The sequence below is a fragment of the Garra rufa genome, chromosome 16 (genome assembly GCF_049309525.1).
Source record: "Garra rufa chromosome 16, GarRuf1.0, whole genome shotgun sequence".
In the NCBI taxonomy this organism is placed as follows: Eukaryota; Metazoa; Chordata; class Actinopteri; order Cypriniformes; family Cyprinidae; genus Garra; species Garra rufa.
Window position 1 is genome coordinate 29,732,152 of NC_133376.1, and position 61,164 is coordinate 29,793,315.

Here is a 61,164-nt window from a genome sequence, read left to right on the forward strand (position 1 = left end):
AAACCTGGAGCTGCAGAGCTTCTCGTGCAAGAGATTTACTCTATCCTGACCAACAGAAGGTGAGCTTTCATATTTGCTTTCTTAATGCATTTTCCATTCCCATCAGATAATGTAATTCAAATATTAGCTAAATAGCACTTGAGGCATTTTTTGAATATTCAAGTTTTTTGTTTTTCTCCATTCTGGTACAGTTAAGGTCAAAAGTTTACATCCCCTTTCACCAAAATAAGTGGGATCATACAAAATGCATGTTATTGTTTCTTTAGTACTGACCTGAATAAGAACTTTTTGAATTTGAAGATCAGGGTAAATTTAACTTGTAACTACCTTCTATAGCCTCTGAAGGGCAATACTAAAAAAAAAAAAAAAAAAGAGAGAGATTTAGGCAAAATAAGAAAATGTACACCTCTCCATTCTGTTCAAAAGTTTTCACCCCCGGTTCTTAATGCATCGTTTTTTCTTCTGGAGCATCAAAGAGCATATTATCCTTCTGTTTAGTTGCATATGAGTCCCTCGGCTGTTTTCAGTGCACTGCAAAAATGCTTTTCTTACTTAGATTTTTGTCTTGTTTCTAGCCAAAATAATTAAAAACTCTTAAAATAAGAAGGTATAAATTATTTTATTGTTCTCAGAAAAAAAAAAAAAAAACAAGCAAAATAATCTGTCAATAAGGTAAGAAAAAGAATCTTGTTTTCTGTTGAAATTTTTTTTTTTTTCATTTGACAAACAAGGGACTCATGAACAACTATCACAAAAAAAATGGATCATTCAGGTAAGAACACATTATTAAGAATCAAGGGGATGTAAACTTTTGTGGATTATATGTAAGCATCTTTTATGTGAAATATCTTATTCAGGTCAGTACTAAATAAACAGTAACATGCATTTTGTATGATCCCTCTTATTTGGTAAAATAATTAACATTTTGCAGATTCTGAAAGGGGGATGTAAACTTTTAACCTCAACTGTATATAAAGCCCTCTTTCCACAATGCAATCAATTCCCAAAAGATACAATCAAACGATAGGGAGGATGCATTTTACTTCCCCTTTACCTTCTATGTACATGCTTTAGTGAGCCACATATGCCACATAATGAGCCACATATGTTTCAAAGGTTAAGGACTAATTAATCTCACACCTTGTCTTCATTTGTCTTATTTTATGCTTCCTGTAGGATCCAGACCATCCAGAGGGTGGAGCAAGACTTCACAGATAAGGCTTATCAAGAGCAGTTGCCCATGGTGGCTCGAGCCACAGCTTCAGTGGCCATAAAGAGCAACTTGAGTCTCAGTGAGGTTATAGCTGAACCAAACATCATCGCCAAACAGCGCAAGGTCCTTGCGATCATACACAGACACATAGAACAGAGAAAAGAGGAGAGAACACAAGACCCAAGTGAGTCACACTCCATGAATCCTTTTCGTTTGCCGTGAAATATGTATTTGTGTCTTAGCGAAGGATGTTTTACTGTAAAGTATATTTCCTTGACTTCTTCATAGAACGATTCAACGTTAAGCCCACTCTTGGAGAACAAGCTGTCAGATTGGCTCCGCTGTTAGCCCGCCAGAGTGAGCCAAACCTGCAGATGAACACCAGTCAAGCGGCTTGTTAAGTTCTTGGCTTCAGCTTTCCAACAAGAGGATGAGACATATGTAAGCCAACAGACTAAATACTCAATTTAAACAAACCGTGTTGCTTTTTTCACAGAACAGTATCACAAGCAGTTTTGCATAAGCTCCTTAAGAATTGCACCTTGCAAAGCTATAAACTACTAAAAATTTGCTTAGATATCCTCTGTGCTACCCTCCTGATAATGTAGCTTGTGATCCCACAAGCTATACATGATATAACATTTCAAACAGTTTTGCCTGCCCATTTAATTAAAAGGAACTGACTCAAAAGAATCATTCATTGATGAATCACTAGTTTGATTCAAAACAACTGACAGAAAATGCAAGACACTCTACAATACATAATGTTAAAAAAAATCTCTGTTGTTGAGTATTTATGTTACCACACTATGAATAAAATCACTTTTCTGTTAAAATATGTTAAGATATAAAACCTTGCTATCAAGAAATGTCATTTAATCTACAAATAACTGATTATCAGTACAGTAGCAACACTACTGCCCAATATATTTGTTATTGTTAACTAAAACTATTAAAAATGTATTTTGTTAATTAAAATAAATGTGAAAATAAAATACAATATACATTTTAGATTAAAAATGTGGCCTTAATAACAGTGTTGTTTTCGTCAACGATGACGATGACGAAATCATTTCGTTGACACCACTTTTTTTCATGACGATAACGAGACGATGACGAGACAAAAATGGCTCATTGATGACTAAAACATGACGAGACGTGTGTGAGTTTTTGTTGACGGGACGAGAATAGACGAAAATGTTAGTAGGTGGTCCGTCAGACGTTTAAAATGCATGACATTTCCGCTTATTGTGCATGCCAATTAAAACTTAAAAAGTATCTGACGCTATGGCAAGCCATTTTAGCATTAAATACTCTTTGCTATACTAGTATGGCAAGCCGTTTTAGCATTCCATCCTTGTTTGTCTTTTATGTTCTAAAACATTCCTTCATTATTGTAATTATTGGTGAAAATAGTCGATCCGGAAGCTCACATTGTGTTGAACTATAGATCTGCTATTTTCAGAACTTATAAGTGACACTACCCAACAGCAAAATACTTACTGACCTACATTAATTTGTTAAAAGACTACTTTTTTCCCTTTTTTTGACTAAAACTAGACTAAAACCTTTTTGACTTTTCGTCGACTAAAACTAGACTAAAACCTTTTTGACTTTTCGTCGACTAAAATTGGACTAAAACTATCACATATAGAAGTGACTAAAATTTGACTAAAACTAAGAAGCATTTTAGTCCAAAAGACTAAGACTAAGACTAAATCTAAGATGGTTGTCAAAAACAACACTGCTTAATAACTAATTAAAATAACTTTAGGTGATGTACTAAAATTACTAAAACGTAATTAATCTTAATAGAAACATTTATTAAAAGTGACAAGCACATAACAAAATTACTAAAACTTATGCTAAAATTAAAATTAAAATTAAAACTGAAAAACAGAAAGCTCAAAAATATTACAATAGTGTATAAATAGTACTAAAATACCACCTGCCCAACACTTGTCACAAGTGTATAGCAGGGTCAAAAAATAACTTTTCCATTAAGGGCCAATATTTGCCCGCTGAAATTGATTTCCAGGGGCATTTTTTAAATTTGTGAGGGCACTTGTTTATAATAACCTTCTTATTATAAAAAATGCTGCATGTTGTATTTGATCAAATATTTAAATTTACCCAATTACTTTTTTTTTTTTTTTTACAATTAATATTTCAAACTTTTGTCAATAACAATAGATTGTTTAAAAAGGTATCTAAATTATACATGTAAAAAACAGGAGCTCATAGGGCTGCAATATTATGACAAAAATCATACTTTATTGCTCTTTATATTGTTATAAGGCATTTTAATATCGATATAGAAAACAATATAAAACATTTCTGTTTTGTTTTGGCCACGTCACATTCTGGCTTCATAGACAAACATGTTATGCATAAACTCCTGTTATAGTCACTGAAGCTACGAAATTAATCTTTTATGTATATCATATCTGCACTGTGTTGTTTATGATGATGGAATTCGTAAGCGCGTGCACTCATCAATAGCTCTGCCGTTTTCAGAGCTGACTAATCTAAGCGCCTCTGATTGGCCAATGCATTCCTAAGTTCATCAGAAACGCGTTTGATTGGTTATAAGGCTCAACGCTGCACAAAACAGCACGTAAAAGCAATCTGATGCAGTGTAATTCCGCAAACTGACACTTTAAACTCATTTTCACTTCGCATTTAAACCTTGACAGCCGTAATACATTGTTTAATTGTGCAGAAGCATTTTTTGCCCCTTTTGTCTTGAATTTATGGGCATTTTTGTTTGCAACCCTGGTGGTATAGTATTATTGGTGTTTAACTATATTGTAATTAGGGAATGTTTTTCTTTTTTATTTGCAGGTACAGTGGCATCGGAAGCAAATGCACTGCTGATATTGGTGGAAAATTATGAGACTGTTTAAGGTAGATGTCTAACAAAGGTCTTCAAAGCACATTTTAAAATGCGTCCATAGAAATTTGAGTAAAAGATTCATTCCCACAATAAATAAAAAACAGTCTAACAAGCATACACATCAGTGTGCAGGCTGCTTTTGTTGTCTGTGTTTGAATAGAACACAGACTCGAAAAAATCCATGTTTATTAGGTTCTAAAAGCTTGTTGTTCCGATTGGCATTGGATTTGAATTCTCTATATTGGAACAGCTTCATTATACAGGTCAACAAATCTAGTAGAATGAAATATATATTCACACCTCTTGTGTTATTCAAATCACAAAAATTAAAAGTGTAAACAATAATTTTACGAAGAACAGCTTTTAATTAATTTTTTAAAGAAATAGTTCAACTAAAATTCTGCTTTCATCCATAGCTCTTATTATCAAATTTGTGATGATATTTGAACCAGTGCTTATAAAATATACATTTATATTAGCTTGGGTCTTTTCTTTTTGTATAAAAAGAGTAGTTTGAACATTTTCCAAAAAATCTCAATTTGAGTTCCATGGACGAAAATAAATCATGTAGATTTGGAATGCCATCTGAGAATAAATATAACATCTATCAGTTAACCCAATAGTTCTTAAGTCTACTTCAACCTGTAGCAGTATCTCTGTATTGAGATGGCTCTGTTTTCATTGAAAGGCGCAGCATTTTCTCTTCCTCGCTCCACCCAGGGCCCAGTGCAAATTAGACATTCATTTAGCAAACTCACTGTGAGACAGGCAGGATTTAGGCAAGTTGCCCGGGTCCTTGTTTACCCCCTCTGCCTCTTTTACTCTCTTTCTCTCCCCCTTGTACACACACAAACACATAGTGTCACACAGTCTCTTTCACTCTCAAACGCTCAGTGCCACTGTCAAACATAAAGAGTGTATCTGTTGTGTTACCATGCATCTTTCAGACTCAATTCATAGCATAAGGTTGCCATGGATATCTAAAGCAAGCATACTGCTTTTCATGAATGTGCCCAGAAAATAACTTTTTAGACCGCCTAGTCTCTCTCACGCTCCCTCTGTTTTTCTCACCCTCCTCCCTATTACATGCTCATGCTGTTTTCTGTCTGAAACGGACATTTAAAAAACAAATAATTTGTGCTTTGTGCAGAATTAAATGCCATGAGGTGCAAATGGTGTGACCCTGAACGCAGTCATTTAATCATTAGCATAGCTAAGATGTTATTAAAATCAGTGTCTACTCTATTTGACAAAATGACAAACGCTGTCGTTTTATGGTAAACTATAAAAGGAAATTAAAGTAGATAAAAACATTAATCTGTTAAATGATGATTTATGTTTCTGAGAATCCTTAAAGGGACAGTTTAAATTTACTCACCCACATGTTAATGACTTTATTTCTTCAGTCTTAAAGTAGTTATGTTTTTTGAGGAAAACATTTCAGGATTTCTCTCCATACAATGGACTTCTATGGTGCCCTCGAGTTTGAACTTCCAAAATGCAGTTTAAATTATTTCTTTCTAAAAAAAAAAACCCTGAAAATGTATATACTTTTTAACCTCAAATGCTCATCTTGTCTAGCTGTTTGTTTACTCTGTGTATTCCGGTTCAAGACAGTTAGGGTATGCCGAAAAACTCCCATTTCATTTTCTCATTCAGCTTCAAAATCGTCCTACATTGCTGTTTTACCTTTTTTTGTAAAGGGCATTTGATCTTGTTTGCATGTTTACTTTGTAAACGCTTGGTCGGCACTTTTGCAGCAACGTACGACTGTTTTGAAGTTGGAGGAGAAAATGAGATGGGAGTTTTTTAACCTACTTAACTGTCTTGAACTGGAATACACAGAGCTAGACAAGATGAGCATTTGAGGTTAAAAAGTATATAAATTGTAAATTTTTTTAGAAAATAACCAATCAGTTCACTAGATAAGACCCTTCTTCCTCGGCTGGGATCGTTTAGAGCCCTTTGAAGCTACATTTAAACTGCATTTTGGAGGTTCAAACTCGTGGGCACCATAGAAGTCCACTGCAGAGAAAATTCAACGTTTTCCTCAAAAAACATAGTTGCTTTATGACTGAAGAAAGGGGGTGAGTAAATCATCTGTAAATTTTTGTTCTGGAAGTGAACTTCTCCTTTAAAACAGTCATCATTTACTCATTCTTATGTTGTTCTAAACTTATATGACTTTCTTCTGTGGAACACAAAAGATAATTGAAAAATATGTTTTGTATTTATCACTCTGAGATTCTCCGAATGCATTGCGGTTTTCGCTGGAAGCTCAGAAATGAATCGTGATTAATTTGGAAAATCTTGGAATCGATGCAGAATCATTTCTTGATTCAAGATGAATTGATTTATTTTTGCAGCCCTATACTTTGTGACCACTACGTGACCAACATTTGTATATGCATTACATCCATATGTGTATAAAGTAAATGGCTCTTGAATTCTTCATTCAGATTAGTTCATTAAACCAGTTAGCAGTCAAATATATTGTTTTAATTCATTGAATGTTGTCCATGGCAGTATCTCTCTTCATGTCACTCAGTGCCTTCATGTCACTCAATGTGGCTACATTTTGTTATAAATATAAATTTTATAGTGAGTGGCTAGAAGAATAACTAGAAGCTCCGGAGTCTGCAGTTAGATTGAGAAAATGAAAACAACACTTTGAATGGAAAGAAACTGCTGAGAAAAACTTAAAATAGATGTTTTTAAAGAAGTCTCCTATGCTCACCAAGGCTGCATTTATTCAATTTAAAATACTATAAAAACAGTCAAATTACCATGTATTATGAAGTGTTTCCTATTTGAATATATTTAAAAATGTAATTTATTCCTGTGATGGCAAAGCTAATTTCATACTGAAATATATAGTAGAAAACCCATAAGAAGACTTGCTTTATTTAAAAATTCCACATTGTTTTATACATACAGTTGAGGTCAAAATGTTACATTCCCCTTTCAGAATCTGCTAAATTTGAATTATTTTACCAAAATAAGAAGGATCTTAAAAAAATGCATGTTATTGTTTATTTAGTACTGGCCTGAATAAGATTTTTCACATAAAATATGTTTACATATAATCCACAAGAGACATTTATGAAAATTACACCATTCAAAAATACATTCCCTTGATTCTTAATGCTGTGTTCTTACAAAAATGATCCATAGCTGTGTGTTTTTTTTGTTGTTGTTGTTGTTGTTGTTGTGATAGTGGTTTATGAGTCTCTTGTTTGTCCTGAACAGTTAAACTCTTTCACACTGGGGACAACTGGGGCCACTACAGAAGGTTCAAATACTCTCTGATGCTTCAGAAGGAAACACAATGCATTAAGTGCTGGGGGTGAAAACTTTTTGAATCTGAAGATCAGGGTAAATTTAACTTATTTTGCCTTCTGGGAAACATGTAAGTATCATCTGTAGCCTCTGAAGGGCAGTACTAAAAAAAAAAAAAAAAGATATTTAGGCAAAAATAAGAAAAATATACACATTTCCATTCTGTTCAAAAGTTTTCACCCCCCTGAACTATGGGTGGTGCCATTATTTCGATGACATGAACTGGTTGCACTCAGTGAGCTACTGACGCTGCCTGTTGCTATTTTTACTGCAACACAACTCAGAATACACAACTCGAAAAATAAAATACTGATATGATGGCCACAGCTACTGAAAGAGCTGAAATGGCGATGGATATAAGCGTAGGCTTAAATCATCGATGCCGTACCATCGATTTTCCCCACAAGGAGTCTAAACACCTCTGGATATTGAGGGAAATCTGCATTGTATCAGTGGCTGCGGTGTCATGACATGCGTCAACATGTTTACATCCTGCCAGGATGGCATCTAGCATTTCTTGTTTCTGCCATTTGTAAGCTCTTTCAGTAGCTGTGGTCTACTAAAAGCCTCAAAGGCATCAGGGCTAAAGTGGAAAGAACAAAGACGCGGGTCTTTAGAAAGTTTTACTGATCCACAGACATCTTCCCATTCTTTTCTCATCTTCTTATCACGAAGAAAGCAGTGAAGACTTATATTGCTTCTCTTGTTACCCTTCGACTGAAAATTACAACCAAAAGCCTCACAATGTGGCATCGTATCAGTATTTTATTTTCAGAGTTGTGTTGCGATAAAAATATCAACAGGTAGGCCCAGTAGCTCACAAAGTGCAACCATTTCACGTTATTGAAATAATGGTGCCCCCATAGTCCAAAATCTGTATAAAATGCAGTCTTGCATTGGTTTTCTACTACATATTTCAGTAAGAGACATCATTTATGTTATATTAAGCCATACAAGTCTTAATACCCGAGGTTCCCTTTATAGGGCTATATTTCTTGGCACAGGCTTTAGGCTTATCTACAAATAAAATAATGTAATTATCTTAAATCTATGTCCATGAATTGTTTTATTTGGTAAGTAGCTGATAAAATGTGCAGTAATCCTGTCAGTATCATACAATAAACACCTTCAGGATGGCACAAGACCTTGACAGGATGCATAACCCTGTCGAGATGTATTTTGTGTTAGCTTGCATATAAAACTCAGTGGTTCATGCTTTGTGCACATTGTGTGCTCAGTGCATACATGTATGCGTGCATGCGCTGCCTCCTGGACAGGCGACATCTAAAGTGTGTTTCCATGGTAACAAGTCAGCTAGAGCTACAATCGAGCGGGCGATGGTAGCACTCACTGCAAGCATTTCAGAATACACGCACACTGGAACACATTTTGTGCGATGCTTTCCATTGCCAACTAACTGCATGTAGACGGCTAGATGCCCTTGTAGAGGCCGCTAAGCCATCTGTTGTGTGTTTTTTCATCTGGGCCTGCAGCGCAAAACAGGGAGGATGCATGTATTCGAGAGTTAGAGGAGGGGTGTTCGGATTCATGTATTTAATCCAGACAGAAACATGATTAGCCAGAAGGGGGATTGGGTGTTAAAGTATCGCTCATTAACTTTGGATTTCCCCTCCAAAAACCCACCCCGTACTCGTTGCCTATGCATCACACATTAACACATGGACACACTTGGCAGCGAAAGCCAACGTCTCTCTCCCACCACCTTCATAGAAAAGCAGCGTCATCAGGGACCAGGGTGTGGCTGTGTTTGTGCCTGCACAGACTCCATGACATGTGGCAATCACATTGGAGATCACTTTCCTTATGTAGATGCTTGAAAAATTAATTGTATTTGCTATAATTAAATCATTATTTATCTTATTACATAATATAAACTGTTCAATAATTTAATGTTTACATTGAATGATGGAAAATGTGTTTATAATTGACTATTAGTATATATAAATATTATGTAGATATAAGTTTACTGTAAATGTTATTACATTTAATACATACCTGAGTATACATACATATACATTTCATTTAATATCATTAAATTGTTAATTACATTTAATATATAATGTAATGATATCAAATGTGTATATTGTTATAACTATAATATGTAAAAAAATGTATATATTTAAATACAAGGAACAAGACAAAAACATCTAAGTAAGAAAAACATTTTTTTCAGTGTGTATATTTAATGTTGTGTTATGTGATTTCATATATCATTTAAAAATGATTTATGTAAATATTTAATTTGTATATTTAAATAAATTACATCTGCTTTTTTATTCAATTCAAAATCATTCAATTTTTATTATTTATATTATAATATTTATATTTATATTATTATATTTTATATTATATTATATCATTTTACAGATACATATATATACGTGTATATTTAATGCACTATTACTCAATTATATTAATTATATTGTTATTAAGTATTAATTTATGTGTAATTTTATATTATATAATGTAATGATATCAAATGTATATATTGTTATTACGATATTATTTAGAAGTTAAAATATAACCATGTTTATATTTAAAATGTAATCTGCTATTTTTATGTAATTAAGTATACGTAAGTATATATTTAATTTGCTATTATTCAACTATGTCTATTATATTGTTATTAAGTAATAATTCATGTACAATTTAATGTTATCGAATATGTGTATTGTTATTGCTATGAAATTATTTATGTAAATATTTAATTTGTATATTTAAATAAATTTAATCTATTTTCATGCAGTTAAAAATTATAAACTTAGATATTATTCGACAATTTTACAGATAGATAAATGGATAGATAGATAAATATACACACATATATATATATATATATATATATATATATATATATATTAAGTATATATTAAATTTACTATAATCAGTTATATGAATTACATTGTTATTAGTAATAATTTATGTATGATTCAATATTATATAATGCAATGATAATAAATTCTATAATATCAAAATATATAAATAAATTTAATCTGATATTTTCATGTAGGCTAATGTATATTTTTCATTTGCTATTTTTAAATGTTGAAATACTTTAATTTTATCTGCAATTTTAATGCAATTGAAAATCATTAAATTAGATATTTACAGATATTTTTTAGATATTTATTTTTTATGTTTTTGGGTTACACCTTATTTTAAGTTGTCCTTGTTACAGAGTAATTATACATGAATGCAAACTGAGTAATATTATTTACAAAGAGTTAGGATTAAGGTTCAGCTTAGAGTTTTAGCTGTCGATGCCAATATAATTTTAATTCTAACATAACAAGGAGACTGTAAAATAAAGTGTTTCCGTCTGTTCCCTAAACTATTGTTTCCCAACCCTGTTCTTGGAGGCACACCAACAGTACAGATTTTTGGATGTCTCCTTATCTGATTCATCCGTCTGAGGTCTTGGAGTCCACCAAGGTGGGTTTGAGTTTAAAAACATGTACTATTGGTTTTGCTTTGAGCAGGAACAGGGTTGGAAAACACTCTCTCAAACTCCCTGTGTGATAACAGAATACAGAATGCCTTGTATCCTATTATATTCAGTGACAAGTGTTAGTCTGCATTTGGCGTTTTATGTCTGTGCAGTCCTGAAATAGAGCCCTACTCAGGGCAGGAATGTTAAACATGTCGTCTCAGCATATCAACACATCACACAAATTGTTATTGTCAGAGGACATGCAGTCATTTGAGGGGTAGAGTTAGGGGCCGTTCATACAGAATGCGTCTTGTGTGAGTAACCCCAACACACTTTCAGTAGCAACTAGATGCTATTCTTGGATTCTAAATAAGAAAGCAGGTCAGCCTTCACAATAATTTTAGAACTTAAAACTGCCGGTAGAAAGTAAATCTGTCAGCATTTTGGCCAGGACATGTTGATGTATCTTTCAAAGTGTCAGCAGACCATAAGCCAGTATTTGAAGTAATGAGGCCAGTTAAAACTCAAGTATCTGTTAACCACTTTACAGACACTGTTAAAACTACATTGCAACACATAATGATCACCTGGCATTGCTCTATTAGAATTTATATATTTTCTACCCTGATTTAACCCTCTAATTTGAACACTCAGTTTAATTGGGCATCTTACTTAAAGACTTAAATGTAAATACCCACTGCTATTAACTACTAATGAGTAGTTGACTTTTAAAAATTTACAGATAATGTACTCACCCCCTTGTCATCCAAGATATTCATGTCTTTCTTTCTTCAGTCATAAAGAAGTGATGTGTTTTGAGGAAAACATTTCAGCATTTCTCTCCATATAATGGACTTCTATGGTGCCCCCTAGTTTGAACTTCCAAAATGCAGTTTAAATGTAGCTTCAAAGGGCTCTAAATGATCCCAGCCGAGGAAGAAGGGTCTTATCTAGCGAAACGATCTGTTATTTTCTAAAAACATTTACAATTTATATACATTTTAATCTTTAAACAGAGTACACACAAAGCTAGACAAGACGAGCATTTGAGGTTAAAAAGTATATAAATTGTAATTTTTTTTAGAAAATAACCGATCGCTTTGCTAGATAAGACCCTTCTTTCTTCGGCTGTGATCGTTTAGAGCCATTTGAAGCTGCATTTTGGAAGTTCAAACTCGGGGGCACCATAGAAGTCCATTATATGAAGAGAAATCCTGAAATGTTTTCCTCAAAAAACATAATTTCCTTACGACTAAAGAAAGAAAGACATGAACATCTTGGATGACAAGGGGGTGAGTACATTCTCTGTATTTTTTTTTCTGAACGTGAACTATTCCTTTAAAGTCCCCATGAAATCAAAATTGAAGTTTTTTGGCTTTAGTGTGAATATGTTGACATTAAGTTTATTTATAAGCTAGTGTGCTCTAAAACAGTGACAAAATTCGCATTTACAAGATATAAGCATTCGAAACATAGTCTTTCACGTCTCTCAATGGATCAGCAATTTCGATGACATCACCCTGCACTTCAGCCTCTCATCAAACTTTCTGTCCAATCAAATGCTCTCTAGAATCCGAAGCGTCCCGCCCCCTACACTATAAATAGAATCGGCCATTTGTTCAGAGAATTTTTATTTTTTGTACAGTAAACGGAACTATTCAGGCAGTGTAAATATGCTTTTCATTGGGGCGAAAGAAGTCTGATTTCACAAACAGTCTGCTCCGGTCCAGAGATACGATATGCGTGAATCGGCACAGACCACAAAACGTATCAGACCCTTTGAATTCTACACAGAATACTATATTTTATAGCGATATGGATGAGATTGTGGCTTTCATAACACTGTCAAATGCGGCTTTACTGAGCTCAGTGGCTCTGGCCCAAGCTGTGATATAAACGGAATGCTATTGGCTATTTAAAAAAGGGATGGGACTGCTTGATATGTCCCGCCCTGTCTTGCTGTTTCAGTTGAAATTTCGACAACACATAGAATAACACTGCATGTTTCAAAGCACTTCAGTGGACCTTTAAAAAGCTTTTATTTCAGGCTGAACCAGCCAGTCTTTAGTGCGTGTCTCAGGATGCTTACTGTTTCTATAGTAAACTGAGCTTCAGCAGCTGCAGTGACATGATGACTTTACTAATTGGCTTTGGCTCTTTCATTTAAAAGGTTGGACTTATTACACCATATTTATAGCAATATGAGGTCAAACTGAGATTGGAAAAAAAGGTCTGTTAATTTTGCAATAATCATTATCATTAGAAATTTTTAATAGCACTTCTGTACTAAATTGCAGGTTCTAACAAACAATATGTGGCTGATTAACCGAGTAAAGCTCACTTAAAACAAACAGCCATTAAAATGTCTTTTTAAGCCTTTTATGGTTTTGTCACCCGCTGGAATGACAGTGAATATATTTCACCACACACTAACACACACACACATAAAGAATCATGTCAGTGCACCATATGATGTTATATTCATCACATGCATTCATATTTCATCCATGTTGCACACAGAAGCAGCGGAGCTGAAAAACCTACTCAAGATGTCATCATTATATTTCAATCCCCTAGATTAATTTGATTTATATATATATATATATATATATATATATATATATATATATATATATATATATATACATACATACATACATAATGTGTGTGTGTGTGTGTGTGTGTGTGTGTGTGTGTGTGTGTGTGTAAAATGGGGCAAAAGAAAGAAAAGTGTTATGTATGCAAATAGAACAAACATTCTAGCAGGGAAAGTATGTCCAGTAGACAGCTTTGACCTAGCCCCAATAATAAACTCAATCTCTCAGCTTTATACACCAAATATAGTATGTGATTTTCTGAAAACTGGCAAAAAAATCCATAGAAGAGATACCTGGAATGAGACATCCTTGTCATTGTCTGAATGTACAGTTGAAGTCAAAAGTTTACATACAACTTGCAGAATCTGAGGGAAAACTGAGAGACTCATATGCAATTATTACCAAAGATTCAAACACTCTCTGATGCTCCAGAAGGTAAAACAAAGCATTAAGAGCCAGGGGTGTAAACTTTTGAACAGAATGAGGATGTGTAAATTTTTCTTATTTTGCCTAAATATCTTTTTTTTTTTTCAATTTGTACTGCCCTTCAGAAGCTACAGAAGGTATTTACATGTTCCCCAGAAGACACACTAAATTAAATTTACCCTGATCTTCAAATCTCCCTCAGGAATAGATGTGACCAGTTTGCAGAGCTAGAGGTCACTAGAAATGAATTGACTTCTTTTATGAATACCACTTCACAAACTCTTCAGGCCATCAAGGATGAGTTCTGAGGTTTAAGATTGACTGCCTTACAAAATAGACTAGTACTTAATCAACTAACCACAGCTCACAGAGGAGTACACCGTAGTATTGTAGGAGCCACCTGTTGCAAATTTATTCCAGACAATGACAAGAATAGAATAATAGTTAGAGAATTACAGGCAAGAGAAATATCTGATGACGGTTAGGGGTGGTTAATTAACAGAACTGAGATTGCTTTAGTAATTCTTTTAGTTATAATAGGAGAAAATGTCATAATGGTCATCAATATTATTCTGCATGTATGTCCTGGAGTTATGGAAATTATGAGAAATGCCATTAAAGTGATCAAAAGAAGTATTGATGGTTTGATAAAAGATTTTGCTCATATCTTTAAGCTATTATTACAAGGGTTCTATGAGTGGTTCTGTTAACAGCCTCAACGTATCTTTTGAGTGAAGCACTAAATGAAGTGGCCATTGTTAATATTATTTTTTTAAGACTTCACTGTCCCTTTTGTCTTTAAAAAAGAAATACTTCATGTACGTCCTCCTATACAAAATGTGCTGAGGAACTAAAACTAGACATCTAGACAAATACATTTTCAAGTCTTACTTACACCTCATAATCATCCATTTTTATTCTTGAATACTTTGAATAGATGTCCAGACATCCAGGCTGATAGTACAAGAGTAGAAGGGCAATTTTTAAGCAAATTCTGAAGCATAGTATAAAAAAACTTAAATGAGATATTTAAAAAAAAAAAAAAGTCTGATCAAAATTAGAGAACATTACAGGATATCTCCAAGTTCCATTATTATCTGACAAACTGTATTTAACCCTCCTGTTATCCTTGGGGTCAATTTGACCCCATTCAATGTTTAACGTATGTACATATATAATTGACTTTTTTTTTGGCTTCAGATTGAATGACTTTTCCTAATTTAATGGGGAAAACTTTGTAAACATAAAACTAACATGATATTATTTGTTCAATGCCCTGTACACATTTTTGTTACATTGGTGTTCTTTGGGGTCAATTTGACCCCAGGTTCTTTTAGCTGTATAAAACATAAGAAATATAAAAAATTTACACACATTTGTTTTGGGTGATATTGAGGTCACTATAACATGCTATGATTTTATAATATGCACTATAATTTTATATGTTAAGTATAATAAAAATAAAAAATAAAACTAACACAACCATACCTGTAGTATTGCGAGAACCACTGTCAGTTGAATTGCTCTCTCAATCGAAAATGGCCTCTACGCAAAGGTTTTCTGTCAGTGAGATTTTGTCACAGGTTTTTGACAGTGAAAGTTGGGGGGTGTTTCAGAGTGTTGTTAAGTAGTCAACAAAGACATCAATTACCTGACACTAACCTTTTAGCAAAAAAATATCATATTCTAGAGGTTTTAAATTTGGGGTCAAATTGACCCCAGTGGGAAAAAGGTGTTAGCGGATTTTAGGGTAACAGGAGGGTTAAATAGTTAGTTCACCCAAATATGAAAATGTAATTAATTACTCACCCTCATGTCGCTCCAAACCCGTAAGACCTTTGTTCATCTTCTGAACACAAATTAGGATATTTTTGATGAAATCCAATAGCTTTCTGACCCTCCACAGACAGCAAGAGACCTTCCACATTTAAGGTTCATTAAATGCCATAGTCCAAGAAGCATGTTTCTGGACCTTGAATTTGGAAGGACCCGTGCTGTCTATGAATGAACAGAAAACTCTTGGATTTTATCAAAAATATCTTAATTTGTGTTCTGAAGATGAACAAAGGTTTTATGGGTTTGGGTAAAAAGTAATTGATCACAGAATTTTCATTTTTGGGTGAACTAATCCTTCAACTGGCAGCATTCCTCCAATTTTCACTGACATTAAAAGATGGAGCGCCGCTCTAAGGTGAATGAAACCCTGTGACAGGAGGTTGTCCAGAAGAAGGCCAAAGGAATGACCTTTTCAGTCATTGCACAAGCAGTTGGCCATTCCAAATCTGTAATTTCTTAAATATTGCAGGTTTACAATGACAATAATTCAATCAATTCCCCAAAAAGGCTTGTCGTCCACATAAGACAAATGCACGAGAAGACAGGATAATGCAGCGACTTAATGGGGAATTCGGTTTAACTCTGCAGATGGAATTGCTTGCCAGTTCAGTGCTGAACAGGGTAAGGATCTGTCTCTGCATTTTTAAGAGATGTCAGATTGAAAGCGCACTCTGCACCTGTACCATAGAACCATAATGAAATGGCCAGCCCAGAGTCCTTATCTAAACCTGATTGCAAATCTCTGGAAAATCCTTGACAAAGTTATGGCTAAGAAACCCACTACAGTTACCAAACTATGGAAGAGAGTGGAAGAAGAATGGACCAAGATCACATCAGCGTAGTCTGAGAAACTAGTGTGCTGAAGTCATTCAAAGCAAGGACCTCTAAACTTCCTAACAAAAACAAAAGTTCCAAAACAAAGGTTTTTGTTGAAATGCCTTGGATATTTTGTCAAACACGTTAGTAGAATAGTGGTATACCTACAGCTAATATTCCTTCAAATTTTGATCACTAATACATTCAAGTCCCCTGAAAAGGCTGGTCGTCCATGTAAGGCAAATGCACAAGAAGACAGGATAATGCAAAGACTCTCAATAGGGAATTGGTTCAACACTACAGCTGGAATTGCTTGCCATTGCAGCACTGAACAGATTACGGATCTGTCTAGGCATGTTTAAGAAAAGTCGGAATGAAAGTGCACTCTGCAGTGACCAAGCTTCTCATCAGCAGAAAGAATCAAAAGGCTAAGCTCACCTTTGCTGAGGAGCATGTTGTGTGGAGAAACTCAGAACCATAGAACCATAATGAAATGGCCAGCCCAGAGTCCTAATGTAAACCCAACTGAAAATATCTGGAAAATCCTTGGCGACAAAGTTATGGCTAAGAAACCTACAGTGACCAAACTATGGAAGAAAGTGAAAGAAGAGTGGACCAAGTGCACCAACGTAGTCTGAGAATCTAGTGATGTCCTGCAGCCACAGATTTGCAGAAGTAATTCAAAGCAAGGGCCTCTAAACTTCCTACTAATTTCTGACAACTGTAACCCTCCAAAATTAGTTGTAATCTTCTTTTGTGCTACAGTGGTTACGGTTCTCTAAATTCGATAATTGTGTTTTCCACAAAACAACGTTTTTGGTTGAAATGCCTTGGATATTTTGTCAAACACGTTGGTAGAATAGTGGTGTACCTACAGCTAATATTCCTTCAAATTTTGATCACTAATTCATTCAAGTCCCCTAAAAAGGATGGTCGTCCATGTAAGGCAAATGCACAAGACAGGATAATGCAAAGACTCTCAATAGGGAATCGGTTCAACACTGCAGCTGGAATTGCTTGCCAGTTCATCACTGAACAGATTAAGGATCTGTCTCTGCATGTTTAAGAAAAGTCGGACTGAAAGTGCACTCTACAGTGACCAAGCCTCTCATCAGCAGAAAGAATCAAAAGGCTACACTATTAAAAATAATGGTGCTTCACGACAAAGACTATAGAATACCCAAGACGTGTCACTCGTATATTTTTGAATGGGGAAAAATGCAATGCTCATTATGGCTGTGAAGCCCCGCCTTCTTAATGAAAGAGCCAATCAGCGATTAGTAAAGTCAGCGCGTCACTGCAGCTGCCGTTAGAAGTCCCTGTTGCTATAGAAACAATCAGCGTTCTGAGACGTGCGCTCAGTATTGCGCATACGCACTGGCTGATTTAGCCTGAAAAATAAGCGCTTTTGTAACGCTATTGAAGCACAAAGAACAATATTTATGAGGCAGTTGTTGTCAGATTTCATTGGTGATTTAAAATATTAAATTTAATAGTAAGCTTGATGAACAGTTTTGGAGAATTTGATATTTCCCCATTCAAATAGATAGGAGCTGCACTTGCATGCCCGAGAGGCATTTCAAAGATGGCCGCCGAGTGACATGACTTGCCTTAAAGGGACTTTGTTCACGATGCCATAGAAGAACCTTTTTTGTTTTAATGGTTCCATAAAGAACCTTTAACATCTGAAGAACCTTTCTGTTTCACAAAAGGTTCTTTGTGGTGAAAGAAGGTTCTTCAGATTATAAAAAGGTAAGAAAGAGATGGTTCTTTAAAGAACCTTTGACTGAATGGTTCTTTGTGAAACCAAAAATGGTTCTTCTATGGCATCGCTGTGAAGAACCTTTTAAAGCACCTTTATTTTTAAGAGTGTAGGCTCACCATTGCTGAGGAGCATGTTGTGTGAAGAGAATCAGAACCTGTACCATAGAAGCATAATGAAATGGCCAGCCCAGAGTCCTAATCTAAACCCAACTGAAAATCTCTGGAAAATCCTTGGCGACAAAGTGATGGCTAAGAAACCCACTACAGTTCTCAAACTATGGAAGAAGAAGAGTGGACCAAGTGGACCAAGTGCACCAACGTAGTCTGAGAATCTAGTGATGTCCTGCAGCAGCAGATTTGCTGAAGTCATTCAAAGCAAGGGGCTCTAAACTTCCTACTAATTTCTGACAGCTGTAACCCTCCAAAATTGTAGTTGTAATCTTCTTTCGTGCAACAGTTTTTACTGCTCTCTAATGCCTTGGATATTTTGTCAAACACATTAGTAGAACAGTGGTATACCTACAGCTAATGTTCCTTTAAATTCTGAGCAATGAAGATTAACAATATTTCAGAAAAAAACAATATAAATTGATGATTTCTTGTTTTTTATTTGGAGTTTAATGCAGCAAAGATGTAACCAGCATTAACCATTCTTTTAGAAGAGGGGTGTACAGAGAATGCTTTTACTGGCTTGCTGTTTGACTCCCCTATAAACCCACCTCTCTCTGTTTACCCAGTGTGCTGCTCCATGTTTTGGGTGGTTGTGGATTTGTTGTTTTTGTATCCCTCACTTGAGCTTGTGTTACCTCGTATAAACACAAACACAGACGTATACAGAGATCTGAATGTCTTAACACTCACTGGTTTGCACAAGCCTGTGCTGAGATGCCACACTGAACCTCCTCACACAAGAGAAGTCAACTGAAAAAAATCGGTGTTGACAGCAGCTCTCCTCTGTGAGGAACAGGGTAGTAGCAGGAGCGAGAGAGAGAGAGAGGAGAGGGAGGAGGGAGTGAGAGTCTAAGGGAGAGAAAGAGAGAGGGGGAGAGAGAGAGAGACTTGTGCACTGAGAGCCAGCCTCAGCCTCTATTGTGGTAAGCAGGCAAGGGAAGGCGTTTAAGGAGCGGACTTTAAACCCACAGGCGCAACACTGGTCACCGCTGTAGAGACCCCCGAAATCAAGGGACAAGGCAACATGGAGGAGGACATGGATGAGGGACAGACCCAGAAGGGTAATGGAATGCTTTTTTCTCTCTCTGTTGTTTTCCCATCCATCTTTTCGAGTGTGTTGTTTACCTTTGTGCCTAATCCCTCACTGCTTTTCATTGTCTCTGATCTTGTGGATTATAAAACGAGGTTATGAAAACTATCAGATTATAGGTTACTATTTTTTTCCATGCAGAAAGAAGCTGTTTTCAATTAAAATTTTTAATGAATTCACCGTTGATGTATTTCATCATGCAAACACTGTGATGCAATGCATGATTTTGAAAATTTTAATTTTAATATGAAAATATAATGGCTGAGCAAGATGCTTGCATTCTTAAAAAAAAAAAGGTTAGATTTTCAATAGGACAATGATTTCAGAGGGGTGTGTGCAGGGGATGGATCCCGTGTGAGCGTGTGTGTGCGTGTGTGAACAATCTGATGGGTCTGCCTTTGTTTGCCGCGCATTTCTGTCAGTCTGTCTGAGGGAGGCTGAGACAGACGGGAGAACCGAATCTGCATGCAGTGGACATTTAAACACTCATCTAATTCAGCCATTCTTTCCCCCCTTTCATTTTCTTGGCTTGCTCTTTCATCTGTGTGCAGGAGCATTTGTTTGCTTTGTGTGAGAGGGAGCTTGCTATTTATAATACCACCATTTACAGGGGCTGAGGTTTCAATCTTAGGGTGGAAATTACCGTGTTTCTATAGAGAAAATATTTGCACATGACTGTGACGAGGAGGCAAAAGAAAAAGCAAAAAAATAATGGAAATGCCAGCTTTCGGAACGCTCTCTTCTCGCCTTCCATCTATGACGGCTCTTTATATTTCAGCGATTTTCCCCTCCTCCCTTTTAAAGCGGTGTGATGATAGCAGCCATGTCAGGTCTGCTGTGCTTAGACTGTCAGTGGGCTTGTGTGATATTTAACACATGAAATATGAGAGGATCACTGGTTTATACTCAGCCCGCTGTGGTGTTTTGGTGTTTTATGAGCGGATTTATTGTTTAATTGATTAGTTGAACTAATAGATGGCATGATCGGCTGCATCTAGTAATTTGATCTGAAAATCACAAATGCATAAAGCCTGGACCACAAAACCAGTCATAAGGATGTTTTTTTTTTTTTTTTTAAGATTTAAACATCATTGAAAGCTGAATAAATAAGCTCTCCATTGATGTATGGTTTGATAGGATAGGACAATATTTGGCCTGTGATACAACTATTTGAAAATCTGCAATCTGAGGGTGCAAAAAAATCTAAATATTGAGAAATTGCCTCTAAAGTTGTCCAAATTAAGTTCTTAGGAATGCATATTACTATTCGAAAATTAAGTTTAATATATTTACGGTAGGAAACTTGCTAAATATCTTCATGGAACATGATCTTTACTTAATATCCTAATGATTTTTCGCATAAAAGAAAAATCGATCATTTTGACCCATACAATGTATTGTTGGTTATTGTGTTGTGGTACAGGATCACATTTGTTTATTTATTCATTTAAGTTGTTTCTAATATAACTACATGTTTTGTTTGTTTTGTTTATAAAAGAAATGCTTATTGTCCATAAAATGCACCTGATGAACTTTATGATGAAAATACAAGGCTAGGACAAGATGTATCTCTCATTTGACATGTTTTTTCTTTAATATTCTCATATGTGCTGAGTGAGATTTCCAAATTGATTTGGGAATCTGGGAATCCCAAAACGTTCTGAGGGATTGACTGATGAACATTATATAGTTCATAAATCCATAAGTATTCTTAATGGTACTATTGTTATCATTATTAAGAAAAACATTTGAGTTGACCAATATTGTATTATCTGCTTCAAGCATTTGGCAGAACTTTCTTCCAAAGTGACTTTGCATTCGAAGCTCACTTGTTTTTACAAGTTTTACAAGTCGAATCCATTACTTTGGTATTGTTAGCACTGTTTGAGCTACAGGAATTACAATTTATATGTGACCCTGGACCACAAAACCAGTCGTAAGTAGCACGTATATATCTGAAGCAATAGCCAACAGTACATTGTATGGGTCAAAATTATAAAAAATTTTTAATGCCAAAAATCATTAGGATATTAAGTAAAGATCATGTTCCATGAAGATATTTTGTAAATTTCCGTTCTGTAAATATATCAAAAATGTATTTTTGATTGGTAATATGCATTGCATATGTTCATTTGGATAACTTTAAAGGCGATTTTCTCAATATTTTTTTGCACTCTCAGATTTCAGATTTTCAAATATTGTAATAACCTAACAAACCAAACATCAATGAAAAGCTTATTTATTCAGCTTTTCAGATGTGTAAATCTCAATTTCCAAAAAATTTACCCTTATGACTGGTTTTGTGTTCCAGGGTCACATATAAAAAGAAGATATAATGCATAATTCCCTTATTCAGTGCCATTTTTCCTAACACATAATATTAACTAATGCTATAACAACTGCAACAGAAGTTTCTTATCTCCATAACAGATAACCACAAGTCTAATAATCAGCTGTAGTATTCACAGACATGCATTGACCGGTGTGTTGACCCTACCTCTGCACAATAGATGGAGTGGGGAACTAAGCGGCCTCATGGGAGAATGGACATTTCATTACCTCTCATGATTATTGGATTAGAGGACATTAGGCCGTTAACACACACAGATACCATCCCACTCCTCATCTTTTATTTATGGCTTTTTCCTGCAAATTTCTGTCATCGCCAGTGTTGACAGAGTTCAGTCTGCTAGTTGGGCTCTTATCAGTCCGTATGGACTGTGTAACATCATCCACTGATAAGATTTTGATAAGAATCATTCATAAAGTAAGCATTCGGCATTGTGTGCTGTTATAGAATGATTCAGTGTGAGGGCATTTATGTGTTTTGATACACACAGATTTTTGCCCATTACCTCACAGGTGTTTTGCCTGCCAATTCAATGCGCTTCTTCTGCGCATGTCTGTTTACTTTCTGACATCGAAACTGGGCAATTTAAAAACCTTATGTTTAAGTTTTCTCACATGAAAGCAGTTGTTTTGAGACAATTTCTAATATTCTGTTACTGCACATGTAAACACACACACTTATCAGAGATTTTTGCACACCACTGCATGTTGTTATGCCTCCTGTACTATTTTTAGCACCTCAGCATGTAACAAACTCGTTTTATTATTAATATCCAATGCGAATTGTGATTGGCTGATGCTTTAGCATTTGTTTGTATAATCCATTCATTCTTGATCCTTTCTCTAATGCGTGATGGATTTGTATAGCACCATATTGTTTTAAACTCCAATGTTGAAATGGAAATGAAAGCGTGATTGAATTCTATACCTCTGTGGGATGCAAGTTATCTGGCAATCCCATTTCCTTCCTGTTTTCATATAGGGCCTACACAACCTTGTGTGATCCAGAGTCCACTTGCAAAGCTGGACACTCCCATTGTTCCCACACTTGAGTCAAACCTCTCAGGGACACTGAAGTTTCACTAATTGTCCTCAAAACTTGAATCATTGCTATTAATAGAAAGTGAATTCTGTGCACTATTGTTCACGCTATTGTTTCAAACAGGCCAAATGACCATGAGAACAGAGAGTGGAACATGAAGCATGTTCTTCAGATAGTTTTCCGTTAGGTTTACAGACAGGGTTTCCTTTAACCCTAAAACACAAATGCAATCTGATTCAAAAATACACTCTTACAAATAAAGGTTCTTTATTGGCATCAATGGTTCTACACTTAAAAATAAAGGTTCCAAAAGGGTGTTTTTGCAGTGATGCCATAGAAGAACCATTTTTGGTCCCCAAAGAACCTTTCAGTGAACGGTTCCTAAAAGAACCATTTTGAAGGACATTTGTGAGCCTGGACCTTAAGTCTTAAGTAGCATGTGTATATTTGTAGCAGTTGTCAAAAATACATTGTTTTGGTTAAAATGATTTTTCTTTTATGCCAAATATCATTAGGATATTAAGTGAAGATCATGTTCCATGAGGATATTTTGTAAATTTTCTACCGTAAATATATCAAAACTTATTTTTTGATTAGTTTAAACAACTTTGAATGCAATTTTCTCTGTATTTTGATTTTTTGCACCCTCAGATTCCATATTTTCAAAGTTGTATCTCTGCCAAATATTGTCCATACATCAATGGAAAACTTATTTATTCAGCTTTCAGATGATGTATAAATCTTAATTTCAAAAATCTTAAATTCAAAAAAACCTTATGAGTGGTTTTGTGGTCCAGGGTCACATTTTAAAAATCGTAAGAACCCCTTTCAACAATAAAGAACCTTTTCTGCATTTGAAAGGTTCCATGAATGTTCAAGGTTCTTTATAGAACCATTGATGCCAATAAAGAACTTTTATTTTGTGTATGAAGAGCTTTGAACATCCATGGAACCTTTTAAATGCAGAAAAGGTTCTTTATAGTCGAAAAAAGTTCTTTAGATTTTTTAAATGTTCTTCAAAATAGTTCTTTTAGGAACTGTTCACTGAAAGGTTTTTTGGGGAACCAAAAATCGTTCTTCTGTGGCATCACTGCAACAAAAAACATTTGGAACCTTTATTGTTAAGAGTGTAAGTTTAAAAAAAAGCTTATTTAATCAGCTTTCAGATAATGTATTATTCTTAATTTCGAAAAATTGACCCTTATGAGTGGTTTTGTGGCCCAGGGTCACATTTTAAAAATCTAAAGAACCCCTTTCAACTATAAAGAACCTTTTCTGCATTTAAAAGGTTCCATGGATGTTCAAGATTTTTAAAATCTTCTTCAAAATGGTTCTTTTAGGAACTGTTCACTGAAAGGTTTTTGGTTCCTCTATGACATTACTGCAACAAAAACCTTTTGGAACCTTTATTTTTAAGAGTGTAAGGTTTCATGAATGTTAAAGGTTTCGTCATAGAAGCATTGATACCAATAAAGAACCAATGAAGAGTGTATAAAGAACCTTAAACATCCATGGAACCTTTCAAATGCAAAAAAGGTTTTTTATATAGTCAAAAACGTTTCTTTAGATTAGATTAGAAACTGATCTTCAAAATGGTTCTTTTAGGAACTGTTCACTGAAAGGTTCTTTGGGGAACCAAATGGATTTTCTATGGCATCACTGCAACAAAAACCCTTTTGGAACCTTTATTTTTAAGAGTTTAAGCTTCTATGAATGTTAAAGGTTTCATCATAGAAGCATTGATGCCAACAAAGAACCAATAAAGAGTGTATAAAGAACCTTAAACATCCATGGAACCTTTCAAATGCGCAAAAAAAAAAAAAAAAAAAAAAAAAAAAAGTTCTTTATAGTCGAAAAAGGTTCTTTCGATTTTTAAAATGTTCTTCAATTTTCTTTTAGGAACTGTTTCCTGAAAGGTTCTTTGGGGAGCCACAATGGTTCCTTTGTGGCATTACTGCAACAAAAACCTTTTGGAACCTTTATTTTTAAGAGTGTAAGGTTTCATGAATGTTAAAGGTTTCATCATAGAAGCATTGATACCAATAAAGAACCAATAAAGAGTGTATAAAGAACCTTGAACATCCATGGAACCTTTTAAATACAGAAAAGGTTCTTTATATAGTCAAAAACGTTTCTTTAGATTAGATTAGAAACTGATCTTCAAAATGGTTCTTTTAGGCACTTTTCACTGAAAGATTCTTTGGGGAACCAAATGGATTTTCCATGGCATCACTGCAACAAAAACCCTTTTGGAACCTTTATTTTTAAGAGTATAAGGCTAAAAACCTGTAAAATATTTTAGTAGTAGTTTACAAGAATGCCGTTTCCAACACAGTTGATGTTTTTCAAATCTAGATGCAAACAAACAGCATACTAAAGAGTCTAAACGGGTTCCTTTGCACTGAGGGAGGGTTTGGTGGAAGATGTGGGAAGTGCGAGAATCTCGCAGGCCTAGCAGCAGCAGCGGGGTTGGATGAAGTCATGTAGTCTTGGCCGTTCCTGCTGCGTTGGGTGCTGGACTGTGTTTTCCCCCCTGTAATCCTTGTAAATGTGTCTCCCATTCAGCCCGTTTGCCGCTGAATGTGTTGACACACGGCGCTGTAAGTGGGTCATGGTGCGCGCACAGGCCCGGCCCATTCTCAGGGCCCGCACCTCCATCGTCATGGCAACCCTGCTGGTTGATTAAACATGCGCAGATTCGGCGCGTAGACGTGCGGTGATGAAACCCCGCGCGCTTTCAGGGAGGGGCCCGGACGGGCGATAGAGACACACAGCGCCCCTCATGTAGCCACTTGATGCCATTGAGTTCAATTGAATTTGAATTCTTTTTATCTGGACGGAAAGAACGGCATTCGGGGTAATGAAATGCTAATCACTTTAAATTGACAAATTATTCAAATCCTTTTGAATGTTATTAAAACAAAGGGCGAAGAGGGCCCAATTGAGCTGGTTATGAATGGAGAGTGGGTAAAAATGTTTTAATACAAATAATTTCACTACACTTCTTGCATCTTGCATCTGTCTTCCTCTCCATCTGCCTCCTACTGTCGCAATCCCTTCACTCTCCCTTTCTATCTCTCTCTCTCCCTTCTGTTGTGCGGATTAGCATTAGCGGCTACGGCCTTTTGTTATGCGGTCTTTGAGAGTCCTGTGAGAACGTTTCCCCTCTGAACGAGTCTGGATGTCAGGGTGACCACTGGTTTGCTGTGACCCCACAGTCGTGGGGATTAATTGGAGGTTGGGGGTGGGGCGAGGCGGGAGTGGCACTGTGGCTGTCAGACTGACAGATGGGCGTTGGGGTTGGGTGGGGTGATTGAGGGACATGGGGGGAGGTGTAGGGGCGACGGGGTGGGAGCAGCGATTGCTTTATTATTGGAGGACCCTCCGGGATAGTGCTTTTGTTGTTAGGGTTAGGCCTGTCTTTCGTGTGCATCATTTTCGGTTTAACATCTGAAAACAATATCCGAATGCTAGTAATATTTATATATTATTAAAGTTTTTGTAAGTTTGAATCTTTTTATTAACATTATGTGCTTTAGTCATTTTAAAAATGTTTTGCTTCAATTAAATTTTATTTCAGTTTTAGTTTTAGTACTTCAATTCCTTAAATTATTATTTCAGTTAACTGGCAATAATGTAATATATAAAAAAGTGCTATGTAAATAAGTTCAGTGTAAATATAAATATATATAGAGAGAGAGAAAGAGAGAGAGAGAGAAATTTTCATTTGAACTAAAAGCATAAATCTAGGCTATGCACTGTATAAAATAAAATAAAATAAAAGCTTGGTGATTTTAGGTTTTAAAATGGCGAAAAAATCATATAAAATATTTAAAAGAAAAATAGAAAACAATTAAAATGTAAATATTAGCAATGTATTTTTAAGTGTACTATAAAATAATTGTATTTTTATTTAATACTAATTTTATCACACATTATTAAATAATATGAAGTATATATAAATCAGAATAAATCAGAATATATCGTTGTAAGTCTGGACAGCAGTAAATACAATATAGTTTATAAATATAAAATATAATATATATTAATATGGTACAATATTTGCTTAATATTTGATTAATATAACAATATTTGATTAATCGCATCCAAAATAAAAGGTTTTGTTTTCATAATATGTGTGTGTATGGTGTGTGTGTGTATATATATATATATATATATATATATATATATATATATATACATGCATATATTATATAAACCAAACTTTTATTTTGGATGCGATTAATTGCGATTAATCATTTGACAGCACACACAAAAAGCAAGAACATCTGCCTATATTGACATGCCTAATATATTGCCTATATATTTAGATTTGCATTTATATACTCAAGATTTATAAATATACATTCTAATTTACAATTATATAGTTAGAATCATAACTATATGTTTACAATGTATATATCCAAACTTAAAAACTAGATTTTCAAATTTAATTCTATTTATTCAGAATTTTAACTCTGATTAGCTTCAATACATTCATGATTTGCATTTATATATTCAGTTTTTTTATCTATATATTGCAACTTAGAATTGCAAGTACATATACACAATTTACATTTAAATATTCAGACTTTCATTCGGATTTACTTTTATTTGTTCATGATTTACACTTTTATTTTACATTTCATATCTATATATTCAGACTTATAACTATATATTCGGATTTACATGTAACTTTTCAGGATTATAACTATATATTCAGATTTACTTCTCTATATTCAGAGTTTACATGTATATATTCAGATTTACCTTTATATGTTCAGAATTTTAACTACATATTCTCATTTACATGTAACTTTTCAGAATTATAACTACATATTCAGATTTTCTTCTATATTCACAACTTACATGTTTATTATTACAATTATTGATTATATTAACACATGTAAGTGAATCTAAAGTTTTTATCCGAGAACAAAATAAGCTAATAACATAATATTTAATACATTCATTTGAATGTCTTAGCTGGTATTGTTTTAAAAAAAACATAAGGAAGACAAAAGGAAGTCATGTTTTCTCTAAAAACATGCTGTATCTTTTGAGCCAGTAGTTGGCAGGTGAACATTCGCCATTAATATTCAAGATCTGAATGGTTTCCTTTAGTATTTTGGACTGAAAATTGGTTTCTTTCACAACAGAGAGTTGCTTTGGTACAGCAAACCATTTCTGGCTTTGGCTGCACTATATAAGAGTATGAGATTGCAACATTTTCTCTGCATGTGATCTCTTGTGAATCTTGCCAGCAAGGCTATCCTGTGAGAATCTGTATTGTAAACAAGATTCAATGCCCTGTATTAACAAAGTGTGTGATCTGCATTCATTTATAATGCCATTTCATGGTCTAACACCCTTGAGAGATGAATATAAGGCTGCTTTGTAAGGTAATGCAATTTGTGGTGGATTCAGAACGTGTGATTACTTTTAGCCAACCAGGAGTCATGCAGTGCTTTCAGCAGTGCGAAGAATCTCATAACAGGATCAAAGGGCCAAGTAGTATTGTGCAAATGCTAATACTGTTATGTAAAATAAGAGGAATATAAACATTTATTATTTGTATTTATAAGAACAAAAATCTAATAGTAGACAGTAAATCTAAAAGTAACATTTTTAAGACAACAAAATGTATTTTTAAATGCTGAACATAGCAAACCCATAGATCTATCAAGTACTACAAGGAATCAGATTCTGTCTATATTCTCTCCTTGCAATCCACAGCAGTTGCTATGGCAACAGGTTGATTCTTTTCCATAGCCACTGTAAAGCCAGGTCTGAGGTTCATTACAGCATCATTACCATAGCGGTGTTTGACAGTATTCAATAATTCACATTCAAAGGCCTGAAATGGGAGCAATAGCCTCAACCAAACCATGCTCGTAACTCTTCACAGTGTAAATCATGCAAGTTCCTGCACTCGTTTTATAAGGACTGGCAAACAAACACTGAGTGGGAACATATGCGAGCTGAAATCAAAGTTTATTCTTCCTCAGGAAGCACAAATGCCAAACTTCCCACACTGCAGAAAATGCAGTTTGGAACGATTATGCAGAAATGCTACCAGTTAATTAACTGTAAGTGATAAATGCTAAAATGTAAAAAAAAAAAAAAAAAACTGTAATTGTAGTGTGTTTTTATAAACATAACAGAAACTATATTATAATTTATGCTGAAAATATATATTAATTTAATGCTACCTGTTTGGTAAAATAATGCTAATTATTAAATAATGTAAAATGTTATATGTATACAGATAAAATATGTGACCACAGACCACAAAATCAGTTATAAAGGTCCATTTTTTTAAATTGAGATTTATACATCATCTAAAAGAGTCATCATCTGAATCAACAAGCTTTCCATTGATGTATGGTTTGTTAGGATAGGACAATATTTGACCAAGATACAACTATTTATATATTTACGGTGGGAAATTATCTTCATGGAACATGATCTTATCCTAATGATTTTTGGCATAAAAGAAAAATAGATAATTTTGACCCACACAATGTATTTTTGGCTATTGCTACAAATATAGCCTACCCGTGCTACTTAAGACTGGTTTTGTGGTCCAGGGTCACGTATGTTAAACATTTTGTACAGAGCATTTCTTAACAGAAAAGTGAGTACTAAGTTTGCTATTTAAGAACAAAGTTTTTTTTAGAAATTACCACACACTTAAATAGACATAATGAAATACAATAAACTTAACTGCAAGTTTGGCTACATCTACATTAATCCGGATACATATGAACATGGTGATTTTGTTTTAAAACAAACAAGCGTTTTCCAAAAGTTTCTCATCCTTACTAAACCGTCAGAAAACAACAAGTCTTGTTTTAGGCCCTGTTTACAGTAGTGCATTTTAAAATGAAAACGATCCTCGTCTTCACTGGTGTTCTCACTGCATTTCAGAAATGATCTCAGTCTACACTACACAGCTAAAAGCGCATGTCACATGACCATTCAGGCTACATGCATCATCAAGGATGTCTTATTTAAGAGAAGTAATTGTAATAAAATTGAATGTTATTCCTTGGGGTGTAAAAATACTGCAATTTAACGGTTACTTTTTTTTAATGATCCTTTAAAATGAGACACAACAAATGAGCAATGTGAATGTGGGCAGCTATACCATAGTTTTCAAAGTCTCTGTTTTGGTTTGCTTAAACTGAAACGCAACCCTGGAGTTTTCAGACTAAAAGGGGTCTGCAGCATTTTTTAAAGTCTCTGTTTTCGAGTGTCGAAAACACCAGAGTAGTGTTAATAACAGGCGTAACTGTAGCAAAAGTTATGTGTTTTAAAACGAAAATGCACTAGTGTAGGCATAGCCTGAAACTCAACCCCCGAGTTTTCAAACTAAAATGAGATTTGGAGCGTTTTGGAAAGTCTCCGTTTTTGAGGATCGAAAAAGCCTGACTAGTGTAAAAACAAACGTAGCCTGAAACACAACCCCAGGGTTTCAAACTAGTCTCCGTTTTTTAAGGGTCGAAAACACTGGAGTAGTGTAACCAACAGGTGTAACCATAGCAAAAGTTATGCGTTTTGAGTTTGCTGAAACACAACCCCAGGGTTTTAAACTAAAACGGGATCTGCAGCGTTTTCGAAAGTATTCATTTTCAGGGATTAAAAACACTGGAGTACTGTAAACAACAGGTGTAAACATAGCAAAAGTTATGCGTTTTAAAACGAAAATGCACTAGTGTAAACATAGCCTGAAACGCAACCCCAGGGTTTCAAACTAAAACGGGATCTGCAGCGTTTTCAAAAGTATCCATTTTCAGGGAGCGAAAACACTGGAGTACTATAAACAACAGGTGTAACTGTAACAAAAGTTATGTGTTTTAAAATGAAAATGCACTAGTTTAAACGTAGCCTGAAACGCAACCCCAGAGTTTTCAAACTAAAATGGGATCTGAAGTGTTTTCGAAAGTCTTCGTTTTCAAGGGTTGAAAATGCCAGAGTAGTGTAAACAACAGGCGTAACCGTATAGCAAAAGTTGTGCGTTTTAAACGAAAATGCACTAGTTTAAACGTAGCCTGAAACGCAACCCCAGAGTTTTTAAACTAATATGGGATCTGAAGTGTTTTGGAAAGTCTTCGTTTTCAAGGGTTGAAAACGCCAGAGTAGTGTAAACAGCAGGTGTAACCGTAGCAAAAGTTATGCGTTTTAAACGAAAATGCACTAGTTTAAACGTAGCCTGAAACGCAAGCCCAGAGTTTTCAAACTAAAACGGGATCTGCAGCATTTTCGAAAGTCTCCATTTATGAGGGTCAAAAATGCCAGAGTAGTGTAAACAACAGGCATAACTATAGCAAAAGTTCTGCGTTTTAAACGAAAATGCACTGTAAACGTAGCCTAAAAAGCAAGCCCAGAGTTTTCAGACTAATATGGGATCTGCAGTGTTTAGGAAAGTTCAAGTTTAAGTGTCGAAAACACTGGAGTAGTGTAAACAACAGGTGTAACCATAGTAAAAGTAATGTGTTTCAAAACAAAAATGTACTAGTGTAAACGTAGCCTGAAACGCAAGCCCAGAGTTTTCAAACTAAAATGGGATCTGCAGCATTTTCGAAAGTCTCCATTTATGAGGGTCAAAAATGCCAGAGTAGTGTAAACAACAGACATAACTATAGCAAAAGTTCTGCGTTTTAAACGAAAATGCACTAGTGTAAACGCAGCCTAAAATGCAACCCCAGAGTTTTCAAACTAATATGGGATCTGCAGTGTTTACGAAAGTTCAAGTTTAAGGGTCGAAAACACTTGAGTAGTGTAAACAACAGGTGTAACCATAGTAAAAGTAATGTGTTTTGAAATAAAAATGCACTAGTGTAAATGTACCCTTAGTTTGAAAACTCAGGGTTGCATTTCAGGCTACGTTTTCATTTTAAAATGCATAACTTTCGCTACTGTTACACCTGACGACCATGTAAACAATAACATCATGTTCATTGTGAATGGCTATGTGACATGCGTTTTTTTTTTTTTTTTGAAGATCGTTTCTGAAACACAGTGAAAATGCCAGTGTAGACAAAGGATCACTTTAAAAATAAAAAATTAAAAAAAAAACTGTTAACAGGGCCTCAGTGTGGACGGAAGGCCACAACAGAAAGTAAAAGATGTGTTTTCAAAGCATAATGCACTTGTCTCATCTGTTCCAGAGATGTAAAATCTAAACTTAAAGTAATGAAACTTTGGTATGAAACACATGAAGGCAATCGTTTGGAACAAACTTAATCAGAATGACTAAGTGTCAAAGTCCATCCTCGCATCCTACCGTCCATTTTGTTATTCATGAATCATACTGTTATGATTCACTCTGATATATGATGCCAAGGGGAGAATTTAAAATAGTCTGCCGCAGGGGCAATTTTGCACATCATTGGAGAGTAACAAATACACACACACACAGAAAGAGAGAGAGAATCAACTGGACCTCACTGGACCCTCAGTCTGAATGGATTGAGGATTTACTTCCAACCGTCTGGGTACTTGGTAGTCTTGTCAGGCAGCTAGACACTAGGAAGAGCACAGAAGACTACTTACACTAGCTTTGCTTTCTGTGCAAGAATACTGCTCTGTTAAATGACAGACGACTGCTGAAATTAAACGTAATGGATGGAGAAAAACCTAAACCACAAAACCAAATATGATCAATAGAATCAAACACAGACACACAAACATCTTGATGATTAAAAAGCATCTTGTTTTTCTCAGAGATGAATAACATGATTTTTTGTTTTCTTTCTGCTCTCAGGATGTATGGAGTGTTGTCTGAAGTGTCTAGGAGGAATCCCTTATCCGTCCCTGATTGCCACCATCCTGCTGTATGCTGGAGTGGCGCTTTTCTGTGGATGTGGACATGAAGCTCTTTCTGGAACGGTCACCATCCTCCAGAACTACTTTGAGGTGATCAGGGGACCTGGAGACGGTCTGGATGTGTTTACAATGTAAGTGTCAGCAGCATTTTGAACCACCCTTTCCTTCTCACTGTAGATTTTCATGTATATGACCCTGGACCACAAAACCAGTCATAAGGGTCAATGTTTTTGAAATTGAGATTTATACATAATCTGAAAGCTGAATAAATAAGCTTTCCATTGGTTAGTTGATAAGACAATATTTGGCCAAGATACAACTAATTGAAAATTTGGAATCTGAGGGTGCAAAAAAAAAACAAAATATTGAGAAAATTAAAGTTGTCCAAATGAAGTTCTTGCATATTGCTAATTAAGTTTAGATTTATTTACGGTAGGAAATTTACAAAATATATATCTATCTACTGGTATGTAGCAAAAATATCTAAATTCTTTAAATAAAATTGCAACAATTTTTTTTTTATTATTATTTTGGCAGTTTTTAAACGTATTAAACATTTGGGAGAATGAGGCCACTTTTTGCAATAAATAAATGTTTGGTTTTTTTTTTTCATGTAATTGTTACTATATACCTCAGGTTGTTGTGTATGCATGTAAACTAAAACAAGTTAGCTAATTATTATGGTTTTATAACAGTGACCCTTTAAAAAAAAAGTCCTTCAGCTTCGCAAGGTAGGGTTAAAATGAGTGTGTGAATGGGTTTAATAGTACAGCCATTAAATACTTATATAAAAATGAGACAAACAATTTTGGATAATTTTGAGCTTTTTTTACTGCCATCAAAAATATACAACATAAATGTAAAAAAAAAAAAAAAAAAAAATTAAATTAGTATGTTTCTCCTGTTTTTACCCGAGCATTTTTTTTTATTATATTATTATATATATTATTTTTATTTATTATTTCAGTGTACAGTTAACACTGTACATATGTAGTACGTATGAAGTTTTGGGGCTAAACTGAGCCATTGACTCAACATGACTGGCAGGTTTTACCCCACAAACCTCCTTTTGACAAAGCTGTTTTGCACAGGAGCTAAGATCCACAATTATGATAAATTTATTATGCAAAATAATGCTGAATGTGCATGTTTTGTAGTTTACACTGACTTAAATGAACATATAATAATGCCCAAGATTATCCATTTTAATTAATTTACAAAACTTTAATAACATGGATTCTCTCCATGTGCTTTGAGTCCAAAATGGATTGAGTAATGTGAATTATACTGCCTTAAAGGGATAGTTTAAGAACGAAGGTCTTACGGGTTTGGAATGACACGTAATGAATGACAGAATTTTCATTTTTGGGTGAAATATTCCTTTAATATGATAAATACATAAGTACTTTTTTTATTATTATTACACAGATACAAGGAATGGTTTATTTTAACCACTGGCTCATCTTACCTCATTCTCCCCTAACAATTCTAATAATTTTAATAATTTAGAAATGTATGAACATATATTGACTTTATATGTGACCCTGGACCTAGTCTTAAGTAGCAAGGGTATATTTGTAGCAACAGCCAAAAATACACTGTATGGGTCAAAATTATAGATTTTTCTTTTATGCCAAAAATGATTAGAATATTAAGTAAAGATCATGTTCGATGTAAATTTCATATCGTAAATATATCAAAACGTAATTTTTGATTAGTAACATGTATTTCTAAGAACTTAATTTGGACAATTTTAAAGGCGATTTTCTCAATATTAAGATTTGTTTGCACCCTGATTCCAGATTTTCATTTAAATCATACATCAATGAAAAGCTTATTTATACAATGTATATAATGTATAAATGTCAATTTCAAAAAATGTACCCTTATGACTGGTTTTGTTGTCCAGGGTCTCATATAAATAGATTCAAATAATTATTGACTTTATATCCTTCATTTTCCACAGCATTGACATTATCAAGTATGTGATCTATGGCATTGCCTCTGCATTCTTCGTGTATGGCATTCTTCTGATGGTCGAAGGCTTCTTCACCAGTGGGGCCATCAAGGACCTGTATGGAGACTTCAAGATCACCACCTGTGGACGCTGCGTCAGCGCATGGGTGAGAAATCATTGGGAGAGCTTCATCCATTGTAATTTAGAAAAGGGCAACGGCAAAGCCACTAAGAGTAACTGCCGCACATAAATATGGCATCCGTTTATGGGCTATAAAAATTACAGTACATAGTGAACTCGGCAAGTTATTCTCTTCTCATTTGTGCCAAGCGAAACATGAAATATATTGTGTGGTTATTGTAATTAATTTATAACGCTTTTAATTTAGTCTAATTCTTAATGTTTTTTTTTTATTTAGTGCTTGATTTGACATTTAGATATTAGTCTTAAACTGTCTTTTTCTTCAGTTCATCATGCTGACATACATCTTCATGTTGGCTTGGCTGGGTGTGACAGCATTCACCTCTTTGCCTGTCTTCATGTATTTCAACATCTGGACCATTTGCCAAAACACGACCATTCTGGAGGGAGCAAGTTTATGTCTTGACCCGCGTCAGTTTGGTATGTTTTACAATCGGTGGATTTTAGTTCCAGATGTGGTTTTTGTTGATGTAATTTTGTTCTTTCTTACTGGTACTTATCCATATTAAAAAGTGTAATTTCCATAACCTCATATACCCTAAAAACACGATAGTGTTCTTGATCAATAAGAAACGCTATTTATTATAGGTGTTGTGCCCATCGGAGAGGAGAAGACTGTATGTGCAGGATCAGAGAAGTTCTACAAAATGTGTGAATCAAATGAGGTGAGTAAACATCTGTGTGAAGTATAAACAGGTACACTAAAGTCTAATGTTTTCAAATTAGTGTATAGATCATTTCCACAGTAAAAAGCAATCCAAGACTCATTTCTCTCTCTCAATGTTTTCTTTTTTTCTGAAAGCTGGATATGACTTTTCATCTGTTTGTGTGTGCGCTGGCTGGAGCTGGAGCAGCAGTCATTGCCATGGTGAGTTTTGACTAATGTAATACAATTGTACTTAGTTCAGACTGTATATTAAACTTGCATTGTATATATTTATTTACTTTAGTTAAGACTAGGGCTGTCACTAATGATTATTTTGGTAGCTGAGTAATTGGTCGATTATTCAGACGATTACTCAAAGAATCGTATTATTATCATTATTTTTTTCTGCTTCGCATATATTTATTTACTTAGTTCAGAATCAGTCGATTATTCTGACGATTATTCGAGTAATCAGATAATTATAATTATTTTTTTCCACATTGTATATATTTATTTACTTAATTCAGGCTAGGGCTGTCACTAATGATGATTTTGGTAGTCGAGTGATCGGTCAGTTATTCTGACAATTAATCGAGTAATAGTGTAATTATAATTATTTTTCACATTGCATATATTTATTAACTTAGTTCAGACTAGGGCTGTCACTGTCAATTATTTTGGCAATCGTGTAATCAGTCGATTATCCTGATGTTTTTTTTTCTGCGTCACATATATTTATTTACTTAGTTCAGGCTAGGGCTGTCATTAACGTTTATTTTTGTAATTGAGTAATCGGTCGATTATTCTTATGATTATTCGAGTAATCTGATCATTATAATAATTTTCTTCCACATTGCATATTTATTTACTTAGTTCAGGCTAGGGCTGTCATTAACGTTTATTTTTGTAATTGAGTAATCGGTCGATTATTCTTACGATTATTCGAGTAATCTGATCATTATAATAATTTTCTTCCACATTGCATATTTATTTACTTAGTTCAGACTAGGGCTGTCATTAACGTTTATTTTTGTAATTGAGTAATCGGTCGATTATTCTTACGATTATTCGAGTAATCTGATCATTATAATAATTTTCTTCCACATTGCATATTTATTTACTTAGTTCAGACTAGGGCTGTCATTAACGTTTATTTTTGTAATTGAGTAATCGGTCGATTATTCTTACGATTATTCGAGTAATCTGATCATTATAATAATTTTCTTCCACATTGCATATTTATTTACTTACTTAGTTCAGGCTAGGGCTGTCACTAATGGTCAATTATTCTGACAATTAATCAAGTAATCGTATAATTATAATAGCTGTTTTCCTGCATGGCATATATATATATGAGCAATATCACATGAGTAGACTTGAGATATGGCTGTATATCGGCACGGTTGTGATTCGCTGTAGGCACGAGGCCGCAGTGCCGTAGGTAATCACAGAGTGCCGATATACAGCCATATCTCAAGTCTTCGAGTGTGATATTGCGTTTATACAACAGTTCGACGGCACGAGTGTGTAAATGCATAAAAAAATAACAACGGGGTGTCTTTAAAAAACCTCTTTTGTGCGAATTATTCCTTCCGCCATGAATTCAAATCAAAGTTTGACGGTTGATCAGCTGAGCATAAGCTTCTTCGTTACTAGTTCCAAAACGTCACTTTAGAACTAGTAACGAAGGAATGTTGAGTTGCTTCATTGAAAGCCTATTGTATTACTGTATTAAAATCTCACTGTATCATGTTTGAGTATTATGACAGAGAGATGGACTGAGCAAGTCATTAACGTACCTGCATCTGATAGAGCATTCATTATTTAGTTTGAATGTTTACTGAAGAAAGCGTTAATATCTGTTCATCTATTAAGGGTGATTTTGCTGCTCAGTGCATTTATTCGCTGTGGCAAACTGTTGTTAAAGCTAAAAATAACTTCCGCTTAACTTAACTAGCGATACCAGTAGAATATCTCACGGTTCTCAACCAATCAGATTTGAGAACCAGAAAGAACTGTTGTATAAATATAAAGATATAATATTATATATATATATATATATATATATATATATATATATATATATATATAATATTATATTATATTTCCTCTCAACATAATTGTAAAAGTCCTAATTTTACAAAAGATATTAGAAAAATTGTCATGTAAGCTAATTTAAATTTCCCTTTTTTAAACTGGCAGCAATGTGTTATTTTGGTAATGATGATGCCAATCGAATTAATGACATCACCTTCTTCTGCTTCTTTATGTGGGTCTAAACTAAAGTCATGAATCACTGTCACTGCTTTCCTAGGGCATTCTGGGAGGGGAAAAAAATTGAGCATTGGGGGCGTTGTCAGCTCTCTCTTATTGGCTTTTCTTTGTTGTTATTTAACATCCTTCTTTTATCTTTGTGCCTGTTTTCTTTTTTCTTTTCTCTCTCCGTCTTTCTCTTCGTCTCTCTCTCACGTACACGGAGAGACGCTGGGCATGTCGTTTTGTTGTCATGGAAACTGCGAGAAGAAAGGCCCTAGAGCTTGTAGCAAGCAGCACTCAGTAATTTGCGAGGAACCATTTTCTGAAAAAGAGAATGTGGTTGTTAGTCTGGGATGATGTAGCAAATTATAGAAAGAGCTTTTCCGTCCCCTGCTGTGGAAAGAGCAAATTTAACTGATTGTTAAACACAATGCGTCCGGGGAAGGGTAATAATAACCAGGATTTTTCTTTTGTCAGGAGGAGAAAAATCAGGGTGTGGCCCTATTCAAATAAGCATGCATAATAACAGTCTGATTTGCATGATTATGCACCGAAGTATACAACATATAGTCATATAGTGTATGCTGTCATGCAGGACAATAATTCACTCAGTTTAAAAAAAAAATATATAAATATAATTTAGACTAAAATCAAGACTGCTGCTTATTACCTCATGCGGTTTGATTTCTTGTGGTGTGCGATAACCTATTTTGCATTTTTTTTTCACACCTTCAGTAGATTACATAATAGAAACTAGGGCCTTTATCAAGGTATTTTCATGCGTATTTGAAGTCGACTAAAGAATTTCCTCCTAAGCAAGGCACAATGCCAGCACACGTATGAGAGGAGTCTGGCTGCTTTACAATGCTGCCTCCTGCTGGTGTCACTGCTAATTTTAGAGTGACAAACATGCGTCATCACAGTCTGCTGTCAACTTGCAGATCTGTCTTTCTTATTCTAATTAATTAACAATTATTATAATGCATATGTACACACACTACTGGTCAAATGTTTAAAATAAGATTTTTTTAAAGGAGTGTCTTATGCTCATCAAGACTGCATTTATTTGATCATAAATAGAAACAATATATAGTAATAATAGTATTTTTTATCCACAAAAAGCAACACTGAGAATAGGATAAGAATAAATTCTTGAGAGACAAATCAGTTTTTTAGAATGATTTCTAAAGGATCATATGACACTGATGACTGGAATGACTGAAAATTTAGCTTTGCCATTAAATTGCATTTTAAATGTGCATTAAAATAGTCCATGTATGTATACGGACACACACACTGCATTTTCCAACCTTGTGACTAAAAGTGTGTGTGCAGTGAAAAAATTTTGTAGAAACAAATTTCACTCCTAGTAAATTCCTAGTAAATTTCACAGATGTGACCCTGGACCACAAAACCAGTCAAAAGTAGCACAGGTATATTTAAAATGCACTATATGGGTCAAAATTTTTCTTTTGTGTCAAAAGTCATTAGGATATTAAGATATTTTGTACATTTCCTATGGAAAAACTTTTTGATTAGTAATGTGCATTGCTAACAACTTTAAAGGCGATTTTCTCAGTATTTAGATTTTTTTGCACCGATTTCAGATCTCGGCCAAATATTGTCCTATCCTAACAAACCATACATTCATAGAAAGCGTATTTATTATTATATAAATTGTATAAATCCCTTATGACTGGTTTTGTGGTCCAGGGTGACAAATAATTGCAAATAAATGGCAATCTTAAAATTGTACAATATTTTCTTCATATTATTTTAAATATTAAATCATATCAATAACTTTTGAGTTGTTGTTACAATTTCAAAGAAGCATTTTTTACTGCGTTTATGCACATAAATTGTATGATATATTTACATATTAATTATTTATTTTTGAATTAACTATTTTTGAATTAATTAAAATGTAATGTAACAATAATACAATTAATAAGTTAATTGCTTTCAAAAGAAGAATAAGGTTACAGTACAATTCAAGAACAGTAAATTGTTCTCTATATTCAATCTGACAATGTATTTAAACTACCAGTCAAAAGTTTGTGAACAGTAAGATTTTTAACTTATTTAACCAAGCCTACATTTATTTGATCCAAAATACAGCAAAAGCAGTAATATTGTGAAATATTTTTACTATTTAAAATAACTGCTTTCTATTTAAATATATTTTAAAATGTAATTTATTCCTGTGATCAAAGCTACATTTCAGCATCATTACTCCAGTCTTCAGTGTCACATGATCCTTCAAAAATCATTCTAATATGCTGAATTTGCTGTCCAAGCTACATTATTATTATTATTATTATTATTATTATTATTATTATTATTATTATTATTATCAATATTTAAAACAGTTGAGAACATTTTTAACAGGATTCTTAGATAAATAGAAAGATCCAAAGATCAGCATTTATCGGAAATAAAAAGCTTTTGTAACATTATCGAATATACTGTACCTTTTTTGAAATTAATACTTTTATTTAGCAAGGATGCTTTAAATTGATTCAAAGTAATAATAACGACATTTTAATATAAATATTTATATATGAGATAAATGCTGTTATTCTTAACTTTCTATTTATCAGAGAAACCTGAAAAAATTCTACTACGCTACTTTCAACATAATAATTATAAATGCTTTTCAGCAGCAAATCAGAACATTAGAATGATTTCTAAAGGATCATGTGACTGGAGTAATGATGCTAAAAAATCAGCTTTGAAATCACAGAAATAAATTACATTTTAAAATATATTCAAATAGGAAAAAAGTTATTTTAAATAGTAAAAATATTTCAGAATTTTAGTGTTTTTTTTCTGTACTTTAAATCAAATAAATGCACACTTGGTGAGCAGAAGAGACTTCTTTAAAAAACATTAAAAATCTTACTGTTCAAAAACTTTTGACTGGTAGTGTACTTTTTTCAAATAAATAATAAAATTCTCAAATGTTGACTTTACATTAATCTTACTTGAATAAATATGTTTAAAAAATTAAAGAATTATAAGTGTGTTTTGTAAGAACAGTTGTATCAGAATAATATAAATGCAATGGTTTAGTTGACTCTTTGTTGCCGCTGTTTAATATTACTTCTTGTTGTTTCAGATCCACTACCTGATGGTACTCTCTGCCAACTGGGCCTATGTGAAGGACGCATGTAAAATGCAGAAATACGAGGACTGCAAGTCCAAGGAGGAGCAGGAGCTGCATGACATCCACTCTACACGCTCCAAGGAACGGCTCAATGCCTACACATAAGACAGGAAGCAGCAGTGAGGGCGAGAGGACCCTCAGTGCTTTCACTTCCTGTTGAAGGGAGTTTTGGCACTGGTGCAGTCCAGGTGGTGTGTCGTATGACCAACCCCATGGCCAACCCATTACCTCTCGCACAAACATTATTATTATTATTATTATGATTATTATTATTATTATTATTATTAGTGCTAGCAGTAGTGTTGTAGTTTTTTTCACATTATTGTATTTCTTTTTTTAAGCGATTGTACTGGTTTCTTTTTCTTTCACCACATATTTGAATATTTCTCTTTTTAAACATTTTAGTATCAATACATAAATCATTCTTATGTAGAGGGTCGGTTATTGGGGTAAAAAAAAGCACATTTTTCATGTGTGTCTGTCTCTTAAAGTCTCATTAACAAGGACTTAAAGCATGAAAAAAATTTTGGTAAAACAAACAAAAAAATTTCTTTCTCTCTCTCTTTCTCTCCTTTTTTTAATCATCAGAAGGTATGAAGCCCGAAACCAGCAGATGGCTTGTTCATTCTGCATTATTTTGGTAAAAGAAAACTCAAAAACTGAGACAGAAAAGACAAAAAACAAATTAAGATATAACAGATGTACCATAAAGTGTTTATTTATTATTTTTCTACAGATGTCATTGCATAGCCTATCAAGATGATTACAAGACGACAAAATGGTTATTATTTGCTTGCTGTGCCAGTCCAGTTTTCAGACCGCATCGTGCCAGTAGGTGGCGTTGTAACTTCTCTGAGAGGGAGAGGAACTTTCTGACCACTTTTAAGTGGACATGAAACATTAAACTCTTACTATAGTGTCAACGACCCCCTTTTCAGCAACAATGCTACTCTCCCTTTACTGGAAGCAAGCGACACATGTACAAGCCTACAGCGTTATGACCCCCTCTTTTTTATTTTCCTACACAAATATAGACACAGGGTTTTTATTTGACGTTTTTTGCTTTTTAGCTTTTGTACATAGTCATTCTGTAAATGTATGTACTGTATGTTAGCACTTAAACTTCAGGTGAATTCGTATTAGATTGAAAACACATTCCATGACAGGATAGGGTGGGCGGAGGGAGGGCGTTCTTCTGAAAAACCCAAGAAAAAAAGACGGAGGAGAAGCAAAATCCAGGCGACACGGTAATGTTTTGTGACAGATCACTTTCTTTCGGTGTATGGCAAGTCGTTTTAGCCTAAAATATACTATGCGTTACTCGTCGTAATTGCATTTTTACTAGTAACAATTCAATTAGAGAGCTCTATAATTCAGTTCCTACTAGTAACAATGCCAGTTAGAGAGCTCTCAAAATCATTTTTTACTAGTAATAATTCCACTTAAAGAGCTCTCTAGTTCAGTTTTTACTAGTAAGAATTCCGATTAGAGAGCTCTCTAATTCAATTGTTACTAGTAAGAACTGAATTAGAGAGCTCTATAATTCAATTACAGAGCACTGCAATTAAACATATCTTTAATGTGTTTTTTACTAGTAATAATTAAATTAGAGAGCTCTCTAATCAGAATTGTTACTAGTAAAAACTGAATTAGAGAGCTCTTTAAGTGGAATTATTACTAGTAAAAATTGATTTAGATAGCTCTCTAATTGTAATTTTTGCTATTAATAATTAAATTGTGGAGCTCTCTAATTGTAATTCTTACTAGTAATAATTCAATTGCAAAGCTCTGTAATTAAAAATGAATGGAAGTCAATGGAGACATATGACTAGTAAAAATTTATTTGTAGTGCTCTCTAATTGGAATTGTTACTAGTAAGAATTAGTTATAGAACTCTGTAATTGAATTGTTACTAGTAAAAATGCAATCACGACTAGTAACGCTTAGTATATTTTAGGCTAAAACGGCTTGCCATATCAGTGGGCTTTTGTTTCTTTCCAAAGGGGAATATCATGACGAAAACAAATATTTAAAGAGCTTATACTATTGACAGTTACTCGTTGTCTTGCTAACAAGTCATTATTATATTGGACCGATGGAAATGTCTTCTCATTCTTTTAATGCCTGGCAAGTCATGTTCTGTCAGTGTTTCTAAGAGCTAGTTTCGTGCACTTATTTGACCATTTTGTGAGCTCTTTCTCGGTGTAAGTGCATCGGGGTTCCGGCCCTGTAATGTTAGGTAAAGACTGTGAACCTAAGTGTTATTTGTGGCATGGTCATGCATTCAGTGGTAATCGTTTTTACTGGATCAAAAAAATAATAATGATGATAATAATAATAATGAAAAAAAAATCTGAAAAAAAAAACAAGAAAAACACTTTTCATTTCATCTTTTTATGAGTTTGTTATATGCGACTGTCTTGCTGGGTCATCCCCTTCCTCATAATGTGCAGTAATTTGAATCCTATGCTGAATACATTGCGCTGAAACTCCTACTCTTCGATGGTAGTGTTTGATTTGTGCCTGTTTACTTTGTGGTGATCTCTCTAACTCCTCTGAGTCCTCCTCTCACCTTTCTATTACTATTGCTTGTTGAGCCCCTAACTTGATGCTTTCTCTGAACCCTCACCTCTCTCCCTATCTCTCTTTCTCTCTCTCTTACTCTGGCTCACTCTCTCTGTCCTCGTATACTAGTCTTTTTGTACTCTCACTAAAGAATGCTTAGTAGCAAGCTGTACCATTAATTTGTTTTGTACATAAATGTGCCAACCGCTTGACAGTGGCTTTTCTGATCTGTAGGGACAAACTGCTTGCATAAATAAACTACACTGGTGTACTTGTTAATAAATACTCTTATGGTTGTTATTGTTCTTAACAGTCTGTGTATCATTCACGTCACACACACTCTATGTTTTGTTGGTTTACCTTACTGTGGTAAGATCTAAAGGGGATGCACAAAGTAATTTGTAATGATCAAACTAGAAAACAGTATTTGCAACTGCATGATGACAACTAAAATATGACTCTAAAGCTTTAGATATGTATTTTCATAAACTCACATTGTTGTTTATAACAACAAAATTACTAAAATAACAGGTAAAAATAGTTCAGTGGTATGTGCCACTGTTAACATATTAAATATTTAAGACACCAAAATTCAAATGTTTAGTTTTTTGACTTTGGTTTGTTTTTTTATTCTCACCAATGCTGCAATTATTTGATAAAAAAAATACTGTAATATTGTGAAATATCATTACAATTTTAATTACTGCTGTCTGTAATTATATATTTTAAAATGTAATTTATTTCTGTAATGGCAATATTGAATTTTCAGCAGCCATTAATCCAGTCTTCAGTGGCATTTTTAAACAATTTAATGTGTCATTGCTGAATACGAGTATTAAGTTATTAAAATAAAAAAGTACTGACCCCAAACTTTTGAACAATATTGTTTCTACAGCTCTGTTGTTTTCACTTAAACCACATGGAGGCAGGCTACAAAAGGACATCTCTCTTGTCTTAGACCACTGTATATAACGTGATAAATGCCTTTTGATTTTAGGGCCTTATTATTTTTCCATGTTTTCACAGCAGTTATTTCTTCATCTGATGTTATGTTCAAAAAAACATTTTTTTTTTCAGTTAACCATAAATTAACAGACACATAAATAACAACATCTACAGTACTATACTACTTCTACTGCTAATACTACAAAAAAATTAAATTAAATAATAAAAAACTATCTAGCTATAATAAAAACTATAACATAGCCCAAACTGTAAAAATATATGGCATTTTAGTTGTTTCAATTATTTTTTTTTTATGTTGACACAACTTGCCGTTTCTGAATTTGCTCATTCACTGCCTCAACTAGTTTGTAAGTTGACTGAACTAGAGTATTTGTCCTCTCAACTTAAAACGTGTATAATCAATTCAATAACAATATCACATTCTCAATATCGATGTAAACAACAGCACGGATTGCACGATTAATACGGCTAATGTGTCGTTCTTGTCATTTATGCTGTCTAAACCATGGACAAAATGTACGGAAGCTACTAAATAGTAGAGAAGGCAGGAATAGCAGGAAAGGGCACAATATTTTGACAAACTAAAGTTAATAGGTGATAAGGATACGCACAAGCTTTATTTCTTAAAATATTAGTCTAATATTTCACCGACCTGAACAGATATTCTCACCATATAAAAATCCCTAACCACAAACGCCTTTTGTTCCTCAGTATTTTGCAATTTTTTCTTTGATTTGTTATAACTTTTGGCAGTCTATTGTACTCCAAATGTTTATCCTGGTCTGACCAATTAGTACAGCACAAAACATGACAATAATTGACCATTTTCAGCAGCAATAATCAGCAAATATTGACCATTTTCAGCAGCAATACTCAGTTTAATATGTAACTTTCGTTCAGTTCAGTGGCTTTGTTTACATTCAGTGCCACCAATATGGCCGACTGACGATGTGTCTTAAAAATACTCTATTCAATGCACTTTTTGAACACTTGTCATTTTCTTACAGATGACGAACATCAAAATGAAACTATTAAAATTTCACAAAACTGAGTGGAAATTATTGCGACAAGGTAAAAGTATGCAAACCAGATGTTGTTATAACATAAGGATGGACACATTTCATAATGATGTTTTTAATTAGGCATAGCCTGTGCATGTTTTCCCTTGATGCTCATGTTGTACTTTGGCCTAGATAAACACACCCCTGGCAATTAATCATGTTTTGACAAATTGTTCCTGAAGGGAAATATGTTTATTAGGCTACCTAATGTACCTCAACAAGTTTTTATTTATCCACCCTTTTCTTCCCGTAAGAGTGGGCACAGCCATTTGTACATTTTATGGGTCTGGTTTGGGTCTCATTCACGTCCAGCTATTTTTGGCTGTACAAAACAGCTCGTTTTGCTGCTTGAAATTTCAAATTGATGTGTCTTACCATGTCATTTTAATGTGTTATCTTAATTGTGAACACACTGGTTGGTAATTCAAACATATTACCATTTACTGCAGTTTTTATTCTACTTATTTCCCTATAGTAGAAAATGAACTGGAAGTCTCACCCATAGGCTTACCTCCGCGTTGAAAAAAAGGATACATTAGATAGTATGTTTTCGTCTTATGTCTCTCAGACACAGACAGAACAGGTTGGCCTGTCTGCAGCCTGGCCTACTCTCAGTAAATCATGACCTGTACTTCAGCTTACACACATGTGTCATCTAGCCTCCATGCACGCAACACTTGAGGCGAGGGAGGTGACGGAAAGAGCCGAAGCGCAGCCAAAATCAGTTCATACACCAGGGGAAGGATGGAAAAGTGTCTGCAGAGCGGTCACGTGATGATGCGGAGAGAACCTTCTTGTAGTTATTAGCAGATTAGCGTGTGCCTGCAGGGCTTATCCTCCTCCTCGAACTCAGTCACACACACTAACGCAACTCGTACACACCATCCCACTCTGTTCAACTTTAGTGACCTACTCAGCCTTGAGAAATCCTCTTTCTAATCTGGGTTCCCCCCGCCCATCCCTTCGCGCACCTTCCAATCCTCCCGCTCTTCCTGCGTCCGTCTCACCTGTTAGCATGCTAAACAAGATGCATGCTGCGAGGTACTTTTCTTGCTTTTATTGGTTCTCCTTGAGGAGTGATAAAGAAGTTTTTGTCCACTGATGGTCGAGTGGGATCTGATGTGTGTGAGTGTGAATGCGCGTGTACGAGCTGGTTCATCTGACTGAAGGATGTATCGTCTGTTGGTGGCCCAGGTTCTCCTAGGCTGCTGGAGTGTGGCACAACCTTTCTGTCCTTCCCAGTGCACCTGTGTGTACCACGGACGCAGCGATGGCACTGGCAGCAGGTAAGGAAACTGTTTCACAATAATAATAATAATAATAATAATAATAATAATAATAATACAAATATAATTTATGTTTATGTTTTTTTTTTATGTTCGAAGTGCAGCAAAAAAACAGTACAATTTACAATTATATTTTTTTTAATATTTAAAATAACAGTTTTCTATTTGAATATATTTTAAAATATCATTTATACTTGTGATTTCAAAGCTACATTTTTAGCATCATTACTCCAGTCACATGATCCTTCAGAAATCATTCTCATATTCTGATTTGCTTCCCAAAAGCATTTGTTAATATTATTATAATGTTGAAAACAGCTGAGAAGATTTTTCAGGTTTCTCTGATGAATAGAAAGTTCAGAAGAACAGCTTTTTCATTTGAAATAGAAATATTTTGTAACATTATAAATGTCTTTATCATCACTTTTGATCAATTTAAAGCATACTTGCTAAAAAAGTATTCATTAAATAAAAAACTATTATAATGACCCCAAGCTTTTGAATGGTATATAAGTGTATAATGCTACAAAAGCTTTTAACTTCAGATAAACGTAGATCTTTGGCTCTTTCTAATTGTCAAAGAATCCTGAAAAAATATTGATCAAATATTGAAATCAATTATTGATAAAATTATGATTAAATTATTTCTTGAACAGCAAATCAGGATATTAAAAATGTATTACTGAAGACTGGAGTAATGATGCTAAAAATCATTAAAATCACAGAAATTAAATTACATTTTAAAATATATTCAAATAGAAAACCGTTATTTTGAATAGTAAAATATTTCAAAATTTTGCTGTACTTTGGATCAAATAAATGCAGGCTTGGTGAGCAGAAGAGACTTCTTTAAAAAAAAACATTAAAAATCTTACTGTTCAAAAACTTTTTACTGGCAGTGTATATAAAAGAGTGTAGTAAAATTTCAACTTTTCGGTCCATAATATAATTTCTGGAATAAAAACAGTGAAGTAAGTAGACAGACAGTGGAAAATATAGCCTAATGAAGTAGAATAAACAATTTTTTAAACTTCAAAACCACAGTCTAATGCATGTATGTATAAATGTATAAGCTTTTTATTTAACAGACGTGAACTGGAAAGAATATATATTTTCAACAATATAACAATACAATAAAAATCGTCTAATATAAAATATGAATTAAAATAAAGGAAGAAAGATTCAGGCCTATATAAACATATTCTTGGCAATTCATCTTATTTATTTATTTATTTATTTTTTTTACAGATTTTGACATTGAAGGGTAATTGGTTTATTTCCTAATGTAATTTACCTTTAGAAATTGCTTAACGATATTTAATTATACATTGCAATAATATGAAATTTTAAGGTTTGGAATTTTAATTTGTCATTCAATTACAGTATGTCAATGTATATATTAATTTTATTCTAATTCTAAATTAAATTTTAAATAGAAAATGGATTATAAATATGCTAATAAGTCATCCACTCAAATCAAAAATAGATTTGAAATAATCACGTGGGTTATTAGCTTGTGTTTATCTGAAGAGCTTAGCCATAGAGTATGAACACACGTTACAGGAAACCATTTTGAATCATAGCTTGACGGTGTAGCCTACTGTTTTATCCACATTATTCTTTAACACAGAAGTAAGCCTATGGGTGAGACTTCCAGTTCATTAGCTGCTATAGAGAAATAACCAGAAGAATAACAATGTGCAGTAAACAATAAAACAGTTTGCACTACAAACCAGTACATTCATAATTCTGATAATGCATTAAAATAATATGGTAATACACACCAATTTACAATATCAAGATGCAAAATAAGCGGTTTGCACAGCTAAAAATAGCTGGATGTGGATGAGACCAGAAGCCAGACTCATAATATTTACAAATAGCGCACCATTCTTACAAGGAAAAATAACTTTCTATTTGACTCTAATATTCCTCACTTAGGCTAATAAATCATCAAAGTGATTAACTTTGTGATTAAATCTTCCCCAGGTCTGTTCTATGCAATGATCCTGACATGTCAGATATTCCAGTCAACGTTCCTGTGGACACGGTAAAGCTGCGGGTGGAGAAGACGGCTGTGCGTCGAGTGCCCACGGAGGCCTTCTATTACCTGTCCGAGTTACGCTACCTGTGGATAACATACAATTCAGTCACCTCTGTGGATCCTGGCAGTTTCTACAATCTGAAAGTTCTCCATGAGCTACGGCTGGATGGGAACATGATCGCTACCTTTCCTTGGGAGTCTCTGAAAGAGATGCCCAGTCTGAGGACCTTGGATCTGCACAACAACCGCTTGATTAGTATTCCTGTGGAGGCAGCACCTTACTTGGTTAACATCACCTACCTAGACATTTCTAGTAACAAGCTAACTACCCTACCCTCTGACCTGGTGGACATCTGGCCTCCATTTTCAGGCATCCTGCCCAGTGCCAATGCTTCACAAAAGATCGTACTTGGTGGGTAAAAATGATGTAACGTCTTAAATATGTGACCCTGGAACACAAAACCAGTCATAAGAAGTTGTCCAAATTAATTTATTAGCAATGCATATTACTAATCAAAAATTAAGTTTTAATATATTCATGGTAGGAAATGTACAAAATATCTTCATGGAACATGATCTTTACTTAATATCCTAATGATTTTTGGCATAAAAGAAAAATCGATAATTTTGACCCATACAATGTATTGTTGCCTATTGCTACAACTATACCCATGCTACTTATGACTGTTTTTGTGGTCCATGGTCACATATGCATTATATTGTTGAATATGACAGAATTTTTACAACTCTTTCTTTTAAGGGGTTATCAGTCTAAGTGACCTTAGCTTACTTTGTTGACACAAACTGAGTCAGAAAAAGAAACCCAGCATTTAAGGAGGATTCACAATAGGATTTTATAGTATAAACCTTCCCTTAAAGGTTGTATCAGCGATTTCTAGCCTGAAACATAAAGTGTCAAATTCAGCTGACCTTTCATCACGATCCGCTCGCTGCCTGCCCCATAAATTGTCTGTGAAAAAAACGCGTCCGAGATATGCCAAAAAAACAATCGGCACTACCAACCTTTCCACAGATAAACAAACAGTGTTCCAACCAATCAGCGTCAGGGGTTTGGTGTTGTGGACTTTCGCTCCGCCTCCCTCACATCCCTGCACCAGTAGGAAAGTCCACAACACCAAACCCCTGACGCTGATTGGTTGGAACACTGTTTGATTATCTGTGGAATAGTTGATAGCGCCGATTGTTTTTTTGGCATATCTCGGACCCTAGGCTGATCAGAGAGACGCGGTTTTTTCACAGACAATTTATGGGGCAGGCAGCGAGCGGATCGTGAAGAAAGGTCAGCTGAAATTGACACTTTATGTTTTAGGCTAGAAATCGCTGATACAACCTTTAAGAAAACGTTGTGCACTTAATTGTATTAAATGTGCACTTCAAATGTGCAGTTCATACCTTAAAAGTATATATTTTTATGATAGTAATGAAATAGGCCACTTAAATGTACTTAAAGAATGTAAAAAAAAATGAAAAAATATTAATTTAACATAAATATAATAAAAAAATGTAAAAATTGTTAAAAAAGGACATTTTAAACAATTGTTTTAATAATCTTTTGTCATGCTGATTCTGATCTGCTTACTTTTTTGATTGCATTGTGTTGATGTACTAAAGCACATAAGTACTTAAAGGGGCTATATGTAATTTTCTGAAATTTAAACTCGCGACTGACACCTATGGCCAAAAAACAGAACTGCTCTTCCTTTCTGCTCGCTCTCGCAACGTGCGCTGGTACGTGCAAACTTCACAAATCATCCGCTGCAAAAAAGTCAACATTATGTTCACAGAGGTAAGAACAGTCAAATACATATATTGTTTGAGAAACTAAGTTTGTTTGCAATTTATATGACAACAAAATGCACAGTAGTGCTTCGGAGATATATAGTAATAGTGTTTGTATATTTCAGTGTTTGTTTAGAATAGTGTGAGTGTTTTATAAATCGTAACATAAAATGAAGATAGCGTGTCACAAAATGTCAAGTGTTCTCTTATCAAAACGTCAAACGTGTAGACAAACTACACAAAAAAATAATACAATAAATAAATAAACCCATTTTCGCCATCTACACGCTGATGAAGTTTTATCACGTATTACCTTTTCAGAAGAAAAATAGCCATGTCTGGGTCACTTCGTATTCCCAACACAGATCTGAGCTCCCTCCAAGGCTCAAATGCGAAGCCGATGTTAACTCTAGTCCTTGCTCGGCGCCGGTCGCTCTCAATCTTCGATCTTTTTGGGGCACTTGTCAGGGGTTTAACTTTTTTAGTCTTCTGTGGAGTTACTGTTGGTGTCAGAGTTGTCCTGGGTCTCTTCTGTGTCTTCGCACAATCCATTGCACTGATTGCGAGTGTAGGCTAATTGCTGACTAGCGGTGGTGGCAGAGTGATCTGAAACGTTTAACATGAACGCGCTTGACGTTACATCCGCAGACAGCGCACGAAAAATCCGACCCGCCAGAAAATAGGAAAAATAGGATACAGGCTTATAGGTGCACCCACTGTGAGCTGACAAGGTGTCAGTATGCTCATCAGGAGATGTTTGAGTCATAAATGGTCAAATAAAAAGGCTATTGTTACGTTTATTTTGGGGAAAAAGTTGCATATAGCCCCTTTAATTATGATTAACTGTAGTGTGTTATTTAATATTACATTTAAAGTTAATATTTAATGTAATGTACCTGTAAATTAAATTTTAATTTGATTGGAATATACATACAACCAAATGTTCAAAAACATTTTAAAGTATATTTGTTTTTCTATAATAAGTTCTCTTTTTAAAAGTATGCTGAAGTGTACTGCTTTTTTTACAAGGGTTGGCTCTTCCTAAAACAGTACAATCCAAAAAATCTGGGTGGAGACATCAAATACAATGTAAAAATGATTCAATAATATCACTCTCTTCACTATGTCTTTTTATAGTAATGTGATCTTTAAATATCCAAATCTAGGCTGTGTCTTCATGGGCTCTCCCAAGTTAAGTACAGGCTAATCTTCTAATGGGACTTCTAGCTGTGTGTGAGGCTCTGAGATTTGAGTTTATTTGAAGTGCTCATCTGGGAAGAGGATGATTCATATGTGTGCTCAATTACATCTAAACAACAGATCCCAGCGGAAGAGAAAGTTAATTTGATAGATTCATGTGTCTTTGACATACTGGATATAAAAATTAAGAGTATGTATGGCATCTAGTGAACATATAGAATAATTTAGCAGCTGGTGGAAATGACATGATAAAATGTGTAGTGAAAATTTCATCAAAGTTGTTTTTATTAGGGTCCATGTTAAAGGTACCCTGGAAATCCAGAGGTCTCGCGAGAGCACAATTTGAATTGTCTCTGCAAGACACTCTGGCATCGAGCAATGATGCAGGTTACTGCAATACGTAAGCAATAGTGGGAACCAATCAAATCGGTGTATCTGATGTAGGCGGGCCAGAGGCGAGCTAAGCTGATGATGACAGCACTGCGACGTCCGAATCATATAGTAAACTTTGAAAGATCGCTGTTGCTACAGATGAACAACAAGTTGCTTGAAACGGCTTTGGCCGCTACAATGAACGAGTTAGACTTGGCTTTCCATATAAAAGAGGAACAGAAAACCGAAAACTCGAATCGTTCCTTTGCAAGAAGGACGTTTTTGCTGTTTTGCCGACTGGATACGGCAAGAGTTTAATCTATCAGTTCACGAGTTCACGCTTACATATAATTAGCCGGAGAATAGTAGTGCATGTTTGGCGTGCTGTCAGGTGAAGGGCTCCGAGCTCGGGAGTGGCCCGAACCCAGAGTACATTACCCCCCAATAGGAGTAGCGAGAACTCGGAGTGATGAGATGGGGTGGTGGAGGTTTACTGATAAACCATCGAGTGAATTGAGGTGAGTCAGCTGTATTTAAACCTATGGCGCTGATTGACTTGTGATGTTTACGCTAAGCATCTGACGCGCTTCTCCCGAACTTTGTTAATGAAACATCATTTAGCTCTGCTGGTAGCTAAGCGTGTATTGTTGTGATTGGCCGTGGCGTTATCCAATTGCGTGCAGTTAGAGTTTCAAATGCATGCTTGGTGCCGCCCCTCGAGTTAGGCAGTTTTCATTGCTCGATCCCAGACCCATAATCTTAATAGATTAGGGTCTGGATTTTTCCAGGCTATGTTAAAGGCATAGTTAACCCAAAATTAAAATTTGACATTTATATGCTTACCCCCAGGGAATCCAAGATGTAGGTGACTTTGTTTTTTCAGTAGAACACAAAGGAAGATTTTTAACTCAAACCGTTGCAGTCTGTCACTCATATAATGGCAGTTAATGGGCACCAAATCTTTGAGAGTAAAAAAACATACGCAGACAAAACCAAATTAAACCCTGTGGCTCGTGACGAAACATTCAGGTGTTAAGACACAAAACGATCGGTATGCGCAAAAATTTATATAATTATTTACCTCTGATCCACCGTAACATTCAACTGTATTGAGCGTGTTCACAACAATTTGGTTTTGTCTGTGTATGTTTTTTCTCAAAGATTTGGTGCCCATTGACTGCCATTATATGACAGACAGCATCGGTTTGAGTTAAAAATCTTTGTTTGTGTTCTACTGAAGAAACAAAGTCACCTACATCTTGGATGCCCTGGGGATAAGCAGATAAACATCAATTTTTTTCATTTTTGGGTGAACTATCCCTTGCAGTATCTATGTAGTTGTAGTCTACAACAAAACTGATCAGAGTTCAGTAGATGGTGGCAACAGGCTATGTTTATGAGTCATTTGTATCATTTATTCAACCGATTTGCTCAAAAACGCAACATTTAGAAAGTGACTGTTCTTATTAGTGAGTCATTGAATTATTTACTTAACCGATTCGTACAATAATGTGAATTTGGAAAAGCAAACTAGCATTCTACTCCTACTATTTTACTGCAATATCTTTATATGACAGAAACTGTATTAGTATTATGCCAGCATGCTATTCCCAATTCAGTTGCTGTTTTATTTAGTAAGTCATTGAATTATTCAGTCAGCTCAGCTTGTTTGACAATGTCATTAAATGAGTATTAAGTTTGGATTTTTTAACTGTTTAAAAGCAAGATCAGAGTCTCAGTACTAAAGCATTTTTTCTTGTGTGATATTGTTTAAATGCAACAGCATATTCTGTACTTTCACCAGGTGCTATACAAGTGTAGAGATGAGCACAAAAGCCCAATATGACCAGAATTTACACTGTATCATCCAAATATTAGCAGTTGCCAACATCCAGCTGTTGAATTGCATCAGCAGAACGTCTAATTCCCTGTTTACAGTCAACTGAGCTTCATCCTGCCATAGACAGAATTATGGGCACTCTGTGGTGTTAATGTCCAACACCTGATGTATATGAGCCGGACAAGACATCCTGGCTTCAAGATTTACAACTTTCTGATTTGATGGGAGTAAACTGCTGTTTTATTATAGTAGCTGAATAGGTAAACCTGAGGTCTTGATGTTCAGTAACTAAAGTGATGTTTCTCCATTCCATTTCTGCATTTGGCAGATCCCTTTATTCAAAGTATCTTACAACACATTGATGTTATATATTTTATCAGTTCATGCATCCAAAACATGTATTTCAAATAAAACATGCAAATCAAATTTAGCACACTTTGCTAGTGCCAATCATTCCAAAGCTTGGAGTTTAAAGGTTTGTAGGCCTTTGTAGATAAATTTAACAAATTGCTTTCATAAATACAGTATATTCTAAGCAATTATTTCAATATTTGCAGGTCTACAGGACAACCCGTGGTACTGTGACTGTCGGATTTCCAAGCTCATTGAGTTGTCTAAGATGGCCAGCATACCTGTGGTGTTGATGGATCAGGTTCTGACATGCAGTGGACCAGAGAACTTAGCTGGCGTCCTGTTCCAGCGGGCTGAACTGGATCAGTGCCTCAAGCCATCAGTTATGACTTCAGCGACTAAGATCACTTCGTCACTGAGCAGCAATGTGCTTCTGCGGTGTGACGCCACTGGTTTCCCTACTCCCACCCTTCTCTGGACCAGAGCTGATGGAACGGCGGTCAACAACACAGGTATGAGTGTCACAAAGTATGTTAATGTGTGCAGTCTTCACCTAAAATGACACTATGCGTAATTGAATATTTAAAGGATTAAATAGACTTTCACATCTATCTTTAAGCATGTGTTAATTATAGTCCAGTTAATATGTATATATGCTAGACAAAGTCTGACTGGTAAATTTTCAGTTGGACTAAAGTGTTTACATGGCATTTTAAAAAGACAAATTATTGTGTTAGCTTGACTGATATCTAACTTTTAAAATGCAAACTAAAACTGCATGATATACGATGTTTGGTTTTTTTGTTGTTGGATTTTTAACTGTTTATGTTCATGCCAAGTTGAACTTTAAAAACACTATAAATTTAATACCACTGTTGATTAATATCAATTTTCATACTGTACATTATAATTGCGTGATGCTTAAACTATAAAAGCCCATTTCTGCCGCTGAATAATAAATAAAAAAAGTTTATTGAGATTTTTTATTTAACAGTTCTGACTTTTTTTGTGAGATATAAACTCGCAATGCGAGCTGTAAAATAAGATTTTTGCATAATGTAAACTCACAATTGTGACAAAGTCAGAATTGCGAGATTCTTTTTTTATTTGCAAATGCAAGTTTATCTTGCAAGTCTGACAAATTTTTTCTCTGAATTGTGTGATTGCGAGGAAAAAAGTCAGAACTACAAGATAAAAACTCACAATTCTGACTTTATCTCACAATTGTGTGATATAAACTTGTGATATAAACTCACAATTGCGAGAAATAGTCTGAACTTTTAGATAAAATCTTGCAATTCTGACTTTTTTCTCAGAATAGCATGATATAAACTCACAATTCCGAGAAATAAAGTCAAAACTTTGAGATAAAAACGTGCAATTCTGTTTTTTTCCACAAATGTGTTTGTCGCAATTCTGACTTTTTTTCTCGCAATTCTGAATTTTGTTCCCAGAATTGCATGATATAAACTTACAATTGCGAGAAATGAAGTTTGAACTTTTAGATAAAAACTCGCAATTCTGACTTGTTTCGTAAATATGAGTTTATATCTTGCAATTCTGACTTTTTCCACAAATGTGAGTTTATATCTTGCAATTCTGACTTTTTCCGCAAATGTGAGTTTATATTTCACAATTCTGACTTTTTTCTCAGAATAGCATGATATAAACTCACAATTCCGAGAAATAGTCAAACGTTCATGATAAAAACTCGCAATTCTAATTTTTGCAAATGCAAGTTTATATCAGTTGCGAGAAATAAAGCCAAAACTTTGAGATAAAAACTTGCAATGTGTTTGTTGCAATTCTGACTTTTTTTCTCGCAATTCTGACTTTTTTCTCAGAATTGCATGATATAAACTTACAATTGCAAGAAATGAAATCTGAACTTTTAGATAAAAATTTGCAATTCTTTCTGTTTCGCAAATGTGAGTATATCTTGCAATTCTGACTTTTTTTCACAAGTCAGAATTGTGTGATATAAACTTAAACAATTGCGAATTATAAAGTCTAATTATGAGGGCGAAAAAAGATTGATATGTCTCAATTCTGACTTATTAGAAATATGATGTGATGTGTAATAGAAATAGTTCTAGCAACATCTATAGCATCCTTTAACTTTTTTTTACAAAGTTTTGAAGTCGTTGCAAACCATTTTATATCTTGTCCCTGCAGTTGTGCAGGAATCTCCAGGCGAGGGGGTCCGTTGGTCCATCCTTAGTTTGCACAGTATTGTGTTTAAGGATGCAGGTGATTACCGCTGCAAGGCCAAGAACTTTGCAGGAAATGCCGAGGCATACATCACCCTGTCTGTGGATGGGGTGCAGACCTCAACACCACCCCCACCAATAAACATAACCAAACGGCCCGACGATCAACTCATAACTTCATTACCAGCCACTAGGATGCCATTGTCTACTACCTTAAGCCCTGCGCTCACAACCAGAGCCACCATGACCACAATTCCACCAATGACAACCAGGAAGAATCCGGGACCAGGTGAAGGAATTCAGAGATCCCCACCTGCTGGAGACAAGCCAGCTAAGATCCAGCAAACCAAAGGTGGCAGAGGTTTAACAGTGAGTGAAAAGTCTAAAAAGAAAGCTGATCTCAAAGACATTGAGATAGTAGAGGAGACAAGTGACACGGCGGTATTACTATGGAGAGCTGAAGGTTTGCCAAGCAACACACCCTTAACAGTGTTCTACTTTCCATATGATGCGAAAGATGATAAGGAGACGGTCGATACGGAAGTTGGTCAAGGGAAGCTGCTCTTGGAGTATCTGATGCCTAACCAGGTCTACACAGTGTGTTTGGTTAGTAAGGGTTCGGTGGCTGAGAAAGAGCAATGTGTGGATTTCACAACTCTGGATAACGGTGGAGAAGATGGGCAGAACAAAATACTGATGATCGCCAGCGGGATCGCATGCGCAGTCGCGGTGCCTCTCATAGTGGTGTTGCTCTACAAGATCGTATGTCTCTGCTGTAAGGGAAATGCTAGCAGGAATAATGGACCAGATGATGACCTTTCAAAAGAGACGTACGTAAAGTTCGAGACGCTCACCATGAAACAAAGGACTTTGAATGGGCAGGCGAATGATCTTTGGGCACGAAGGCAGACTCAGGAGTCAGAGAGGATGCTCCTGTGTTCACGGTCAAGCATTGACTCTCAAATGACGTACAAGAGTGACAGCTCTAGATCCGAGTATCTGTGCTAATGTATAGCATATCGGCTTTGTGTGTTATCCTGTCCACACAAGCTGTGGCAACATCAGTTTTAAAAGATTAGCTCTTGATACGCTGTCAAACTCGTTGCCTTACAAGACTTGACCCACAAATTGTCTCATTTCCCATTTCCATTTTTTTCAAAAGCCATATTCTTCACCCAATTAAACACAATTCTGTATTTGTTTTTTTATGAATGCAGTGTACATGAATGTAAATATTGTGTATTTTTGTGTACGCCAATATATGATTAAAGGATTAGTTCACTTCCAGAATAAAAATTTCCTGATAATTTACTCACCCCCATGTCATCCAAGATGTTCATCTTAAGGAATTAAGGTTTATGAAGCAAACATTCCAGGATTTTTCTCCATATAGTGGACTTAAATGGTGCCCGATGGGTTGGAAGTCCAAATTGCAATTTCAGTGCTCTACACGACCCCAGCTAAGGAATAAGGGTCTTATTTAGTGAAACGATTGGTCATTTAAAAAACAAACAAACAATTAGATACTTTTTAACCACAAATGCTCTGTGATGCACGTCTTTGTGCATTGAATAATTATGTTGGAAAAGTCATGCACGGTAGGACAAAACCCCTCAAAATTACCTTTTTTGTAAAGGGTGTTTGACTTTCTTTGCGTGTTCGCTTTGTAAACACTGGGCCAGTACTTCAGCCTATGTCAAACTTTTATGTTATTACATTATGTGTTAGGTCGAGCTAGTGCAAGATGAGCATTTATGGTTAAAAATTATATACATTTTTATAAAAAAAAATTCAGAAAATGACTGATCGTTTTGCTAGATAAGACCCTTATTTCTTGGCTGGGTCAATGTAGACCCCTTTGAAGCTGCATTGAAACTGTAATTTGGAGTCCACTATATGGAGAAAAATCCTAGAATGTTTTCCTCAAAAACCTTGATTTCTTTTTGACTGAAGAAAGACTGAAGAAAGACTCTAACTTTGGTTTAATTGTACATTTATATGCAAAGTTTGTGTAAATGTGTGTTTATGTGTTGTAAATCCTTTGTGTGTGCCATGAATGTCACTGAAATGTCCATATCCCTACTTTCTTCCATTAGTGTGTTATTGGTGTCATTTGCCATTTGCACAGGATACAGCACAGCATGAGCATAAGTTTGAATTGAATTAAAGAATCCTGAAAAAACTGATCAAAGTTTCCACAACAAATATTAGCCAGTAAAATGTAATTTAAACTCTATCATGACAAACTCTCAAAAGATTTTAGCATGGTAATGGATATGACAATGTTAATGTATTTGGTCTTGGTAAAATAGATCTGCTATGCTGCTGCTGTTGGTTATTGCTGTTGTAGATTATTGCTGAATGCTGGTGCTACTGCAAAGCAAGTACAGGAACTTGCAACTGCCAATACATATGCCGATACAGTGCTGTGAGTATTTAAGACATGCTGCTGCACAAGTCGCATATATAATATAACCTACATCTCTTGACAAAAATATACTTGTGGGAACATTTTCGCAAGTGAGAAATATGTATCGATAAGTACATATCACTGCAGTTTCCAACTGGAATGTCCACTAGAGGCAGTAAAACAGTGAACACTTGTAATCATTTTAATACACGGTTATGATTACAGCTCCATGTTTTGCTTTCTGGATGTAACAAGCTTCCTCGGTAGCTCAGCAGGCATTGGACTTAGGATTCAGAATCCTTGGGTACGAATCCCGTGAAAAACATAACTCACGTTTTAACATCACATTCGTTTAGTTAGAGTTACAGCGGAACTCAACAGACATTTCAAGTCAGAACTGCCGTGACACGTACTAAACCAACGTCACATTAAACGTACGTTATGTACGTTCATCTGTTCTGGGGGAAAAACGAACACTCTTTTAGAGCCACTCAGTGGACATTTCTGTTAGAAACTGCAGTGATATGTAGTTATTAATACATATTTCGCATCTCGTGAAAACATTCCCACTGGTACCTTTTTTATCATGAGACTAGGTTGATAGTAACCCGCAGCAGATCTAAACAGGTGGAACTGGGGAGGTGGAGGGTTTCAGAGGAACTCTCAAAGGAAAGAGGAAAAAGCTCATCATTTAATGAATCGACTGCCTATCGGCTAATTTTCAACATGTTTTACACTAAACAATACTTATGGATTTAACTGTTTTTAGAGTTTCCACCGAAAAAAATGCAGAAAAAAAATGTTTTATCAGAGAAGTCACTGACGTTCAGCATACGGCACTTCCCATTGATTCCTATGGTATCTGTAAACGGTGATTGAGTGACGCACAACTGACAAGGCTGTAATATGTTTGGTTATTAAGGCACACATGATCCAAGTTGACTGTTACACTTTCTCCAGTAGTAAGTAATAATGACCTGCTCATCTCCCAATAGTATCTGTGATTAGTTACTACAGCCTAGTTTGCTAGCTAACTATGCCCTCATCACATAAATGCTGTACCCTAGTTGCGATAATTTATAAAATGGCTCAGTTATCCATTCAGTTTGTAGCGCTATTTGACTGTTGAGAGGTGGCAGCTTTCCAGTGAGTGAGCATGGCTTCAGTGCGACCATGGCCACGCCCCCCAGTGTTCAAGATTTTGATAACTTATTTTATTTATTTGGCGGGATTTTTCTCATAACTCAGAACTCATATTTAATACTGCTTTACATGGACTTTAAGTGGTTAGAAAAGCATTATAGCATCATTAGTTATCTTTTTTCAGTTTATAAAGTTATGTCAGTTGATTAAGTTCAGTCCAGCATGACGCCATAGCGGGTCCTGTGAGTGTGTATCAGAGCGGACATTGTGCTGCATTTCCTACCCTGCTTAAGCAGAAGAACAGGAAAGCTGTTGTCCCTGTACCTGCTACATTTTTCCCAGAGCAGTGCCTCTAATTCCTGTCACAATATGACAGTCATTCATATAATAAGATTGCATGTAACAGGGTAAATAGGAAACGGGTGAAGCCCTGACAAGCCCCGCCCACATCGCCAACCACTCTAAGGGCCAGACAGAGACTATGCAGACACAACAGCACTAGTTTAATGGTTTGTGTGTGAGTGAGGAAGCATCCCATTACTCATGAGCAGCACAAAAAGGTGTGACCACTCCTACTAAATCACATGCATAGACTGGGAAAGGCCAGGAGGTGAACTCAGGGTGACTTGTGTTATTCTTTTAAGTTGTTGAAGGGCAGTTTTTGTAGGCTATTTCTTGAGCTCAGGCTTAGAATCTTACTTCAGGGAAAGCCCTCTTCTGAGCCCTTGCTGGTCTCACCATGTGTCAAATTTACCATGGGACTGTCAGGAATTTCATACTTTGCTTCCAAAACAGTTAGAGAGCAGGAGGACTGGAGAGATTGAGACTCTGTGTGTTTATGTGTGCCTGACACAAACCTGGCCATCCTA

At 34.9% G+C, this 61,164-nt stretch overlaps 3 protein-coding genes across 3 annotated transcripts in view; all 3 read left to right on the forward strand.

Moving 5' to 3' along the window:
• The window catches only part of spata4 (spermatogenesis associated 4), a 5,578-nt gene extending 1,352 nt beyond the window's left edge, over nt 1–4,226 (forward strand). The window contains exons 3-6 of the mRNA XM_073821209.1: nt 1–59; nt 1,177–1,397; nt 1,502–1,654; nt 4,058–4,226. The exon at nt 1–59 is cut by the window's left edge and continues 60 nt beyond it. Coding sequence (XP_073677310.1) covers nt 1–59; nt 1,177–1,397; nt 1,502–1,614 — 393 coding nt within the window. The 3' untranslated portion in view covers nt 1,615–1,654; nt 4,058–4,226. The remainder of the gene's footprint in view (nt 60–1,176; nt 1,398–1,501; nt 1,655–4,057) is intronic.
• Nucleotides 4,227–19,276: 15,050 nt separating this feature from the next.
• Nucleotides 19,277–43,922, forward strand: gpm6aa (glycoprotein M6Aa). The gene is made up of 7 exons (XM_073820489.1): nt 19,277–19,570; nt 32,760–32,952; nt 34,788–34,944; nt 35,246–35,399; nt 35,568–35,644; nt 35,782–35,847; nt 41,000–43,922. The coding sequence occupies exons 1-7, from the start codon at nt 19,534–19,536 to the stop codon at nt 41,150–41,152; spliced, it is 837 nt and encodes a 278-aa protein (XP_073676590.1). The 5' UTR covers nt 19,277–19,533; the 3' UTR covers nt 41,153–43,922.
• Nucleotides 43,923–46,525: 2,603 nt separating this feature from the next.
• Nucleotides 46,526–58,847, forward strand: lrit3a (info leucine-rich repeat, immunoglobulin-like and transmembrane domains 3a). The gene is made up of 4 exons (XM_073820930.1): nt 46,526–46,925; nt 48,915–49,381; nt 54,739–55,044; nt 56,708–58,847. Exons 1-4 carry the CDS (start codon nt 46,810–46,812, stop codon nt 57,748–57,750), a joined length of 1,932 nt encoding a protein of 643 aa, XP_073677031.1. The 5' UTR covers nt 46,526–46,809; the 3' UTR covers nt 57,751–58,847.
• Nucleotides 58,848–61,164: the final 2,317 nt, after the last annotated feature.

Coding starts and splice junctions, on each gene's coding strand:
- lrit3a (XM_073820930.1), top strand. CDS start 46,810: ATGTATCGTCTGTTGGTGGCCCAGGTTCTCCTAGGCTGCTGGAGTGTG. Junction 46,926..48,914: donor AGCGATGGCACTGGCAGCAG/GTAAGGAAACTG, acceptor AATCTTCCCCAG/GTCTGTTCTATGCAATGATC. Junction 55,045..56,707: donor AACGGCGGTCAACAACACAG/GTATGAGTGTCA, acceptor TTGTCCCTGCAG/TTGTGCAGGAATCTCCAGGC.
- gpm6aa (XM_073820489.1), top strand. CDS start 19,534: ATGGAGGAGGACATGGATGAGGGACAGACCCAGAAGG. Junction 19,571..32,759: donor TGAGGGACAGACCCAGAAGG/GTAATGGAATGC, acceptor TTCTGCTCTCAG/GATGTATGGAGTGTTGTCTG. Junction 35,645..35,781: donor AAATGTGTGAATCAAATGAG/GTGAGTAAACAT, acceptor TTTTTCTGAAAG/CTGGATATGACTTTTCATCT.